The following is a 67,960-nucleotide window of genomic DNA, read 5'->3' on the forward strand; positions in this document are numbered from 1 at the left end:
GTTTAGGTTTAGGTTTTGTCTTAGTGTTAGGGTTAGGGTTAGAGTGCATTTAAGGGTAGGTTTAGGGTTAGAGTTAGAATCGAGTGCATGTCGGGCTTAGGGTTTACGGTTACGGTCTGTGTTAGGGTGAGGTTTAGGTTTAGGGTTAGGGTAAGAGTGCCTTTAGGGGAAGTGTTAGGGTTAGTGTTACAGTAAAGGTTAGGGTTAGGTTTAGGGTTTGGTTTAGGGTTAGGGTTCGGGTTTAGGGTTAGGGTTAAGGTGAAATTTAGGATTAGGGTTACAGATAGGGTTTGGGTTAGGGTTAGGGTTTAGGGTTAGGATTACGGTTAGGGTCAGGGTTAGGGTTTCGGCTAGTGTTAGAGTGCCTTTAAGGTTAAGGTTAGGGTTACAGTTAGAATCGATGGCATTTAGGGTTAGGGTTAGGGTTAAAGTTAGGGGTAGAGTTAGTCTTAGGGTTAGGGTTAGAGTTAGGGTTAGGGTTACGGTGAGGGTTTGGGTTAGGGTTAGCGTTAGGGTTCAGGGTTAGGTTTAGGGTTAGGCTTAGGATTAGGGTTAGATTTAGGTTTCAGGTTAGGGTTAGGATTAGGGTTATGGTTAGAGTTGGGTTTAAGGTGAGGTTTAGGGTTAAAGTTAGAGTGCATTTAGGGTCAGGATTAGTGTTAGGGTTAGAAGGGAGTGCATTTAGGGTTAGGGTAAGGGTTATCGTTAGGGTTAAGGTTATGGTTAGGTTTAGGGTTAGGTTTAGGGTCACAGTTAGGATTAGGGTTAGGGTTAGTGTTTAGGGTGAGGGTTATGCTTTGGGTTACGGTTAATATTTGGGTTAGTCTTAGAGTGCATTTAGGGTTCGGTTTAGGGTTAGGGTTAGAATCGAGTGCATTTAGGGTTAGGGTTAAGTTTAGCGTCAACATTAAGATAAGGGTTAGTGTTAGCTTTAGGGTTAGGGTTAGAATCGAGTGCATGTACTGTTAAGTTTAGGGTTAGAATTGAGGGTTATATTTAGGGTTAGGGTTAGGGTTAGGTTTAGTGTTAGGGTTAGGGTTACGGTTAGGGTTTCAGTTAGGGTTAGGGTTAGGGTTATGGTTTGGGCTAGTGTTAGCGTGCCTTTAGGGTTAGGGTTAGGGTTACGGTTAGAATCGAGTGCATTTAGGGTTAGGGTTAGGGGTAAAGTTAGGAGTAAGGTTAGGGTTAGAGTTAGTGTTAAGGTTACTGTGAGGGTTTGGGTTGGGGTTAGGGTTAGAGTTCAGGGTTAGTTTTAGGGTTAGGGTTAGGGTTAGGGTTAGGGTTAGAAATCGAGTGCATGTACTGTTAAGTTTAGGGTTAGAATTGAGGGTTATATTTAGGGTTAGGGTTAGGTTTAGGTTTAGTGTTAGGGTTAGGGTTACGGTTAGGGTGTCAGTTAGGGTTAGGGTTAGGGTTATGGTTTGGGCTAGTGTTAGCGTGCCTTTAGGGTTAGGGTTAGGTTTACCGTTAGAATCGATTGCATGGAGGGTTAGGGTTAGGGTTAAAGTTAGGAGTAAGGTTAGGGTTAGAGTTAGTGTTAGGGTAACTGTGAGGGTTTGGGTTAGGGTTAGGGTTAGAGTTCAGGGTTATATTTAGGGTTAGGGTTAGGTTTAGGGTTAGAATCGATTTGGGGTTAGGATTAGGTGTAGGGTTATGTTTAGGGTTACGGGTAGGGTTCGATTTAGGTTTAGGGTTATGGTAAGGGTTACAGTTAGCATTATAATCGAGGGTTAGATTTAGGGTTACAATCGAGCGCATTTAGTATTAGGTTTAGGATTATCCTTAGGGTTTAGGTTACGGTTAGGGGTAGGGTTAGGTTTAGGGTTACAGTTAGGGATAGGGTTAGTGTTAAGGTTAGGGTTTGGATTAGCGTTAGATTTAGGGTTAGTGTGCATTTAAGGGTAGGTTTAGGATTAGGGTTAGAATCGAGTGCATTCAGGGTAAGGGTAAGTGTTTAGGGTTAGGGTTTCGGTTAGTGTTAGGGTTTAGGGTTAGGGTTAGGGTTAGCGTTAGGGTTAGGGTTTAGTTTAGGGTTAAGTTTAGGGTTGGGGTAAGGTTAGGGTTAGGTTCAGAGTGCATTTAGGGTTAGGGTTAGGGTTAGGGTTTGGTATAAGTTTAGGGTTAGGGTTAGGGTTATGGTCAGGGTTTGGTTTATTGTTAGGGTTAGGGTTTAGGGTTAGGGTTAGGGTTAGGTTTAGAGTGCATTTAAGGTAGGTTTAGGGTAGAGTTAGATCGATTGCATGGCGGGGTTAGGGTTTAGGGTTAAGGTTTGGGTTAGGTTGACGTTAGGTTTAGGGTTAGGGTAAGAGTGCATTTAGGGGTAGTGTTAGGGTTAGTGTTACAGTAAAGGGTTAGGGTTAGGTTTACGGTTTGGTTTCGGGTTAGGGTTCGGATTTCGGGTTAGGGTTAAGGTTAAATTTAGGATTAGGGTTCCAGATAGGGTTTGGGTTAGGGTTAGGGTTTAGGGTTAGTATTACGGTTAGGATCAGGTTTAGGGTTTCGACTAGTGTTAGAGTTCCTTTAAGGTTAAGGTTACGGTTACAGTTAGAATCGATTGCATTTAGGGTTAGGGTTAGGGTTAAAGTTAGGGGTAGAGTTAGGGTTAGGGTTAGGGTTAGAGTTAGGGTTAGGGTTACGGTGAGGGTTTGGGTTTGGGTTAGCGTTAGGGTTCAGGGTTAGGTTTAGGGTTAGGGTTAGGATTAGGGTTAGATTTAGGTTTCAGGTTAGGGTTAGGATTAGGGTTATGGTTAGAGTTGGGTTTAAGGTGAGGTTTAGGGTTAAAGTTAGAGTGCATTTAGGGTCAGGATTAGTGTTAGGGTTAGAAGAGAGTGCATTTCGGGTTAGGGTAAGGGTTATCGTTAGGGTTAAGGTTATGGTTAGGTTTAGGGTTAGGGTTAGGGTCACAGTTAGGATTAGGGTTAGCGTTAGGTGTTTAGGGTGAGGGTTATGCTTTGGGTTAGGGTTAGGATTTGGGTGAGTCTTAGAGTGCATTTAGGGTTCGGTTTAGGGTTAGGGGTTAGAATCGAGTGCATTTAGGGTTAGGGTTAGGGTTATGGTTTGTATAAGTTTTAGGGTTAGGGTTAGGGTTACGGTTAGGGTTTCAGTTAGGGTTAGGGTTTAGGGTTATGGTTTGGGCTAGTGTTAGCGTGCCTTTAGGGTTAGGGTTAGGGTTACGGTTAGATCGAGTGCATTAGGGTTAGGGGTTAGGGTTAAAGTTAGGATTAAGGTTAGGGTCATAGTTAGTGTTAGGGTTACTGTGAGGGTTTGGGTCAGGGTTCGGGGTTAGGGTTCAGGGTTAGTTTTAGGGTTAGGGTGAGGTTTAGAATCGAGTGCATGTACTGTTAAGTTTAGGGTTAGAATTGAGGGTTATATTTAGGGTTAGGGTTAGGGCTAGGTTTAGTGTTAGGGTTAGGGTTAGGTTTAGGGTTAAGTTTAGGGTTAGGGTAAGGTTAGGGTTAGGTTCATAGTGCATTTGGGGTTAGGGTCAGGGTTAGGGTTGGTATAGGGTTAGGGTTAGGGTTAGGTTACGGTCAGGGTTTGCTTTAGTGTTAGGGTTAGGGGTTTAGGTTTAGGTTTTGTCTTAGTGTTAGGGTTAGGGTTAGAGTGCATTTAAGGGGTTGGTTTAGGGTTAGAGTTAGAATCGAGTGCATGTCGGGCTTAGGGTTTACGGTTACGGTCTGTGTTAGGGTGAGGTTTAGGTTTAGGGTTAGGGTAAGAGTGCCTTTAGGGGAAGTGTTAGGGGTTAGTGTTACAGTAAAGGTTAGGGTTAGGTTTAGGGTTTGGTTTAGGGTTAGGGTTCGGGTTTAGGGTTAGGGTTAAGGTGAAATTTAGGATTAGGGGTTACAGATAGGGTTTGGGTTAGGGTTAGGGTTTAGGGTTAGGATTACGGTTAGGGTCAGGGTTAGGGTTTCGGCTAGTGTTAGAGTGCCTTTAAGGTTAAGGTTAGGGTTACAGTTAGAATCAATGGCATTTAGGGTTAGGGTTAGGGTTAAAGTTAGGGGTAGAGTTAGTCTTAGGGTTAGGGTTAGAGTTAGGGTTAGGGTTACGGTGAGGGTTTGGGTTAGGGTTAGCGTTAGGGTTCAGGGTTAGGTTTAGGGTTAGGCTTAGGATTAGGGTTAGATTTAGGTTTCAGGTTAGGGTTAGGATTAGGGTTATGGTTAGAGTTGGGTTTAAAGGTGAGGTTTAGGGTTAAAGTTAGAGTGCATTTAGGGTCAGGATTAGTGTTAGTGTTAGAAGGGAGTGCATTTAGGGTTAGGGTAAGGGTTATCGTTAGGGTTAAGGTTATGGTTAGGTTTAGGGTTAGGTTTAGGGTCACAGTTAGGATTAGGGTTAGGGTTAGTGTTTAGGGTGAGGGTTATGCTTTGGGTTACGGTTAATATTTGGGTTAGTCTTAGAGTGCATTTAGGGTTCGGTTTAGGGTTAGGGTTAGAATCGAGTGCATTTAGGGTTAGGGTTAAGTTTAGCGTCAACATTAAGATAAGGGTTAGTGTTAGCTTTAGGGTTAGGGTTAGAATCGAGTGCATGTACTGTTAAGTTTAGGGTTAGAATTGAGGGTTATATTTAGGGTTAGGGTTAGGGTTAGGTTTAGTGTTATGGTTAGGGTTACGGTTAGGGTTTCAGTTAGGGTTAGGGTTAGGGTTATGGTTTGGGCTAGTGTTAGCGTGCCTTTAGGGTTAGGGTTAGGGTTACGGTTAGAATCGAGTGCATTTAGGGGTTAGGGTTAGGGGTAAAGTTAGGAGTAAGGTTAGGGTTAGAGTTAGTGTTAAGGTTACTGTGAGGGTTTGGGTTGGGGTTAGGGTTAGAGTTCAGGGTTAGTTTTAGGGTTAGGGTTAGGGTTAGGGTTAGGGTTAGAATCGAGTGCATGTACTGTTAAGTTTAGGGTTAGAATTGAGGGTTATATTTAGGGTTAGGGGTTAGGTTTAGGTTTAGTGTTAGGGTTAGGGTTACGGTTAGGGTGTCAGTTAGGGGTAGGGTTAGGGTTATGGTTTGGGCTAGTGTTAGCGCACCTTTAGGGTTAGGGTTATGGTTACGGTTAGAATCGAGTGCATTTAGGGTTAGGGTTAGGGTTAAAGTTAGGAGTAAGGTTAGGGTCAGAGTTAGTGTTAGGGTTACTGTGAGGGTTTGGGTCAGGGTTAGGGTTAGGGTTCAGGGTTAGTTTTAGGGTTAGGGTTAGGGTTAGGGTTAGAATCTAGTGCATATACTGTTAAGTTTAGGGTTAGAAATGAGGGTTATATTTAGGGTTAGGTTTAGTGTTAGGGTTAGTGTTACGGTTAGGGTTTCAGTTAGGGTTAGGGTTAGGGTTATGGTTTCGGCTAGTGTTAGCGTGCCTTTAGGGGTAGGGTTACGGTTACGGTTAGAATCGAGTGGATTTAGGGTTAGCGTTAGGGTTAAAGTTAAGAGTAGGGTTAGGGTTAGAGTTAGTGTTAGGGTTACTGTGATGGTTTGGGTTGGGGTTAGGGTTTGAGTTCAGGGTTAGTTTTAGGGTTAGGGTTAGGGTTAGGGTTAGAATCGATTTGGGGTTAGGATTTAGGGTTAGGGTTAGGGTTAAAGTTAAGGTTAGGGTTAGGGTTAGGATTAGGGCTAAATTTAGGTTTCAGGTTAGGGTTAGGATTAGGGTTATGGTTAGAGTTAGGTTTAAGGTTAGGTTTAGGGTTAGAGTTAGAGTGCATTTAGGGTCAGGATTAGTGTTAGTGTTAGAAGGGAGTGCATTTAGGGTTAGGGTAAGGGTTATCGTGAGGGTTAAGGTTATGGTTAGGTTTAGGGTTAGGGTTAGGGTCACAGTTATGATTAGGGTTAGGGTTAGGGTTTAGGGTTAGGGTTATGCTTTGTGTTAGCGTTAGGATTTGGGTTATTCTTAGAGTGTATTTAGGGTTCGGTTTAGGGTTAGGGTTAGAATCGAGTGCATTTAGGGTTAGGGTTAAGTTTAGTGTCAACATTAAGATAAGGTTTAGTGTTAGCTTTAGGGTTAGGGTTAGAATCGAGTGCATGTACTGTTAAGTTGAGGGTAATATTTAGGGTTAGGGTTAGGGTTAGGTTTAGTGTTAGGGTTAGGGTTACGGTTAGGGTTTCCTTTAGGGTTAGGGTCAGGGTTATGGTTTGGACTAGTGTTAGCGTGCCTTTAGGGTTGGGTTAGGGTTACGGTTAGAATCGAGTGCATGTAGGGTTAGGGTTAGGGTTAAAGTTAGGAGTAAGGTTAGGGTTAGAGTTAGTGTTAGGGTTACTGTGAGGGTTTGGGTTAGGGTTATGGTTAGGGTTCAGGGTTAGTTTTAGGGTTAGGATTAGGATTAGGGTTAGGGTTAGAATCGAATGCATGTACTGTTAAGTTTAGTGTTAGAATTGAGGGTTATATTTAGGGTTAGGGTTAGGGTTAGGTTTAGTGTTAGGGTTAGGGTTACGGTGAGGGTTTCGGTTAGGGTCAGGGTTAGGGTTATGGTTTGGGCTAGTGTTAGCGTGCCTTTAGGGTTAGGGTTAGGGTTACCGTTAGAATCGAATGCATTTAGGGTTAGGGTTAGGGTTAAAGTTAGGAGTAAGGTTAGGGTTGGAGTTAGTGTTAGGGTTACTGTGAGGGTTTGGGTTAGGGTTAGGGTTAGAGTTCAGGGTTAGTTTTAGGGTTAGGGTTAGGGTTAGGGTTAGAATCGATTTGGGGTTAGTATTAGGTGTAAGGTTATGTTTAGGGTTACGGGTAGGGTTAGATTTAGATTTAGGGTTATGGTAAGGGTTACAGTTAGCATTATAATCGAGGGTTAGGGTTAGGGTTACAATCGAGCGCATTTAGTATTAGGTTTAGGATTAGCATTAGGGTTTAGGTTACGGTTAGGGGTAGGGTTAGTATTAGGGTTACAGTTAGGGATAGGGTTAGGGTTAAGGTTAGGGTTTGGATTAGCATTAGAGTTAGGGTTAGAGTGCATTTAAGGGTAGGTTTAGGGTTAGGGTTAGAATCGAGTGCATTCAAGGTAAGGGTAAGTGTTTAGGGTGAGGGTTTCGGTTAGTGTTAGCGTTAGGGTTTAGGGTTAGGGTTAGGGTTAGCGTTAGGGTTAGGGTTAGGTTTAGGGTTAAGTTTAGGGTTGGGGTAAGGTTAGGGTTAGGTTCAGAGTGCATTTAGGGTTAGGGTTAGGGTTAGGGTTTGGTATAAGTTTAGGGTTAGGGTTAGGGTTACGGTTAGGGTTTCAGTTAGGGTTAGGGTTAGGGTTATGGTTTGGGCTAGTGTTAGCGTGCCTTTAGGGTTAGGGTTAGGGTTACGGTTAGAATCGAGTGCATTTAGGGTTAGGGTTAGGGTTAAAGTTAGGAGTAAGGTTAGGGTCAGAGTTAGAGTTAGGGATACTGTGAGGGTTTGGGTCAGGGTTAGGGTTAGGGTTCAGGGTTAGTTTTAGGGTTAGGGTTAGGGTTAGGGTTAGGGTTATAATCGAGTGCATGTACTGTTAAGTTTAGGGTTAGAATTGAGGGTTATATTTAGGGTTAGGGTTACGGTTAGGGTTAGAATCGATTTCGGGTTAGGATTTAGGGTTAGGGTTAGGGTTAGAGTTAGGGTTAGGGTTAGGGTTAAAGTTAGGGTTAGGGTTAGGGTTAGGATTAGGGCTAAATTTAGGTTTCAGGTTAGGGTTAGGATTAGGGTTATGGTTAGAGTTAGGTTTAAGGTTAGGTTTAGGGTTAGAGTTAGAGTGCATTTAGGGTCAGGATTAGTGTTAGGGTTTGAAAGGAGTGCATTTAGGGTTAGGGTAAGGGTTATCGTTAGGGTTAAGGTTATGGTTAGGTTTAGGGTTAGGGTTAGGGTCACAGTTACGATTAGGGTTAGGGTTAGGGTTTAGGGTTAGGGTTATGCTTTGGGTTAGTGTTAGGATTTGCGTTAGTCTTAGAGTGTATTTAGGGTTCGGTTTAGGGTTAGGGTTAGAATCGAGTGCATTTAGGGTTAGGGTTAAGTTTAGCGTCAACATTAAGATAAGGGTTAGTGTTAGCTTTAGGGTTAGGGTTAGAATCGAGTGCATGTACTGTTAAGTTTAGGGTTAGAATTGAGGGTTATATTTAGGGTTAGGGTTAGGGCTAGGTTTAGTGTTAGGGTTAGGGTTAGGTTTAGGGTTAAGTTTAGGGTTAGGGTAAGGTTAGGGTTAGGTTCATAGTGCATTTGGGGTTAGGGTCAGGGTTAGGGTTTGGTATAGGGTTAGGGTTAGGGTTAGGGTTACGGTCAGGGTTTGCTTTAGTGTTAGGGTTAGGGTTTATGGTTAGGTTTTGTGTTAGGGTTAGGGTTAGGGTTAGAGTGCATTTAAGGGTAGGTTTAGGGTTAGAGTTAGAATCGAGTGCATGTCGGGCTTAGGGTTTACGGTTACGGTCTGTGTTAGGGTGAGGTTTAGGTTCAGGGTTAGGGTAAGGGTGCATTTAGGGGTAGTGTTATGGTCAGTGTTACAGTAAGGGTTAGGGATAGGTTTAGGGTTTGGTTTAGGGTTAGGGTTCGGGTTTCGGGTTAGGGTTAAGGTTAAATTTAGGATTAGGGTTACAGATAGGGTTTGGGTTAGGGTTACGGTTTAGGGTTAGGATTACGGTTAGGGTCAGGGTTAGGATTTCAGCTAGTGTTAGAGTGCCTTTAAGGTTAAGGTTAGGGTTACAGTTAGAATCGATTGCATTTAGGGTTAGGGTTAGGGTTAAAGTTAGGGGTAGAGTTAGGGTTAGGGTTAGGGTTAGAGTTAGGGTTAGGGTTACGGTGAGGGTTTGGGTTAGGGTTAGCGTTAGGGTTCAGGGTTAGGTTTAGGGTTAGGCTTAGGATTAGGGTTAGATTTAGGTTTCAGGTTAAGGTTAGGATTAGGGTTATGGTTAGAGTTGGGTTTAAGGTTAGGTTTTGGGTTAGAGTTAGAGTGCATTTAGGGTCAGGATTAGTGTTAGGGTTAGAAGGGAGTGCATTTAGGGTTAGGGTAAGGGTTATCGTTAGGGTTAAGGTTATGGTTAGGTTTAGGGTTAGGGTTAGGGTCACAGTTAGGATTAGGGTTAGGGTTAGTGTTTAGGGTGAGGGTTATGCTTTGGGTTAGGGTTAGGATTTGGGTTAGTCTTAGAGTGCATTTAGGGTTCGGTTTAGGGTTAGGGTTAGAATCGAGTGCATTTAGGGTTAGGGTTAAGTTTAGCGTCAACATTAAGATAAGGGTTAGTGTTAGCTTTAGGGTTAGGGTTAGAATCGAGTGCATGTACTGTTAAGTTTAGGGTTAGAATTCAGGGTTATATTTAGGGTTAGGGTTAGGGTTAGGTTTAGTGTTAGGGTTAGGGTTACGGTTAGGGTTTCCTTTAGGGTTAGGGTCAGGGTTATGGTTTGGACTAGTGTTAGCGTGCCTTTAGGGTTAGGTTAGGGTTACGGTTAGAATCGAGTACATGTAGGGTTAGGGTTAGGGTTAAAGTTAGGAGTAAGGTTAGGGTTAGAGTTAGTGTTAGGGTTACTGTGAGGGTTTGGGTTAGGGTTATGGTTAGGGTTCAGGGTTAGTTTTAGGGTTAGGGTTAGGATTAGGGTTAGGGTTAGAATCGAATGCATGTACTGTTAAGTTTAGGGTTAGAATTGAGGGTTATATTTAGGGTTAGGGTTAGGGTTAGGTTTAGTGTTAGGGTTAGGGTTACGGTGAGGGTTTCGGTTAGGGTCAGGGTTAGGGTTATGGTTTGGGCTAGTGTTAGCGTGCCTTTAGGGTTAGGGTTAGGGTTACCGTTAGAATCGAATGCATTTAGGGTTAGGGTTAGGGTTAAAGTTAGGAGTAAGGTTAGGGTTGGAGTTAGTGTTAGGGTTACTGTGAGGGTTTGGGTTAGGGTTAGGGTTAGAGTTCAGGGTTAGTTTTAGGGTTAGGGTTAGGGTTAGGGTTAGAATCGATTTGGGGTTAGGATTAGGTTTAGGGTTATGTTTAGGGTTACGGGTAGGTTTAGATTTAGATTTAGGGTTATGGTAAGGGTTAGAGTTAGCATTATAATCGAGGGTTAGGGTTAAGGTTACAATCGAGCGCATTTAGTATTAGGTTTAGGATTAGCATTAGGGTTTAGGTTACGGTTAGGGGTAGGGTTAGTATTAGGGTTACAGTTAGGGATAGGGTTAGGGTTAAGGTTAGGGTTTGGATTAGCATTAGAGTTAGGGTTAGAGTGCATTTAAGGGTAGGTTTAGGGTTAGGGTTAGAATCGAGTGCATTCAAGGTAAGGGTAAGTGTTTAGGGTGAGTGTTTCGGTTAGTGTTAGCGTTAGGGTTTAGGGTTAGGGTTAGGGTTAGCGTTAGGGTTAGGGTTAGGTTTAGGGTTAAGTTTAGGGTTGGGGTAAGGTTAGGGTTAGGTTCAGAGTGCATTTAGGGTTAGGGTTAGGGTTAGGGTTTGGTATAAGTTTAGGGTTAGGGTTAGGGTTACGGTTAGGGTTTCAGTTAGGGTTAGGGTTATGGTTATGGTTTGGGCTAGTGTTAGCATGCCTTTAGGGTTAGGGTTAGGGTTACGGTTAGAATCGAGTGCATTTAGGGTTAGGGTTAGGGTTAAAGTTAGGAGTAAGGTTAGGGTCAGGGTTAGGGTTAGGGTTCAGGGTTAGGTTTAGGGTTAGGGTTAGGGTTAGGGTTAGGGTTATAATCGAGTGCATGTACTGTTAAGTTTAGGGTTAGAATTGAGGGTTATATTTAGGGTTAGGGTTAGGGCTAGGTTTAGTGTCAGGGTTAGGGTTAGGTTTAGGGTTAAGTTTAGGGTTAGGGTAAGGTTAGGGTTAGGTTCATAGAGCATTTGGGGTTAGGGTCAGGGTTAGGGTTTGGTATAGGGTTACGGTTAGGGTTAGGGTTACGGTCAGGGTTTGCTTTAGTGTTAGGGTTAGGGTTTAGGGTTAGGTTTTGTGTTAGGGTTAGGGTTAGAGTGCATTTAAGGGTAGGTTTAGGGTTAGAGTTAGAATCGAGTGCATGTCGGGCTTAGGGTTTACGGTTACGGTCTGTGTTAGGGTGAGGTTTAGGTTTAGGGTTAGGGTAAGAGTGCCTTTAGGGGAAGTGTTAGGGTTAGTGTTACAGTAAGGGTTAGGGTTAGGTTTAGGGTTTGGTTTAGGGTTAGGGTTCGGGTTTAGGGTTAGGGTTAAGGTGAAATTTAGGATTAGGGTTACAGATAGGGTTTGGGTTAGGGTTAGGGTTTAGGGTTAGGATTACGGTTAGGGTCAGGGTTAGGGTTTCGGCTAGTGTTAGAGTGCCTTTAAGGTTAAGGTTAGGGTTACAGTTAGAATCGATTGCATTTAGGGTTAGGGTTAGGGTTAAAGTTAGGGGTAGAGTTAGGGTTACGGTTAGGGTTAGAGTTAGGGTTAGGGTTACGGTGAGGGTTTGGGTTAGGGTTAGCGTTAGGGTTCAGGGTTAGGTTTAGGGTTAGGGTTAGGATTAGGGTTAGATTTAGGTTTCAGGTTAGGGTTAGGATTAGGGTTATGGTTAGAGTTGGGTTTAAGGTGAGGTTTAGGGTTAAAGTTAGAGTGCATTTAGGGTCAGGATTAGTGTTAGGGTTAGAAGGGAGTGCATTTAGGGTTAGGGTAAGGGTTATCGTTAGGGTTAAGGTTATGGTTATGTTTAGGGTTAGGGTTAGGGTCACAGTTAGGATTAGGGTTAGGGTTAGTGTTTAGGGTGAGGGTTATGCTTTGGGTTACGGTTAGTATTTGGGTTAGTCTTAGAGTGCATTTAGGGTTCGGTTTAGGGTTAGGGTCAGAATCGAGTGCATTTAGGGTTAGGGTTAAGTTTAGCGTCAACATTAAGATAAGGGTTAGTGTTAGCTTTAGGGTTAGGGTTAGAATCGAGTGCATGTACTGTTAAGTTGAGGGTTAGAATTGAGGGTTATATTTAGGGTTAGGGTTAGGGTTAGGTTTAGTGTTAGGGTTAGGGTTATGGTTAGGGTGTCAGTTAGGGTTAGGGTTAGGGTTATGGTTTGGGCTAGTGTTAGCGCACCTTTAGGGTTAGGGTTAGGGTTACGGTTAGAATCGAGTGCATTTAGGGTTAGGGTTAGGGTTAAAGTTAGGAGTAAGGTTAGGGTCAGAGTTAGTGTTAGGGTTACTGTGAGGGTTTGGGTCAGGGTTAGGGTTAGGGTTCAGGGTTAGTTTTAGGGTTAGGGTTAGGGTTAGGGTTAGAATCGATTTGGGGTTAGGATTTAGGGTTAGGGTTAGGGTTAGGGTTAAAGTTAGGGTTAGGGTTAGGGTTAGGGTTAGGATTAGGGCTAAATTTAGGTTTCAGGTTAGGGTTAGTATTAGGGTTATGCTTAGAGTTAGGTTTAAGGTTAGGTTTAGGGTTAGAGTTAGAGTGCATTTAAGGTCAGGATTAGTGTTAGGGTTAGAAGGGAGTGCATTTAGGGTTAGGGTAAGGGTTATCGTTAGGGTTAAGGTAATGGTTAGGTTTAAGATTAGGGTTACGGTTACAGTTATGATTAGGGTTAGGGTTAGGGTATAGGGTTAGGGTTATGCTTTGGGTTAGGGTTAGGATTTGGGTTATTCTTAGAGTGTATTTAGGGTTCGGTTTAGGGTTAGGGTTAGAATCGAGTGCATGTAGGGTTAGGGTTAAGTTTACCGTCAACATTAAGATAAGGGTAAGTGTTAGCTTTAGGGTTAGGGTTAGAATCGAGTGCATGTACTGTTAAGTTTAGGGTTAGAATTGACGGTTATATTTAGGGTTAGGGTTAGGGTTAGGTTTAGTGTTAGGGTTAGGGTTACGGTTAGGGTTTCGGTTAGGGTTAGGGTTAGAGTTATGGTTTGGGCTATTGTTAGCGTGCCTTTAGGGTTGGGTTAGGGTTATGGTTAGAATCGAGTGCATGTAGGGTTAGGGTTAGGGTTAAAGTTAGGAGTAAGGTTAGGGTTAGAGTTAGTGTTAGGGTTACTGTGAGGGTTTGGGTTAGGGTTAGGGTTAGGGTTCAGGGTTAGTTTTAGGGTTAGAGTAAGGATTAGGGTTAGGGTTAGAATCGAATGCATGTACTGTTAAGTTTAGGGTTAGAATTGAGGGTTATATTTAGTGTTAGGGTTAGGTTTATGGTTAGAATCGATTTGGGGTTAGGATTAGGTGTAGGGTTATGTTTAGGGTTACGGGTAGGGTTAGATTTAGGTTTAGGGTTATGGTAAGGGTTACAGTTAGCATTATAATCGAGGGTTAGATTTAGGGTTACAATCGAGCGCATTTAGTGTTAGGTTTAGGATTATCATTAGGGTTTAGGTTACGGTTAGGGGTAGGGTTAGGATTAGGGTTACAGTTAGGGATAGGGTTAGTGTTAAGGTTAGGGTTTGGATTAGCGTTAGAGTTAGGGTTAGAGTGCATTTAAGGGTAGGTTTAGGGTTAGGGTTAGAATCGAGTGCATTCAGGGTATGGGTAAGTGTTTAGGGTTAGGGTTTCGGTTAGTGTTAGGGTTTAGGGTTAGGGTTAGGGTTAGCGTTAGGGTTAGGGTTAGGTTTAGGGTTAAGTTTAGGGTCGGGGTAAGGTTAGGATTAGGTTCATAGTGCATTTAGGGTTAGGGTTAGGGTTAGGGTTTGGTATAAGTTTAGGGTTAGGGTTAGGGTTATGGTCAGGGTTTGGTTTATTGTTAGGGTTAGGGTTTAGGGTTAGGGTTAGGGTTAGGTTTAGAGTGCATTTAAGGGTAGGTTTAGGGTGAGAGTTAGAATCGAGTGCATGTCGGGCTTAGGGTTTACGGTTACGGTTTGGGTTAGGTTGACGTTTAGGTTTAGGGTTAGGGTAAGAGTGCATTTAGGGGTAGTGTTAGGGTTAGTGTTACAGTAAGGGGTAGGGTTAGGTTTAGGGTTTGGTTTCGGGTTAGGGTTAAGGTGAAATTTAGGATTAGGGTTACAGATAGGGTTTGGGTTAGGGTTAGGGTTTAGGGTTAGTATTACGGTTAGGGTCAGGTTTAGGGTTTCGGCTAGTGTTAGAGTTCCTTTAAGGTTAAGGTTAGGGTTACAGTTAGAATCGATTGCATTTAGGGTTAGGGTTAGGGTTAAAGTTAGGGGTAGAGTTAGGGTTAGGGTTAGGGTTAGAGTTAGGGTTAGGGTTACGGTGAGGGTTTGGGTTAGGGTTAGCGTTAGGGTTCAGGGTTAGGTTTAGGGTTAGGGTTAGGATTAGGGTTAGATTTAGGTTTCAGGTTAGGGTTAGGATTAGGGTTATGGTTAGAGTTGGATTTAAGGTGAGGTTTAAGGTTAAAGTTAGAGTGCATTTAGGGTCAGGATTAGTGTTAGGGTTAGAAGGGAGTGCATTTAGGGTTAGGGTAAGGGTTATCGTTAGGGTTAAGGTTATGGTTAGGTTTAGGGTTAGGGTTAGGGTCACAGTTAGGATTAGGGTGAGGGATAGTGTTTAGGGTGAGGGTTATGCTTTGGGTTAGGGTTAGGATTTGGGTTAGTCTTAGAGTGCATTTAGGGTTCGGTTTAGGGTTAGGGTTAGAATTGAGTGCATTTAGGGTTAGGGTTAAGTTTAGCATCAACATTAAGATAAGGGTTAGTGTTAGCTTTAGGGTTAGGGTTAGAATCGAGTGCATGTACTGTTAAGTTTAGGGTTAGAATTGAGGGTTATATTTAGGGTTAGAGTTAGGGTTAGGTTTAGTGTTAGGGTTAGGGTTACGGTTAGGGTGTCATTTAGGGTTAGGGTTAGGGTTATGGTTTGGGCTAGTGTTAGCGCACCTTTAGGGTTAGGGTTACGGTTACGATAAGAATGGAGTGCATTTAGGGTTAGGGTTAGGGTTAAAGTTAGGAGTAAGGTTAGGGTCAGAGTTAGTGTTAGGGTTACTGTGAGGGTTTGGGTCAGGGTTAGGGTTAGGGTTCAGGGTTAGTTTTAGGGTTAGGGTTAGGGTTAGGGTTAGAATCTAGTGCATATACTGTTAAGTTTTGGGTTAGAATTGAGGGTTTTATTTAGGGTTAGGTTTAGTGTTAGGGTTAGGGTTACGGTTAGGTTTTCAGTTAGAGTTAGGGTTAGGGTTATGGTTTGGGCTAGTGTTAGCGTGCCTTTAGGGTTAGGGTTACGGTTACGGTTAGAATCGAGTGCATTTAGGGTTAGCGTTAGGGTTAAAGTTAAGAGTAGGGTTAGGGTTAGAGTTAGTGTTAGGGTTACTGTGATGGTTTGGGTTGGGGTTAGGGTTTGAGTTCAGGGTTAGTTTTAGGGTTAGGGTTAGGGTTAGGGTTAGAATCGATTTGGGGTTAGGATTTAGGGTTAGGGTTAGGGTTAAAGTTAGGGTTAGGGTTAGAGTTAGGATTAGGGCTAAATTTAGGTTTCAGGTTAGGGTTAGGATTAGGGTTATGGTTAGAGTTAGGTTTAAGGTTAGGTTTAGGGTTAGAGTTAGAGTGCATTTAGGGTCAGGATTAGTGTTAGTGTTAGAAGGGAGTGCATTTAGGGTTAGGGTAAGGGTTATCGTGAGGGTTAAGGTTATGGTTAGGTTTAGGGTTAGGGTTAGGGTCACAGTTATGATTAGGGTTAGGGTTAGGGTTTAGGGTTAGGGTTATGCTTTGTGTTAGCGTTAGGATTTGGGTTATTCTTAGAGTGTCTTTAGGGATCGGTTTAGGGTTAGGGTTAGAATCGAGTGCATTTAGGGTTAGGGTTAAGTTTACCGTCAACATTAAGATAAGGGTAAGTGTTAGCTTTAGGGTTAGGGTTAGAATCGAGTGCATGTACTGTTAAGTTGAGGGTTAGATATGAGGGTTATATTTAGGGTTAGGTTTAGGGTTAGGTTTAGTGTTAGGGTGAGGGTTAGAGTTACCGTTAGGGTTTCCTTTAGGGTTAAGGTCAGGGTTATGGTTTGGACTAGTGTTAGCGTGCCTTTAGGGTTGGGTTAGGGTTATGGTTAGAATCGAGTGCATGTAGGGTTAGGGTTAGGGTTAAAGTTAGGAGTAAGGTTAGGGTTAGAGTTAGTGTTAGGGTTACTGTGAGGGTTTGGGTTAGGGTTATGGTTAGGGTTCAGGGTTAGTTTTAGGGTTAGGGTTAGGATTAGGGTTAGGGTTAGAATCGAATGCATGTACTGTTAAGTTTAGGGTTAGAATTGAGGGTTATATTTAGGGTTAGGGTTAGGGTTAGGTTTAGTGTTAGGGTGAGGGTTATGGTGAGGGTTTCGGTTAGGGTCAGGGTTAGGGTTATGGTTTGGGCTAGTGTTAGCGTGCCTTTAGGGTTAGGGTTAGGGTTACCGTTAGAATCGAATGCATTTAGGGTTAGGGTTAGGGTTAAAGTTAGGAGTAAGGTTAGGGTTGGAGTTAGTGTTAGGGTTACTGTGAGGGTTTGGGTTAGGGTTAGGGTTAGGGTTAGGATTAGGGTTAGGGTTAGAATCGAATGCATGTACTGTTAAGTTTAAGGTTAGAATTGAGGGTTATATTTAGGGTTAGGGTTAGGTTTAGGTTGAGTGTTAGGGTTAGGGTTACGGTGAGGGTTTCGGTTAGGGTCAGGGTTAGGGTTATGGTTTGGGCTAGTGTTAGCGTGCCTTTAGGGTTAGGGTTAGGGTTACCGTTAGAATCGAATGCATTTAGGGTTAGGGTTAGGGTTAAAGTTAGGAGTAAGGTTAGGGTTGGAGTTAGTGTTAGGGTTACTGTGAGGGTTTGGGTTAGGGTTAGGGTTAGAGTTCAGGGTTAGTTTTAGGGTTAGGGTTAGGGTTAGGGTTAGAATCGATTTGGGGTTAGGATTAGGTGTAGGGTTATGTTTAGGGTTACGGGTAGGATTAGATTTAGATTTAGGGTTATGGTAAGGGTTACAGTTAGCATTATAATCGAGGGTTACGGTTAGGGTTACAATCGGGCACATTTAGTATTAGGTTTAGGATTATCATTAGGGTTTAGGTTACGGTTAGGGGTAGGGTTAGTATTAGGGTTACAGTTAGGTATAGGGTTAGGGTTAAGGTTAGGGTTTGGATTAGCGTTAGAGTTAGGGTTAGAGTGCATTTAAGGGTAGGTTTAGCGTTAGAGTTAGAATCGAGTGCATGTCGGGCTTAGGGTTTACTGTTACGGTCTGTGTTAGGGTGAGGTTTAGGTTTAGGGTTAGGGTAAGAGTGCCTTTAGGGGAAGTGTTAGGGTTAGTGTTACAGTAAGGGTTAGGGTTAGGTTTAGGGTTTGGTTTAGGGTTAGGGTTCGGGTTTAGGGTTAGGGTTAAGGTGAAATTTAGGATTAGGGTTACAGATAGGGTTTGGGTTAGGGTTAGGGTTTAGGGTTAGGATTACGGTTAGGGTCAGGGTTAGGGTTTCGGCTAGTGTTAGAGTGCCTTTAAGGTTAAGGTTAGGGTTACAGTTAGAATCGATTGCATTTAGGGTTAGGGTTAGGGTTAAAGTTAGGGGTAGAGTTAGGGTTAGGGTTAGGGTTAGAGTTAGGGTTAGGGTTACGGTGAGGGTTTGGGTTAGGGTTAGCGTTAGGGTTCAGGGTTAGGTTTAGGGTTAGGCTTAGGATTAGGGTTAGATTTAGGTTTCAGGTTAGGGTTAGGATTAGGGTTATGGTTAGAGTTGGGTTTAAGGTGAGGTTTAGGGTTAAAGTTAGAGTGCATTTAGGGTCAGGATTAGTGTTAGGGTTAGAAGGGAGTGCATTTAGGGTTAGGGTAAGGGTTATCGTTAGGGTTAAGGTTATGGTTAGGTTAGGGTTAGGGTTAGGGTCACAGTTAGGATTAGGGTTAGGGTTAGTGTTTAGGGTGAGGGTTATGCTTTGGGTTACGGTTAGTATTTGGGTTTGTCTTAGAGTGCATTTAGGGTTCGGTTTAGGGTTAGGGTTAGAATCGAGTGCATTTAGGGTTAGGGTTAAGTTTAGCGTCAACATTAAGATAAGGGTTAGTGTTAGCTTTAGGGTTAGGGTTAGAATCGAGTGCATGTACTGTTAAGTTGAGGGTTAGAATTGAGGGTTATATTTAGGGTTAGGGTTAGGGTTAGGTTTAGTGTTAGGGTTAGGGTTACGGTTAGGGTTTCAGTTAGGGTTAGGGTTAGGGTTATGGTTTGGGCTAGTGTTAGCGTGCCTTTAGGGTTAGGGTTAGGGTTAAAGTTAGGAGAAAGGTTAGAGTTAGAGTTAGTGTTAAGGTTACTGTGAGGGTTTGGGTTGGGGTTAGGGTTAGAGTTCAGGGTTAGTTTTAGGGTTAGGGTTAGGGTTAGGGTTAGGGTTATAATCGAGTGCATGTACTGTTAAGTTTTGGGTTAGAATTGAGGGTTATATTTAGGGTTAGGTTTAGTGATAGGGTTAGGGTTACGGTTAGGGTTTCAGTTAGGGTTAGGGTTAGGGTTATGGTTTGGGCTAGTGTTAGCGTGCCTTTAGGGTTAGGGTTAGGGTTACGGTTAGAATCGAGTGCAATTAGGGTTAGGCTTAGGGTTAAAGTTAAGAGTAGGGTTAGGGTCAGAGTTAGTGTTAGGGTTACTGTGAGGGTTTGGGTCAGGGTTAGGGTTAGGGTTCAGGGTTAGTTTTAGGGTTAGGGTTAGGGTTAGGGTTAGAATCGAGTGCATGTACTGTTAAATTTAGGGTTAGAATTGAGGGTTATATTTAGGGTTAGGTTTAGTGTTAGGGTTAGGGTTACGGTTAGGGTTTCAGTTAGGGTTAGGGTTAGGATTATGGTTTGGGCTAGTGTTAGCGTGCCTTTAGGGTTAGGGTTATGGTTACGGTTAGAATCGAGTGCATTTAGGGTTAGCGTTAGGGTTAAAGTTAAGAGTAGGGTTAGGGTTAGAGTTAGTGTTAAGGTTACTGTGATGGTTTGGGTTGGGGTTAGGGTTTGAGTTCAGGGTTAGTTTTAGGGTTAGGGTTAGGGTTAGGGTTAGAATCGATTTGAGGTTAGGATTTAGGGTTAGAGTTAGGGTTAGGGTTAGGGTTAAAGTTAGGGTTAGGGTTAGGGTTAGGATTAGGGCTAAATTTAGGTTTCAGGTTAGGGTTAGGATTAGGGTTATGGTTAGAGTTAGGTTTAAGGTTAGGTTTAGGGTTAGAGTTAGAGTGCATTTAGGGTCAGGATTAGTGTTAGTGTTAGAAGGGAGTGCATTTAGGGTTAGGGTAAGGGTTATCGTGAGGGTTAAGGTTATGGTTAGGTTTAGGGTTAGGGTTAGGGTCACAGTTATGATTAGGGTTAGGGTTAGGGTTTAGGGTTAGGGTTACGCTTTGTGTTAGCGTTAGGATTTGGGTTATTCTTAGAGTGTATTTAGGGTTCGGTTTAGGGTTAGGGTTAGAATCGAGTGCATTTAGGGTTAGGGTTAAGTTTACCGTCAACATTAAGATAAGGGTAAGTGTTAGCTTTAGGGTTAGGGTTAGAATCAAGTGCATGTACTGTTAAGTTGAGGGTTATATTTAGGGTTAGGGTTAGGGTTAGGTTTAGTGTTAGGGTTAGGGTTACGGTTAGGGTTTCGGTTTGGGTCAGGGTTAGGGTTATGGTTTGGACTAGTGTTAGCGTGCCTTTAGGGTTGGGTTAGGGTTATGGTTAGAATCGAGTGCATGTAGGGTTAGGGTTAGGGTTAAAGTTAGGAGTAAAGTTAGGGTTAGAGTTAGTGTTAGGGTTACTGTGAGGGTTTGGGTTAGGGTTAGGGTTAGGGTTCAGGGTTAGTTTTAGGGTTAGGGTTAGGGTTAGGGTTAGGGTTAGAATCGAATGCATGTACTGTTAAGTTTAGGGTTAGAATTGAGGGTTATATTTAGGGTTAGGGTTAGGGTTAGATTTAGTGTTAGGGTTAGGGTTACGGTGAGGGTTTCGGTTAGGGTCAGGGTTAGGGTTATGGTTTGGGCTAGTGTTAGCGTGCCTTTAGGGTTAGGGTTAGGTTTACCGTTAGAATCGATTGCATTTAGGGTTAGGGTTAGGGTTAAAGTTAGGAGTAAGGTTAGGGTTGGAGTTAGTGTTAGGGTTACTGTGAGGGTTTGGGTTAGGGTTAGGGTTAGAGTTCAGGGTTAGTTTTAGGGTTAGGGTTAGGGTTAGGGTTAGAATCGATTTGGGGTTAGGATTAGGTGTAGGGTTATGTTTAGGGTTACGGGTAGGGTTAGATTTAGATTTAGGGTTATGGTAAGGGTTACAGTTAGCATTACAATCGAGGGTTAGGGTTAGGGTTACAATCGAGCGCATTTAGTATTAGGTTTAGGATTATCATTAGGGTTTAGGTTACGGTTAGGGGTAGGGTTAGTATTAGGGTTACAGTTAGGGATAGGGTTAGGGTTAAGGTTAGGGTTTGGATTAGCGTTAGAGTTAGGGTTAGAGTGCATTTAAGGGTAGGTTTAGGGTTAGGGTTAGAATCGAGTGCATTCAAGGTAAGGGTAAGTGTTTAGGGTGAGGGTTTCGGTTAGTGTTAGCGTTAGGGTTTAGGGTTAGGGTTAGGGTTAGCGTTAGGGTTAGGGTTAGGTTTAGGGTTAAGTTTAGGGTTGGAGTAAGGTTAGGGTTAGGTTCAGAGTGCATTTAGGGTTAGGGTTAGGGTTAGGGTTTGGTATAAGTTTAGGGTTAGGGTTAGGGTTACGGTTAGGGTTTCAGATAGGGTTAGGGTTAGGGTTATGGTTTGGGCTAGTGTTAGCGTGCCTTTAGGGTTAGGGTTAGGGTTACGGTTAGAATCGAGTGCATTTAGGGTTAGGGTTAGGGTTAAAGTTAGGAGTAAGGTTAGGGTCAGAGTTAGTGTTAGGGTTACTGTGAGGGTTTGGGTCAGGGTTAGGGTTAGGGTTCAGGGTTAGTTTTAGGGTTAGGGTTAGGGTTAGGGTTAGGCTTATAATCGAGTGCATGTACTGTTAAGTTTAGGGTTAGAATTGAGGGTTATATTTAGAGTTAGCGTTAGGGCTAGGTTTAGTGTTAAGGTTAGGGTTAGGTTTAGGGTTAAGTTTAGGGTTAGGGTAAGGTTAGGGTTAGGTTCATAGTGCATTTGGGGTTAGGGTCAGGGTTAGGGTTTGATATAGGGTTACGGTTAGGGTTAGGGTTACGGTCAGGGTTTGCTTTAGTGTTAGGGTTAGGGTTTAGGGTTAGGTTTTGTGTTAGTGTTAGCGTTAGGGTTAGAGTGCATTTAAGGGTAGGTTTAGGGTTGGAGTTAGAATCGAGTGCATGTCGGGCTTAGGGTTTACGGTTACGGTCTGTGTTAGGGTGAGGTTTAGGTTTAGGGTTAGGGTAAGAGTGCCTTTAGGGGAAGTGTTAGGGTTAGTGTTACAGTAAGGGTTAGGGTTAGGTTTAGGGTTTGGTTTAGGGTTAGGGTTCGGGTTTAGGATTCGGGTTAAGGTGAAATTTAGGATTAGGGTTACAGATAGGGTTTGGGTTAGGGTTAGGGTTTAGGGTTAGGATTACGGTTAGGGTCAGGGTTAGGGTTTCGGCTAGTGTTAGAGTGCCTTTAAGGTTAAGGTTAGGGTTACAGTTAGAATCGATTGCATTTAGGGTTAGGGTTAGGGTTAAAGTTAGGGGTAGAGTTAGGGTTAGGGTTAGGGTTAGAGTTAGGGTTAGGGTTACGGTGAGGGTTTGGGTTAGGGTTAGCGTTAGGGTTCAGGGTTAGGTTTAGGGTTAGGGTTAGGATTAGGGTTAGATTTAGGTTTCAGGTTAGGGTTAGGATTAGGGTTATGTTTAGAGTTGGGTTTAAGGTGAGGTTTAGGGTTAAAGTTAGAGTGCATTTAGGGTCAGGATTAGTGTTAGGGTTAGAAGGGAGTGCATTTAGGGTTAGGGTAAGGGTTATCGTTAGGGTTAAGGTTATGGTTAGGTTTAGGGTTAGGGTTAAGGTCACAGTTAGGATTAGGGTTAGGGTTAGTGTTTAGGGTGAGGGTTATGCTTTGGGTTACGGTTAGTATTTGGGTTATTCTTAGAGTGTATTTAGGGTTCGGTTTAGGGTTAGGGTTAGAATCGAGTGCATTTAGGGTTAGGGTTAAGTTTAGCGTCAACATTAAGATAAGGGTTAGTGTTAGCTTTAGGGTTAGGGTTAGAATCGAGTGCATGTACTGTTAAGTTGAGGGTTAGAATTGAGAGTTATATTTAGGGTTAGGGTTAGGGTTAGGTTTAGTGTTAGGGTTAGGGTTACGGTTAGGGTTTCAGTTAGGGTTAGGGTTAGGGTTATGGTTTGGGCTAGTGTTAGCGTGCCTTTAGGGTTAGGGTTAGGGTTACGGTTAGAATCGAGTGCATTTACGGTTAGGGTTAGGGGTAAAGTTAGGAGTAAGATTGGGGTTAGAGTTAGTGTTAAGGTTACTGTGAGGGTTTGGGTTGGGGTTAGGGTTAGAGTTCAGGGTTAGTTTTAGGGTTAGGGTTAGGGTTAGGGTTAGGGTTAGAATCGAGTGCATGTACTGTTAAGAGTAGGGTTAGAATTGAGGGTTATATTTAGGGTTAGGGTTAGGGTTAGGTTTAGTGTTAGGGTTAGGGTTACGGTTAGGGTGTCAGTTAGGGTTAGGGTTAGGGATATGGTTTGGGCTAGTGTTAGCGCACCTTTAGGGTTAGGGTTACGGTTACGGTTAGAATCGAGTGCCTTTGGGGTTAGGGTTAGGGTTAAAGTTAGGAGTAAGGTTAGGGTCAGAGTTAGTGTTAGGGTTACTGTGAGGGTTTCGTTCAGGGTTAGGGTTAGGGTTCAGGGTTAGTTTTAGGGTTAGGGTTAGGGTTAGAATCTAGTGCATATACTGTTAAGTTTAGGGTTAGAATTGAGGGTTTTATTTAGGGTTAGGTTTAGTGTTAGGGTTAGGGTTACGGTTAGGGTTTCAGTTAGAGTTAGGGTTAGGGTTATGGTTTGGGCTAGTGTTAGCGTGCCTTTAGGGTTAGGGTTACGGTTACGGTTAGAATCGAGTGCATTTAGGGTTAGCGTTAGGGTTAAAGTTAAGAGTAGGGTTAGGGTTAGAGTTAGTGTTAGGGTTACTGTGATCGTTTGGGTTGGGGTTAGGGTTTGAGTTCAGGGTTAGTTTTAGGGTTAGGGTTAGGGTTAGGGTTAGAATCGATTTGGGGTTAGGATTTAGGGTTAGGGTTAGGGTTAGGGTTAAAGTTAGGGTTAGGGTTAGGGTTAGGATTAGGGCTAAATTTAGGTTTCAGGTTAGGGTTAGGATTAGGGTTATGGTTAGAGTTAGGTTTAAGGTTAGGTTTAGGGTTAGAGTTAGAGTGCATTTAGGGTCAGGATTAGTGTTAGTGTTAGAAGGGAGTGCATTTAGGGTTAGGGTAAGGGTTATCGTGAGGGTTAAGGTTATGGTTAAGTTTAGGGTTAGGGTTAGGGTCACAGTTATGATTAGGGTTAGAGTTAGGGTTTAGGGTTAGGGTTATGCTTTGTGTTAGCGTTAGGATTTGGGTTATTCTTAGAGTGTCTTTAGGGTTCGGTTTAGGGTTAGGGTTAGAATCGAGTGCATTTAGGGTTAGGGTTAAGTTTACCGTCAACATTAAGATAAGGGTAAGTGTTAGCTTTAGGGTTAGGGTTAGAATCGAGTGCATGTACTGTTAAGTTGAGGGTTAGATATGAGGGTTATATTTAGGGTTAGGTTTAGGGTGAGGTTTAGTGTTAGGGTGAGGGTTAGGGTTACCGTTAGTGTTTCCTTTAGGGTTAGGGTCAGGGTTATGGTTTGGACTAGTGTTAGCGTGCCTTTAGGGTTGGGTTAGGGTTATGGTTAGAATCGAGTGCATGTAGGGTTAGGGTTAGGGTTAAAGTTAGGAGTAAAGTTAGGGTTAGAGTTAGTGTTAGGGTTACTGTGAGGGTTTGGGTTAGGGTTATGGTTAGGGTTCAGGGTTAGTTTTAGGGTTAGGGTTAGGATTAGGGTTAGGGTTAGAATCGAATGCATGTAATGTTAAGTTTAGGGTTAGAATTGAGGGTTATATTTAGGGTTAGGGTTAGGGTTAGGTTTAGTGTTAGGGTTAGGGTTACGGTGAGGGTTTCGGTTAGGGTCAGGGTTAGGGTTATGGTTTGGGCTAGTGTTAGCGTGCCTTTAGGGTTAGGGTTAGGGTTACCGTTAGAATCGAATGCATTTAGGGTTAGGGTTAGGGTTAAAGTTAGGAGTAAGGTTAGGGTTGGAGTTAGTGTTAGGGTTACTGTGAGGGTTTGGGTTAGGGTTAGGGTTAGAGTTCAGGGTTAGTTTTAGGGTTAGGGTTAGGGTTAGGGTTAGAATCGATTTGGGGTTAGGATTAGGTGTAGGGTTATGTTTAGGGTTACGGGTAGGGTTAGATTTAGATTTACGGTTATGGTAAGGGTTACAGTTAGCATTATAATCGAGGGTTAGGGTTAGGGTTACAATCGGGCACATTTAGTATTAGGTTTAGGATTATCATTAGGGTTTAGGTTACGGTTAGGGGTAGGGTTAGTATTAGGGTTACAGTTAGGTATAGGGTTAGGGTTAAGGTTAGGGTTTGGATTAGCGTTAGAGTTAGGGTTAGAGTGCATTTAAGGGTAGGTTTAGGGTTAGGGTTAGAATCGAGTGCATTCAAGGTAAGGGTAAGTGTTTAGGGTGAGGGTTTCGGTTAGTGTTAGCGTTAGGGTTTAGGGTTAGGGTTAGGGTTAGCGTTAGGGTTAGGGTTAGGTTTAGGGTTAAGTTTAGGGTTGGGGTAAGGTTAGGGTTAGGTTCAGAGTGCATTTAGGGTTAGGGTTAGGGTTAGGGTTTGGTATAAGTTTAGGTTTAGGGTTAGGGTTACGGTTAGGGTTTCAGTTAGGGTTAGGGTTAGGGTTATGGTTTGGGCTAGTGTTAGCGTGCCTTTAGGGTTAGGGTTAGGGTTAGGGTTAGAATTGAGTGCATGTACTGTTAAGTTTAGGGTTAGAATTGAGGGTTATATTTAGGGTTAGGGTTAAGGCTAGGTTTAGTGTTAGGGTTAGGTTTAGGTTTAGGGTTAAGTTTAGGGTTAGGGTAATGTTAGGGTTAGGTTCATAGTGCATTTGGGGTTAGGGTCAGGGTTAGGGTTTGGTATAGGGTTAGGGTTAGGGTTAGGGTTACGGTCAGGGTTTGCTTTAGTGTTAGGGTTAAGGTTTAGGTTTAGGTTTTGTGTTAGTGTTAGGGTTAGGGTTAGAGTGCATTTAAGGGTAGGTTTAGGGTTAGGGTTAGAATCGAGTGCATTCAGGGTATGGGTAAGTGTTTACGGTTAGGGTTTCGGTTAGTGTTAGGGTTTAGGGTTAGGGTTAGGGTTAGCGTTAGGGTTAGGGTTAGGTTTAGGGTTAAATTTAGGGTCAGGGTAAGGTTAGGGTTAGGTTCATAGTGCATTTAGTGTTAGGGTTAGGGTTAGGGTTTGGTATAAGTTTAGGGTTAGGGTTAGGGTTATGGTCAGGGTTTGGTTTATTGTTAGGGTTAGGGTTTAGGGTTAGGGTTAGGGTTAGGTTTAGAGTGCATTTAAGGGTAGGTTTAGGGTGAGAGTTAGAATCGATTGCATGTCGGGGTTAGGGTTTAGGGTTACGGTTTGGGTTAGGTTGACGTTTAGGTTTAGGGTTAGGGTAAGAGTGCATTTAGGGGTAGTGTTAGGGTTAGTGTTACAGTAAGGGGTAGGGTTAGGTTTAGGGTTTGGTTTCGGGTTAGGGTTAAGGTTAAATTTAGGATTAGGGTTACAGATAGGGTTTGGGTTAGGGTTAGGGTTTAGGGTTAGTATTACGGTTAGGGTCAGGTTTAGGGTTTCGGCTAGTGTTAGAGTTCCTTTAAGGTTAAGGTTAGGGTTACAGTTAGAATCGATTGCATTTAGGGTTAGGGTTAGGGTTAAAGTTAGGGGTAGAGTTAGGGTTAGGGTTAGGGTTAGAGTTAGGGTTAGGGTTACGGTGAGGGTTTGGGTTAGGGTTAGCGTTAGGGTTCAGGGTTAGGTTTAGGGTTAGGGTTAGGATTAGGGTTAGATTTAGGTTTCAGGTTAGGGTTAGGATTAGGGTTATGGTTAGAGTTGGATTTAAGGTGAGGTTTAGGGTTAAAGTTAGAGTGCATTTAGGGTCAGGCTTAGTGTTAGGGTTAGAAGGGAGTGCATTTAGGGTTAGGGTAAGGGTTATCGTTAGGGTTAAGGTTATGGTTAGGTTTAGGGTTAGGGTTAGGGTCACAGTTAGGATTAGGGTTAGCGTTAGTGTTTAGGGTGAGGGTTATGCTTTGGGTTAGGGTTAGGATTTGGGTTAGTCTTAGAGTGCATTTAGGGTTCGGTTTAGGGTTAGGGTTAGAATTGAGTGCATTTAGGGTTAGGGTTAAGTTTAGCATCAACATTAAGATAAGGGTTAGTGTTAGCTTTAGGGTTAGGGTTAGAATCGAGTGCATGTACTGTTAAGTTTAGGGTTAGAATTGAGGGTTATATTTAGGGTTAGAGTTAGGGTTAGGTTTAGTGTTAGGGTTACGGTTACGGTTAGGGTGTCAGTTAGGGTTAGGGTTAGGGTTATGGTTTGGGCTAGTGTTAGCGCACCTTTAGGGTTAGGGTTACGGTTACGGTTAGAATCGAGTGCATTTAGGGTTAGGGTTAGGGTTAAAGTTAGGAGTAAGGTTAGGGTCAGAGTTAGTGTTAGGGTTACTGTGAGGGTTTGGGTCAGGGTTAGGGTTAGGGTTCAGGGTTAGTTTTAGGGTTAGGGTTAGGGTTAGAATCTAGTGCATATACTGTTAAGTTTAGGGTTAGAATTGAGGGTTTTATTTAGGGTTAGGTTTAGTGTTAGGGTTAGGGTTACGGTTAGGGTTTCAGTTAGAGTTAGGGTTAAGGTTATGGTTTGGGCTAGTGTTAGCGTGCCTTTAGGGTTAGCGTTACGGTTACGGTTAGAATCGAGTGCATTTAGGGTTAGGGTTAGGGTTAAAGTTAAGAGTAGGGTTAGGGTTAGAGTTAGTGTTAGGGTTACTGTGATGGTTTGGGTTGGGGTTAGGGTTTGAGTTCAGGGTTAGTTTTAGGGTTAGGGTTAGGGTTAGGGTTAGAATCGATTTGGGGTTAGGATTTAGGGTTAGGGTTAGGGTTAGGGTTAGGGTTAAAGTTAGGGTTAGGGTTAGGGTCAGGATTAGGGCTAAATTTAGGTTTCAGGTTAGGGTTAGGATTAGGGTTATGGTTAGAGTTAGGTTTAAGGTTAGGTTTAGGGTTAGAGTTAGAGTGCATTTAGGGTCAGGATTAGTGTTAGTGTTAGAAGGGAGTGCATTTAGGGTTAGGGTAAGGGTTATCGTGAGGGTTAAGGTTATGGTTAGGTTTAGGGTTAGGGTTAGGGTCACAGTTATGATTAGGGTTAGGGTTAGGGTTTAGGGTTAGGGTTATGCTTTGTGTTAGCGTTAGGATTTGGGTTATTCTTAGAGTGTCTTTAGGGTTCGGTTTAGGGTTAGGGTTAGAATCGAGTGCATTTAGGGTTAGGGTTAAGTTTTCCGTCAACATTAAGATAAGGGTAAGTGTTAGCTTTAGGGTTAGGGTTAGAATCGAGTGCATGTACTGTTAAGTTGAGGGTTAAATATGAGGGTTATATTTAGGGTTAGGTTTAGGGTTAGGTTTAGTGTTAGGGTGAGGGTTAGGGTTACCGTTAGGGTTTCCTTTAGGGTTAGGGTCAGGGTTATGGTTTGGACTAGTGTTAGCGTGCCTTTAGGGTTGGGTTAGGGTTATGGTTAGAATCGAGTGCATGTAGGGTTAGGGTTAGGGTTAAAGTTAGGAGTAAGGTTAGGGTTAGAGTTAGGGTTACTGTGAGGGTTTGGGTTAGGGTTATGGTTAGGGTTCAGGGTTAGTTTTAGGGTTAGGGTTAGGATTAGGGTTAGGGTTAGAATCGAATGCATGTACTGTTAAGTTTAGGGTTAGAATTGAGGGTTATATTTAGGGTTAGGGTTAGGGTTAGGTTTAGTGTTAGGGTTAGGGTTACGGTGAGGGTTTCGGTTAGGGTCAGGGTTAGGGTTATGGTTTGGGCTAGTGTTAGCGTGCCTTTAGGGTTAGGGTTAGGGTTACCGTTAGAATCGAATGCATTTAGGGTTAGGGTTAGGGTTAAAGTTAGGAGTAAGGTTAGGGTTGGAGTTAGTGTTAGGGTTACTGTGAGGGTTTGGGTTAGGGTAAGGGTTAGAGTTCAGGGTTAGTTTTAGGGTTAGGGTTAGGGTTAGGGTCAGAATCGATTTGGGGTTAGGATTAGGTGTAGGGTTATGTTTAGGGTTACGGGTAGGGTTAGATTTAGATTTAGGGTTATGGTAAGGGTTACAGTTAGCATTATAATCGAGGGTTAGGGTTAGGGTTACAATCGGGCACATATAGTATTAGGTTTAGGATTATCATTAGGGTTTAGGTTACGGTTAGGGGTAGGGTTAGTATTAGGGTTACAGTTAGGTATAGGGTTAGGGTTAAGGTTAGGGTTTGGATTAGCGTTAGAGTTAGGGTTAGAGTGCATTTAAGGGTAGGTTTAGCGTTAGAGTTATAATCGAGTGCATGTCGGGCTTAGGGTTTACTGTTACGGTCTGTGTTAGGGTGAGGTTTAGGTTTAGGTTTAGGGTAAGAGTGCCTTTAGGGGAAGTGTTAGGGTTAGTGTTACAGTAAGGGTTAGGGTTAGGTTTAGGGTTTGGTTTAGGGTTAGGCTTCGGGTTTAGGGTTAGGGTTAAGGTGAAATTTAGGATTAGGGTTACAGATAGGGTTTGGGTTAGGGTTAGGGTTTAGGGTTAGGATTACGGTTAGGGTCAGGGTTAGGGTTTCGGCTAGTGTTAGAGTGCCTTTAAGGTTAAGGTTAGGGTTACAGTTAGAATCGATTGCATTTAGGGTTAGGGTTAGGGTTAAAGTTAGGGGTAGAGTTAGGGTTAGGGTTAGGGTTAGAGTTAGGGTTAGGGTTACGGTGAGGGTTTGGGTTAGGGTTAGCGTTAGGGTTCAGGGTTAGGTTTAGGGTTAGGGTTAGGATTAGGGTTAGATTTAGGTTTCAGGTTAGGGTTAGGATTAGGGTTATGGTTAGAGTTGGGTTTAAGGTGAGGTTTAGGGTTAAAGTTAGAGTGCATTTAGGGTCAGGATTATTGTTAGGGTTAGAAGGGAGTGCATTTAGGGTTAGGGTAAGGGTTATCGTTAGGGTTAAGGTTATGGTTAGGTTTAGGGTTAGGGTTAGGGTCACAGTTAGGATTAGGGTTAGGGTTAGTGTTTAGGGTGAGGGTTATGCTTTGGGTTACGGTTAGTATTTGGGTTAGTCTTAGAGTGCATTTAGGGTTCGGTTTAGGGTTAGGGTTAGAATCGAGTGCATTTAGGGTTAGGGTTAAGTTTAGCATCAACATTAAGATAAGGGTTAGTGTTAGCTTTAGGGTTAGGGTTAGAATCGAGTGCATGTACTGTTAAGTTGAGGGTTAGAATTGAGGGTTATATTTAGGGTTAGGGTTAGGGTTAGGTTTAGTGTTAGGGTTAGGGTTACGGTTAGGGTTTCAGTTAGGGTTAGGGTTAGGGTTATGGTTTGGGCTAGTGTTAGCGTGCCTTTAGGGTTAGGGTTAGGGTTACGGTTAGAATCGAGTGCATTTAGGGTTAGGGTTAGGGGTAAAGTTAGGAGAAAGGTTAGGGTTAGAGTTAGTGTTAAGGTTACTGTGAGGGTTTGGGTTGGGGTTAGGGTTAGAGTTCAGGGTTAGTTTTAGGGTTAGGGTTAGGGTTAGGGTTAGGGTTATAATCGAGTGCATGTACTGTTAAGTTTTGGGTTAGAATTGAGGGTTATATTTAGGGTTAGGTTTAGTGATAGGGTTAGGGTTACGGTTAGGGTTTCAGTTAGGGTTAGGGTTAGGGTTATGGTTTGGGCTAGTGTTAGCGTGCCTTTAGGGTTAGGGTTAGGGTTACGGTTAGAATCGAGTGCAATTAGGGTTAGGCTTAGGGTTAAAGTTAAGAGTAGGGTTAGGGTCAGAGTTAGTGTTAGGGTTACTGTGAGGGTTTGGGTCAGGGTTAGGGTTAGGGTTCAGGGTTAGTTTTAGGGTTAGGGTTAGGGTTACGGTTAGAATCGAGTGCATGTACTGTTAAATTTAGGGTTAGAATTGAGGGTTATATTTAGGGTTAGGTTTAGTGTTAGGGTTAGGGTTACGGTTAGGGTTTCAGTTAGGGTTAGGGTTAGGATTATGGTTTGGGCTAGTGTTAGCGTGCCTTTAGGGTTAGGGTTATGGTTACGGTTAGAATGGAGTGCATTTAGGGTTAGCGTTAGGGTTAAAGTTAAGAGTAGGGTTAGGGTTAGAGTTAGTGTTAAGGTTACTGTGATGGTTTGGGTTGGGGTTAGGGTTTGAGTTCAGGGTTAGTTTTAGGGTTAGGGTTAGGGTTAGGGTTAGAATCGATTTGGGGTTAGGATTAGTTGTAGGGTTATGTTTAGGGTTACGGGTAGGGTTAGATTTAGATTTAGGGTTATGGTAAGGGTTACAGTTAGCATTATAATCGAGGGTTAGGGTTAGGGTTACAATCGAGCGCATTTAGTATTAGGTTTAGGATTATCATTAGGGTTTAGGTTACGGTTAGGGGTAGGGTTAGTATTAGGGTTACAGTTAGGGATAGGGTTAGGGTTAAGGTTAGGGTTTGGATTAGCGTTAGAGTTAGGGTTAGAGTGCATTTAAGGGTAGGTTTAGGGTTAGGGTTAGAATCGAGTGCATTCAAGGTAAGGGTAAGTGTTTAGGGTGAGGGTTTCGGTTAGTGTTAGCGTTAGGGTTTAGGGTTAGGGTTAGGGTTAGCGTTAGGGTTAGGGTTAGGTTTAGGGTTAAGTTTAGGGTTGGGGTAAGGTTAGGGTTAGGTTCATAGTGCATTTAGGGTTAGGGTTAGGGTTAGGGTTTGGTATAAGTTTAGGGTTAGGGTTAGGGTTACGGTTAGGGTTTCAGTTAGGGTTAGGGTTAGGGTTATGGTTTGGGCTAGTGTTAGCGTGCCTTTAGGGTTAGGGTTAGGGTTACGGTTAGAATCGAGTGCATTTAGGGTTAGGGTTAGGGTTAAAGTTAGGAGTAAGGTTAGGGTCAGAGTTAGTGTTAGGGTTACTGTGAGGGTTTGGGTCAGGGTTAGGGTTAGGGTTCAGGGTTAGTTTTAGGGTTAGGGTTAGGGTTAGGCTTATAATCGAGTGCATGTACTGTTAAGTTTAGGGTTAGAATTGAGGGTTATATTTAGGGTTAGGGTTAGGGCTAGGTTTAGTGTTAAGGTTAGGGTTAGGTTTAGGGTTAAGTTTAGGGTTAGGGTAAGGTTAGGGTTAGGTTCATAGTGCATTTGGGGTTAGGGTCAGGGTTAGGGTTTGGTATAGGGTTACGGTTAGGGTTAGGGTTACGGTCAGGGTTTGCTTTAGTGTTAGGGTTAGGGTTTAGGGTTAGGTTTTGTGTTAGTGTTAGGGTTAGGGTTAGAGTGCATTTAAGGGTAGGTTTAGGGTTAGAGTTAGAATCGAGTGCATGTCGGGCTTAGGGTTTACGGTTACGGTCTGTGTTAGGGTGAGGTTTAGGTTTAGGGTTAGGGTAAGAGTGCCTTTAGGGGAAGTGTTAGGGTTAGTGTTACAGTAAGGGTTAGGGTTAGGTTTAGGGTTTGGTTTAGAGTTAGGGTTCGGGTTTAGGGTTAGGGTTAAGGTGAAATTTAGGATTAGGTTTACAGATAGGGTTTGGGTTAGGGTTAGGGTTTAGGGTTAGGATTATGGTTAGGGTCAGGGTTAGGGTTTCGGCTAGTGTTAGAGTGCCTTTAAGGTTAAGGTTAGGGTTACAGTTAGAATCGATTGCATTTAGGGTTAGGGTTAGGGTTAAAGTTAGGGGTAGAGTTAGGGTTAGGGTTAGGGTTAGAGTTAGGGTTAGGGTTACGGTGAGGGTTTGGGTTAGGGTTAGCGTTAGGGTTCAGGGTTAGGTTTAGGGTTAGGCTTAGGATTAGGGTTAGATTTAGGTTTCAGGTTAGGGTTAGGATTAGGGTTATGGTTAGAGTTGGGTTTAAGGTGAGGTTTAAGGTTAAAGTTAGAGTGCATTTAGGGTTAGGATTAGTGTTAGGGTTAGAAGGGAGTGCATTTAGGGTTAGGGTAAGGGTTATCGTTAGGGTTAAGGTTATGGTTAGGTTTAGGGTTAGGGTTAGGGTCACAGTTAGGATTAGGGTTAGGGTTAGTGTTTAGGGTGAGGGTTATGCTTTGGGTTACGGTTAGTATTTGGGTTAGTCTTAGAGTGCATTTAGGGTTCGGTTTAGGGTTAGGGTTAGAATCGAGTGCATTTAGGGTTAGGGTTAAGTTTAGCGTCAACATTAAGATAAGGGTTAGTGTTAGCTTTAGGGTTAGGGTTAGAATCGAGTGCATGTACTGTTAAGTTTAGGGTTAGAATTGAGGGTTATATTTAGGGTTAGGGTTAGGGTTAGGTTTAGTGTTAGGGTTAGGGTTACGGTTAGGGTTTCAGTTAGGGTTAGGGTTAGGGTTATGGTTTGGGCTAGTGTTAGCGTGCCTTTAGGGTTAGGGTTAGGGTTACGGTTAGAATCGAGTGCATTTAGGGTTAGGGTTAGGGGTAAAGTTAGGAGAAAGGTTAGGGTTAGAGTTAGTGTTAAGGTTACTGTGAGGGTTTGGGTTGGGGTTAGGGTTAGAGTTCAGGGTTAGTTTTAGGGTTAGGGTTAGGGTTAGGGTTAGAGTTATAATCGAGTGCATGTACTGTTAAGTTTTGGGTTAGAATTGAGGGTTATATTTAGGGTTAGGTTTAGTGTTAGGGTTAGGGTTACGGTTAGGGTTTCAGTTAGGGTTAGGGTTAGGGTTATGGTTTGGGCTAGTGTTAGCGTGCCTTTAGGGTTAGGGTTAGGGTTACGGTTAGAATCGAGTGCAATTAGGGTTAGGGTTAGGGTTAAAGTTAGGAGTAAGGTTAGGGTCAGAGTTAGTGTTAGGGTTACTGTGAGGGTTTGGGTCAGGGTTAGGGTTAGGGTTCAGGGTTAGTTTTAGGGTTAGGGTTAGGGTTAGGGTTAGAATCGAGTGCATGTACTGTTAAATTTAGGGTTAGAATTGAGGGTTATATTTAGGGTTAGGGTTAGGGTTCGGTTTAGTGTTGGGGTTAGGGTACGGTTAGGGTTTCGGTTAGGGTTAGGGTTAGGGTTAGGGTTTGGGCTAGTGTTAGCGTGCCTTTAGGGTTGGGTTAGGGTTACGGTTAGAATCGAGTGCATGTAGGGTTAGGGTTAGGGTTAAAGTTAGGAGTAAGGTTAGGGTTAGAGTTAGTGTTAGGGTTACTGTGAGGGTTTGGGTTAGGGTTAGGGTTAGAGTTCAGGGTTAGTTTTAGGGTTAGGGTTAGGATTAAGGTTAGGGTTAGAATCGAATGCATGTACTGTTAAGTTTAGGGTTAGAATTGAGGGTTATATTTAGGCTTAGGGTTAGGGTTAGGTTTAGTGTTAGGGTTAGGGTTACGGTGAGCGTTTCGATTAGGGTCAGGGTTAGGGTTATGGTTTGGGCTAGTGTTAGCGTGCCTTTAGGTTTAGGGTTAGGGTTACCGTTAGAATCGAATGCATTTAGAGTTAGGGTTAGGGTTAAAGTTAGGAGTAAGGTTAATGTTGGAGTTAGTTTTAGGGTAACTGTGAGGGTTTGGGTTAGGGTTAGGGTTAGAGTTCAGGGTTAGTTTTAGGGTTAGGGTTAGGGTTAGGGTTAGAATCGATTTGGGGTTAGGATTAGGTGTAGGGTTATGTTTAGGGTTACGGGTAGGGTTCGATTTAGGTTTAGGGTTATGGTAAGGGTTACAGTTAGCATTATAATCGAGGGTTAGATTTAGGGTTACAATCGAGCGCATTTAGTATTAGGTTTAGGATTATCATTAGGGTTTAGGTTACGGTTAGGGGTAGGGTTAGGATTAGGGTTACAGTTAGGTATAGGGTTAGTGTTAAGGTTAGGGTTTGGATTAGCGTTAGAGTTAGGGTTAGAGTGCATTTAAGGGTAGGTTTAGGGTTAGGGTTAGAATCGAGTGCATTCAGGGTATGGGTAAGTGTTTAGGGTTAGGGTTTCGGTTAGTGTTAGGGTTTAGGGTTAGGGTTAGGGTTAGCGTTAGGGTTAGGGTTAGGTTTAGGGTTAAGTTTAGGGTTGGGGTAAGGTTAGGGTTAGGTTCATAGTGCATTTAGGGTTAGGGTTAGGGTTAGGGTTTGGTATAAGTTTAGGGTTAGGGTTAGGGTTATGGTCAGGGTTTGGTTTATTGTTAGGGTTAGGGTTTAGGGTTAGGGTTAGGGTTAGGTTTAGAGTGCATTTAAGGGTAGGTTTAGGGTGAGAGTTAGAATCGATTGCATGTCGGGGTTAGGGTTTAGGGTTACGGTTTGGGTTAGGTTGACGTTTAGGTTTAGGGTTAGGGTAAGAGTGCATTTAGGGGTAGTGTTAGGGTTAGTGTTACAGTAAGGGGTAGGGTTAGGTTTAGGGTTTGGTTTCGGGTTAGGGTTAAGGTTAAATTTAGGATTAGGGTTACAGATAGGGTTTGGGTTAGGGTTAGGGTTTAGGGTTAGTATTACGGTTAGGGTCAGGTTTAGGGTTTCGGCTAGTGTTAGAGTTCCTTTAAGGTTAAGGTTAGGGTTACAGTTAGAATCGATTGCATTTAGGGTTAGGGTTAGGGTTAAAGTTAGGGGTAGAGTTAGGGTTAGGGTTAGGGTTAGAGTTAGGGTTAGGGTTACGGTGAGGGTTTGGGTTAGGGTTAGCGTTAGGGTTCAGGGTTAGGTTTAGGGTTAGGGTTAGGATTAGGGTTAGATTTAGGTTTCAGGTTAGGGTTAGGATTAGGGTTATGGTTAGAGTTGGATTTAAGGTGAGGTTTAGGGTTAAAGTTAGAGTGCATTTAGGGTCAGGATTAGTGTTAGGGTTAGAAGGGAGTGCATTTAGGGTTAGGGTAAGGGTTATCGTTAGGGTTAAGGTTATGGTTAGGTTTAGGGTTAGGGTTAGGGTCACAGTTAGGATTAGGGTGAGGGATAGTGTTTAGGGTGAGGGTTATGCTTTGGGTTAGGGTTAGGATTTGGGTTAGTCTTAGAGTGCATTTAGGGTTCGGTTTAGGGTTAGGGTTAGAATTGAGTGCATTTAGGGTTAGGGTTAAGTTTAGCATCAACATTAAGATAAGGGTTAGTGTTAGCTTTAGGGTGAGGGTTAGAATCGAGTGCATTTAAGAATAGTGTTAGGGTTAGAGTTAGGTATAGGGATAGCTTTCGTAGAATCGAGGTTCAGTGTTAGGGTGAGGGTTAGGGTTAGGATTAGGGTTAGAATCAGGAGCATTTTTAGCGTTAGGGTTGGGGTTAGGGTCAGGGTTTGAGTGCATTTAGCGGTAGGGGAGGAGTTGGATTAGGATTAGGGTTAGCGTTTGTGTTGGTAGAATCGAGGTTTTGGGTTAGGTTTAGGGTCAGGAGAGCATTTTGGGTCATAATTCAGAGCATTTGGGCTTAGGGTTAGTGTTGAAATTGATGATTTAGTTATAGCGTTAGAATCAGGCACATTTAGGGATAGAGTTATGATTAGAATTCAGTGCATTTAGGTTTAGGGTTAGGGTTAGGGTTCGGTTTAGGGTCAGGGTTACAATGGAGAGCATTAAGCATAGTGCTAGGGTTAGAGTTAGGTTTAGGGTTAGCTTTCGTAGAATCGAGGGTTAGTCTTAGGGTTAGGCTTAGGGTGAGGGTTAGGGTTAGAATCAAGCACAGCTTTAGTGTTAGCGTTAGGGTGAGGATTAGGATTAAAGTGCTTTTAGGGCTAGCGGAAGGGATAAGGTTAGGATTAGGGTTAAGGTTTGTGTTGGTAGAATCGAGGTTTAGGTTTAGGCTTAGGGTCAGGATTGCATTTTGCATCAGAATCGAGTGTATTTAGGCTTTGGGTTAGTGTTCAAATTGACGATTTAGTGTTAGGGTTTGAATCGAGCACATTTAGGTTTAGAGTTATGCTTAGAATTCAGTGCATTTAGGGTCAGCGTGAGGGTTAGGGTTAGGTTTAGGGTCAGGGTTAGAATCGAGAGCATTTAAGGATAGTGCTAGGGTTAGAGTTAGGTTTAGCGTTCGCTTTCGTAGAATCGAGAGTTAGGCTTAAGGTGAGGCTAAGGGTTAGGGTTAGGGTTAGAATCAGGCACATTTTTAATGGTCTGCTTCTCATCACGGTATGGCTAAGAGTGCATTTAGGGGTAGGCGTAAGAGTAGGGTTAGGATTAGGGTTAAGGTTTGTGTTGGTAGAATCGAGGTTTAGGGTTAGGCTTAGGGTCAGAAATGGCTTTTGGGTTAGAGTCGAGTGCATTTAGGGTTAGGGATAGTGTTGAAATTGACGATTATTGTTTGTGTTAGAATCGAGCACCTTTAGGGTTAGAGTTTTGGTTAAAATTCGTTAGGGTTAGGGTTAGTGTAAGGGGTAGGGGTAGGGTTAGAGTGCATTTAGGGGTAGCGATCGGGTTATGGTTAGGGTTAGGGTTAGGGTGTGTGTTGGTAGAATCGAAGTTTAGGGTTAGGCGTAGGGTGAGGATTGCCTTTTGGGTTACAACTGAGTGCATTTAGAGTTAGCGTTAGTGTTGAGATTGATGATTTAGTGTTAGACTTCGAATCGAGCACATTAGGGTTAGAGTTATGGTTATAATCCACTATATATAAGCTGAGGGTTAGGGTTAGGGTTATTAGGGACAGGATTAGAATCGAGAGCACTTAAGGATAGTGTTAGGATGAGAGTTAGGTTTAGGGTTAGGTTTCGTAGAATTGAGGGTTAGGGTTAGGGTTAGGGTTAGGGTTAGGGATAGAATCAAGCGCATTTTTAGTGTTAGGGGTTGGGTCAGGGTTAGGGTTAGAGTGCATACAGAGGTAGGGATAGGAGGAGGGTTGGGATTAGGGTTAGGGTTTGTGTTGGTAGAATCGAGGTTTAGGGTTAGGCTTAGGGTCAGGATTGCTTTTTGGGTTAGAGTCGAATGCATTTAGCCTTAGGCTTAGTGTTGAGATTGACGATTTAGTCTTAAGGTTATAATCGAGCACATTAGGGTTAGAGTTATGGTTAGAATCCAGTGCATTTAGGGTTAGGATTAGGGATAGGGTTAGGTTTATGTTTAGGGTGAGGGTTAGAATCGAGTGCATTCAAGGATAGTGTTAGTGTTAGAGTTAGGTATAGGGTTAGCTTTCGTAGAATCGAGGTTCAGTGTTAGGGTGAGGGTTAGGGTTAGGATGAGGGTTAGAATCAGGAGCATTTTTAGCGTTAGGGTTGGGGTTAGGGTCAGGGTTTGAGTGCATTTAGGGGTAGGGGAGGAGTTGGGTTAGGATTACGGTTAGGGTTTGTGTTGGTAGAATCTAGGTTTTGGGTTAGCCTTAGGGTCAGGAGAGGATTTTGTGCCATAATTCAGAGCATTTGGCCTTAGGGTTAGTGTTGAAATTGATGATTTAGTTATAGCGTTAGAATCAGGCACATTTAGGGATAGAGTTGTGATTAGAATTCAGTGCATTTATTGTTAGGGATACGGTTAGGGTTAGGTTTAGGGTCAGGGTTAGAATGGAGAGCATTAAGGATAGTGCTAGGGTTAGAGTTAGGTTTAGGGTTAGCTTTCGTAGAATCGAGGGTTAGGCTTAGGGTTAGGCTTAGGGTGAGGGTTAGGGTTAGAATCAAGCACAGCTTTAGTGTTAGCGTTAGGGTGAGGATTAGGGTTAAAGTGCTTTTAGGGCTAGTGGAACGGATAGGGTTAGGATTAGGGTTAAGGTTTGTGTTGGTAGAATCGAGGTTTAGGTTTAGCCTTAGGGTCAGGATTGCATTTTGGATCATAAACGAGTGTATTTAGGCTTTGGGTTAGTGTTCAAATTGACGATTTAGTGTTAGGGTTTGAATCGAGCACATTTAGGGTTAGAGTTATGCTTAGAATTCAGTGCATTTAGGGTTAGCGTTAGGGTTGGGGTAGGTTGAGGGTCAGGGTTAACATCGAGAGCATTTAAGGATAGTGCTAGGGTTAGAGGTAGGTTTAGCGTTCGCTTTCGTAGAATCGAGGGTTAGGCTTAAGGTTAGGCTTAGGGTTAGGGTTAGGGTTAGAATCAGGAACATTTTTAGTGGTCTGCTTTTCATCAGGGTATGGCTTAAAGTGCATTTAGGGGTAGGCGTAGGAGTAGGGTTAGGATTAGGGTTAAGGTTTGTGTTGGTAGAATCGAGGTTTAGGGTTCGGCTTAGGGTCAGGAATGGCTTTTGGGTTAGAGTCGAGTGCATTTAGGGTTAGGGATAGTGTTGAAATTGACGATTTAGTGTTTGGGTTAGATTCGAGCACATTTAGGGTTAGAGTTTTGGATAGAATTCCTTAGGGTTAGGGTTAGTGTAAGGGGTTGGGGTAGGGTTAGAGAGCATTTAGGGGTAGGGGTAGGGGTAGGGGTAGGTGTAGGGTTAGGGTTTGTGTTGGTAGAATCGAAGTTAGTTTAGGGTTAGGCGTAGGGTGAGGATTGCCTTTTGGGTTACAACTGAGTGCATTTAGAGTTAGGGTTAGTGTTGAGAGTGACGATTTAGTGTTAGACTTAGAATCGAGCACATTAGGGTTAGAGTTATGGTTAGAATCCACTATATATAAGCTGAGGGTTAGGGTTAGGGTTATTAGGGTCAGGATTAGAATCGAGAGCATTTAAGGATAGTGTTAGGATGAGAGTTAGGTTTAGGGTTAGGTTTCGTAGACTTGAGTGTTAGGGTTAGGGTTAAGGTTATGGTTAGGGTTAGGGTTAGGGATAGAATCAAGCGCATTTTTAGTGTTAGGGTTTGGGTCAGGGTTGGGGTTAGAGTGCATACAGAGGTAGGGATAGGAGGAGGGTTGGGATTAGGGGTAGGGTTTGTGTTGGTAGAATCGAGGTTTAGGGTTAGGCTTAGGGTCAGGATTGCTTTTTGGGTTAAAGTCGAATGCATTTAGGGTTAGGCTTAGTGTTGAGATTGACGATTTAGTGTTTGGGTTATAATCGAGCACATTAGGGTTAGAGTTATGGTTAGAATCCAGTGCATTTAGAGTTAGGATTAGGGATAGGGTTAGGTTTATGTTTAGGGTGAGGGTTAGAATTGAGTGCATTTAAGGATAGTGTTAGTGTTAGAGTTAGGTATAGGGATAGCTTTCGTAGAATCGAGGGTCAGTGTTAGGGTGAGGGTTAGGGTTAGGATTAGGGTTAGAATCAGGAGCATTTTTAGCGTTAGGGTTGGGGTTAGGGTCAGGGTTTGAGTGCATTTAGCGGTAAGGGAGGAGTTGCTTTAGGATTAGGGTTAGGGTTTGTGTTGGTACAATCGAGGTTTTGGGTTAGGCTTAGGGTCAGGAGAGCATTTTGGCTCATAATTCAGAGCATTTGGGCTTAGGGTTAGTGTTGAAATTGATGATTTAGTTATAGCGTTAGAATCAGGCACATTTAGGGATAGAGTTATGATTAGAATTCAGTGCATTTAGGGTTAGGGTTAGGGTTAGGGTTAGGTTTAGGGTCAGCGTTACAATGGAGAACATTAAGGATAGTGCTAGGGTTAGAGTTAGGTTTAGGGTTCGCTTTCGTAGAATCGAGGGTTAGTCTTAGGGTTAGGCTTAGGGTGAGGGTTAGGGTTAGAATCAAGCACAGCTTTAGTGTTAGCGTTAGGGTGAGGATTAGGGTTAAAGTGCTTTTAGGGCTAGTGGAAGGGACAGGGTTAGGATTAGGGTTAAGGTTTGTGTTGGTAGAATCGAGGTTTAGGTTTAGGCTTAGGGTCAGGATTGCATTTTGGATGAGAATCGAGTGTATTTAGGCTTTGGGTTAGTGTTCAAATTGACGATTTAGTGTTAGGATTTGAATCGAGCACATTTAGGGGTAGAGTTATGCTTAGAATTCAGTGCATTTAGGGTCAGCGTTAGGTTTAGGGTTAGGTTTAGGGTCAGGGTTAGAATCGAGAGTATTTAAGGATAGTGCTAGGGTTAGAGTTAGGTTTAGCATTCGCTTTCGTAGAATCGAGGTTTAGGCTTAAGGTTAAGCTCAGGGTTAGGGTTAGGGTTAGAATCAGGCACATTTTTAATGGTCTGCTTTTCATCACGGTATGGCTTAGAGGGCATTTAGGGGTAGGGGTCGGGTTAGGGTTAGGGTTAGGGTTAGGATGTGTGTTGGTAGAATCGAAGTTTAGGGTTAGGCGTAGGGTAAGGATTGCCTTTTGGGTTACAAGTGAGTGCATTTAGAGTTAGGGTTAGTGTTGAGATTGATGATTTAGTGTTAGACTTCGAATCGAGCACATTAGGGTTAGAGTTATGGTTATAATCCACTATATATAAGCTTAGGGTTAGGGTTAGGGTTATTAGGGTCAGGATTAGAATCGAGAGCATTTAAGGATAGTGTTAGGATGAGAGTTAGGTTTAGGGTTAGGTTTCGTAGAATGGAGGGTTAGGGTTAGGGTTAGGGTTAGGGTTAGGGATAGAATCAAGCGCATTTTTAGTGTTAGGGGTTGGGTCAGGGTTAGGGTTAGAGTGCATACAGAGGTAGGGATAGGAGGAGGGTTGGGATTAGGGTTAGGGTTTGTGTTGGTAGAATCGAGGTTTAGGGTCAGGCTTAGGGTCAGGATTGCTTTTTGGGTTAAAGTCGAATGCATTTAGGGTTAGGCTTAGTGTTGAGATTGACGATTTAGTCTTAGGGTTATAATCGAGCACATTAGGGTTAGAGTTATGGTTAGAATCCAGTGCATTTAGGGTTAGGATTAGGGATAGGGTTAGGTTTATGTTTAGGGTGAGGGTTAGAATCGAGTGCATTCAAGGATAGTGTTAGTGTTAGAGTTAGGTATAGGGTTAGCTTTCGTATAATCGAGGTTCAGTGTTAGGGTGAGGGTTAGGGTTAGGATTAGGGTTAGAATCAGGAGCATTTTTAGCGTTAGGGTTGGGGTTAGGGTCAGGGTTTGAGTGCATTTAGGGGTAGGGGAGGAGTTGGGTTAGGATTACGGTTAGGGTTTGTGTTGGTAGAATCTAGGTTTTGGCATAGCCTTAGGGTCAGGAGAGGATTTTGTGCCATAATTCAGAGCATTTGGCCTTAGGGTTAGTGTTGAAATTGATGATTTAGTTATAGCGTTAGAATCAGGCACATTTAGGGATAGAGTTATGATTAGAATTCAGTGCATTTATTGTTAGGGATACGGTTAGGGTTAGGTTTAGGGTCAGGGTTAGAATGGAGAGCATTAAGGATAGTGCTAGGGTTAGAGTTAGGTTTAGGGTTAGCTTTCGTAGAATCGAGTGTTAGGCTTAGGGTTAGGCTTAGGGTGAGGGTTAGGGTTAGAATCAAGCACAGCTTTAGTGTTAGCGTTAGGGTGAGGATTAGGGTTAAAGTGCTTTTAGGGCTAGTGGAACGGATAGGGTTAGGATTAGGGTTAAGGTTTGTGTTGGTAGAATCGAGGTTTAGGTTTAGGCTTAGGGTCAGGATTGCATTTTGGATCATAAACGAGTGTATTTAGGCTTTGGGTTAGTGTGCAAATTGACGATTTAGTGTTAGGGTTTGAATCGAGCACATTTAGGGTTAGAGTTATGCTTAGAATTCAGTGCATTTAGGGTTAGCGTTAGGGTTGGGGTAGGTTGAGGGTCAGGGTTAACATCGAGAGCATTTAAGGATAGTGCTAGGGTTAGAGTTAGGTTTAGCGTTCGCTTTCGTAGAATCGAGGGTTAGGCTTAAGGTTAGGCTTAGGGTTAGGGTTAGGGTTAGAATCAGGCACATTTTTAGTGGTCTGCTTTTCATCAGGGTATGGCTTAAAGTGCATTTAGGGGTAGGCGTAGGAGTAGGGTTAGGATTAGGGTTAAGGTTTGTGTTGGTAGAATCGAGGTTTAGGGTTAGGCTTAGGGTCAGGAATGGCTTTTGGGTTAGAGTCGAGTGAATTTAGGGTTAGGGATAGTGTTGAAATTGACGATTTAGTGTTTGGGTTAGATTCGAGCACATTTAGGGTTAGAGTTTTGGATAGAATTCCTAGGGTTAGGGTTAGTGTAAGGGGTTGGGGTAGGGTTAGAGGGCATTTAGGGGTAGGGGTAGGGGTAGGGGTAGGGGTAGGGTTAGGGTTTGTGTTGGTAGAATCGAAGTTAGTTTAGGGTTAGGCGTAGGGTGAGGATTGCCTTTTGGGTTACAACTGAGTGCATTTAGAGTTAGGGTTAGTGTTGAGAGTGACGATTTAGTGTTAGACTTAGAATCGAGCACATTAGGGTTAGAGTTATGGTTAGAATCCACTATATATAAGCTGAGGGTTAGGGTTAGGGTTATTAGGGTCAGGATTAGAATCGAGAGCATTTAAGGATAGTGTTAGGATGAGAGTTAGGTTTAGGGTTAGGTTTCGTAGACTTGAGGGTTAGGGTTAGGGTTAAGGTTAGGGTTAGGGTTAGGGTTAGGGATAGAATCAAGCGCATTTTTAGTGTTAGGGTTTGGGTCAGGGTTGGGGTTAGAGTGCATACAGAGGTAGGGATAGGAGGAGGGTTGGGATTAGGAGTAGGGTTTGTGTTGGTAGAATCGAGGTTTAGGGTTAGGCTTGGGGTCAGGATTGCTTTTTGGGTTAGATTCTAGTACATTTAGGGGTAGGCTTAGTGTTGAGATTGACGATTTAGTGTTAGGGTTATAATCGAGCACATTAGGGTTAGAGTTATGGTTAGAATACAGTGCATTTAGGGTTAGGATTAGGGATAGGGTTAGGTTTATGTTTAGGGTGAGGGTTAGAATCGAGTGCATTTAAGGATAGTGTTAGGGTTAGAGTTAGGTATAGGGTTAGCTTTCGTAGAATCGAGGGTCAGTGTTAGGGTGAGGGTTAGGGTTAGGATTAGGGTTAGAATCAGGAGCACTTTTAGCGTTAGGGTTGGGGTTAGGGTCAGGGTTTGAGTGCATTTAGGGGTAGGGGAGGAGTTGCTTTAGGATTAGGGTTAGGGTTTGTGTTGGTAGAATCGAGGTTTTGGGTTAGGCTTAGGGTCAGGAGAGCATTTTGGCTCATAATTCAGAGCATTTGGGCTTAGGGTTAGTGTTGAAATTGATGATTTAGTTATAGCGTTAGAATCAGGCACATTTAGGGATAGAGTTGTCATTAGAATTCAGTGCATTTAGGGTTAGGGTTAGGGTTAGGGTTCGGTTTAGGGTCAGGGTTACAATGGAGAGCATTAAGCATAGTGCTAGGGTTAGAGTTAGGTTTAGGGTTAGCTTTCGTAGAATCGAGGGTTAGTCTTAGGGTTAGGCTTAGGGTGAGGGTTAGGGTTAGAATCAAGCACAGCTTTAGTGTTAGCGTTAGGGTGAGGATTAGGGTTAAAGTGCTTTTAGGGCTAGCGGAAAGGATAGGGTTAGGATTAGGGTTAAGGTTTGTGTTGGTAGAATCGAGGTTTAGGTTTAGGCTTAACGTCAGGATTGCATTTTGGATGAGAATCGAGTGTATTTAGGCTTTGGGTTAGTGTTCAAATTGACGATTTACTGTTAGGGTTTGAATCGAGCACATTTAGGGTTAGAGTTATGCTTAGAATTCAGTGCATTTAGGGTCAGCGTGAGGGTTAGGGTTAGGTTTAGGGTCAGGGTTAGAATCGAGAGCATTTAAGGATAGTGCTAGGGTTAGAGTTAGGTTTAGCGTTAGCTTTCGTAGAATCGAGGGTTAGGCTTAAGGTTAGGCTCAGGGTTAGGGTTAGGGTTAGAATCAGGCACATTTTTAATGGTCTGCTTCTCATCACGGTATGGCTAAGAGTGCATTTAGGGGTAGGCGTAAGAGTAGGGTTAGGATTAGGGTTAAGGTTTGTGTTGGTAGAATCGAGGTTTAGGGTTAGGCTTAGGGTTAGGAATGGCTTTTGGGTTAGAGTCGAGTGCATTTAGGGTTAGGGATAGTGTTGAAATTGACGATTATTGTTTGTGTTAGAATCGAGCACCTTTAGGGTTAGAGTTTTGGTTAAAATTCGTTAGGGTTAGGGTTAGTGTAAGGGGTAGGGGTAGGGTTAGAGTGCATTTAGGGGTAGGGGTCGGGTTAGGGTTAGGGTTAGGGTTAGGATGTGTGTTGGTAGAATCGAAGTTTAGGGTTAGGCGTAGGGTGAGGATTGCCTTTTGGGTTACAACTGAGTGCATTTAGAGTTAGCGTTAGTGTTGAGATTGATGATTTAGTGTTAGACTTCGAATCGAGCACATTAGGGTTAGAGTTATGGTTATAATCCACTATATATAAGCTGAGGGTTAGGGTTAGGGTTATTAGGGTCAGGATTAGAATCGAGAGCACTTAAGGATTGTGTTAGGATGAGAGTTAGGGTTAGGGTTAGGTTTCGTAGAATTGAGGGTTAGGGTTAGGGTTAGGGTTAGGGTTTGGGTTAGGGATAGAATCAAGCGCATTTTTAGTGTTAGGGGTTGGGTCAGGGTTAGGGTTAGAGTGCATACAGAGGTAAGGATAGGAGGAGGGTTGGGATTAGGGTTAGGGTTTGTGTTGGTAGAATCGAGGTTTAGGGTTAGGCTTAGGGTCAGGATTGCTTTTTGGGTTAGAGTCGAATGCATTTAGCCTTAGGCTTAGTGTTGAGATTGACGATTTAGTCTTAAGGTTATAATCGAGCACATTAGGGTTAGAGTTATGGTTAGAATCCAGTGCATTTAGGGTTAGGATTAGGGATAGGGTGAGGTTTATGTTTAGGGTGAGGGTTAGAATCGAGTGCATTCAAGGATAGTGTTAGTGTTAGAGTTAGGTATAGGGTTAGCTTTCGTATAATCGAGGTTCAGTGTTAGGGTGAGGGTTAGGGTTAGGATTAGGGTTAGAATCAGGAGCATTTTTAGCGTTAGGGTTGGGGTTAGGGTCAGGGTTTGAGTGCATTTAGGGGTAGGGGAGGAGTTGGGTTAGGATTACGGTTAGGGTTTGTTTTGGTAGAATCTAGGTTTTGGCTTAGCCTTAGGGTCAGGAGAGGATTTTGTGCCATAATTCAGAGCATTTGGCCTTAGGGTTAGTGTTGAAATTGATGATTTAGTTATAGCGTTAGAATCAGGCACATTTAGGGATAGAGTTATGATTAGAATTCAGTGCATTTATTGTTAGGGATACGGATACGGTTAGGGTTAGGTTTAGGGTCAGGGTTAGAATGGAGAGCATTAAGGATAGTGCTAGGGTTAGAGTTAGGTTTAGGGTTAGCTTTCGTAGAATCGAGGGTTAGGCTTAGGGTTAGGCTTAGGGTGAGGGTTAGGGTTAGAATCAAGCACAGCTTTAGTGTTAGCGTTAGGGTGAGGATTAGGGTTAAAGTGCTTTTAGGGCTAGTGGAACGGATAGGGTTAGGATTAGGGTTAAGGTTTGTGTTGGTAGAATAGAGGTTTAGGTTTAGCCTTAGGGTCAGGATTGCATTTTGGATCAGAATCGAGTGTATTTAGGCTTTGGGTTAGTGTTCAAATTGACGATTTAGTGTTAGGGTTTGAATCGAGCACATTTAGGGTTAGAGTTATGCTTAGAATTCAGAGCATTTAGGGTTAGCGTTAGGGTTGGGGTAGGTTGAGGGTCAGGGTTAACATCGAGAGCATTTAAGGATAGTGCTAGGGTTAGAGGTAGGTTTAGCGTTCGCTTTCGTAGAATCGAGGGTTAGGCTTAAGGTTAGGCTTAGGGTTAGGGTTAGGGTTAGAATCAGGCACATTTTTAGTGGTCTGCTTTTCATCAGGGTATGGCTTAAAGTGCATTTAGGGGTAGGGGTAGGAGTAGGGTTAGGATTAGGGTTAAGGTTTGTGTTGGTAGAATCGAGGTTTAGGGTTAGGCTTAGGGTCAGGAATGGCTTTTGGGTTAGAGTCGAGTGCATTTAGGGTTAGGGATAGTGTTGAAATTGACGATTTAGTGTTTGGGTTAGATTCGAGCACATTTAGGGTTAGAGTTTTGGATAGAATTCCTTAGGGTTAGGGTTAGTGTAAGGGGTTGGGGTAGGGTTAGAGAGCATTTAGGGGTAGGGGTAGGGGTAGGGGTAGGGGTAGGGGTAGGGTTAAGGTTTGTGTTGGTAGAATCGAAGTTAGTTTAGGGTTAGGCGTAGGGTGAGGATTGCCTTTTGGGTTACAACTGAGTGCATTTAGAGTTAGGGTTAGTGTTGAGAGTGACGATTTAGTGTTAGACTTAGAATCGAGCACATTAGGGTTAGAGTTATGGTTAGAATCCACTATATATAAGCTGAGGGTTAGGGTTAGGGTTATTAGGGTCAGGATTAGAATCGAGAGCATTTAAGGATAGTGTTAGGATGAGAGTTAGGTTTAGGGTTAGGTTTCGTAGACTTGAGGGTTAGGGTTAGGGTTAAGGTTAGGGTTAGGGTTAGGGTTAGGGATAGAATCAAGCGCATTTTTAGTGTTAGGGTTTGGGTCAGGGTTGGGGTTAGAGTGCATACAGAGGTAGGGATAGGAGGAGGGTTGGGATTAGGGGTAGGGTTTGTGTTGGTAGAATCGAGGTTTAGGGTTAGGCTTGGGGTCAGGATTGCTTTTTGGGTTAAAGTCGAATGCATTTAGGGTTAGGCTTAGTGTTGAGATTGACGATTTAGTGTTAGGGTTATAATCGAGCACATTAGGGTTAGAGTTATGGTTAGAATCCAGTGCATTTAGGGTTAGGATTAGGGATAGGGTTGGGGTTAGGGTCAGGGTTTGAGTGCATTTAGCGGTAGGGGAGGAGTTGCTTTAGGATTAGGGTTAGGGTTTGTGTTGGTAGAATCGAGGTTTTGGGTTAGGCTTAGGGTCAGGAGAGCATTTTGGCTCATAATTCAGAGCATTTGGGCTTAGGGTTAGTGTTGAAATTGATGATTTAGTTATAGCGTTAGAATCAGGCACATTTAGGGATAGAGTTGTCATTAGAATTCAGTGCATTTAGGGTTAGGGTTAGGGTTAGGGTTCGGTTTAGGGTCAGGGTTACAATGGAGAGCATTAAGCATAGTGCTAGGGTTAGAGTTAGGTTTAGGGTTAGCTTTCGTAGAATCGAGGGTTAGTCTTAGGGTTAGGCTTAGGGTGAGGGTTAGGGTTAGAATCAAGCACAGCTTTAGTGTTAGCGTTAGGGTGAGGATTAGGGTTAAAGTGCTTTTAGGGCTAGTGGAAGGGATAGGGTTAGGATTAGGGTTAAGGTTTGTGTTGGTAGAATCGAGGTTTAGGTTTAGGCTTAGGGTCAGGATTGCATTTTGGATGAGAATCGAGTGTATTTAGGCTTTGGGTTAGTGTTCAAATTGACGATTTAGTGTTAGGGTTTGAATCGAGCACATTTAGGGTTAGAGTTATGCTTAGAATTCAGTGCATTTAGGGTCAGCGTGAGGGTTAGGGCTAGGTTTAGGGTCAGGGTTAGAATCGAGAGCATTTAAGGATAGTGCTAGGGTTAGAGTTAGGTTTAGCGTTCGCTTTCGTAGAATCGAGGGTTAGGCTTAAGGTTAGGCTCAGGGTTAGGGTTAGGGTTAGAATCAGGCACATTTTTAATGGTCTGCTTTTCATCACGGTATGGCTTAGAGGGCATTTAGGGGTAGGGGTCGGGTTAGGGTTAGGGTTAGGGTTAGGGTGTGTGTTGGTAGAATCGAAGTTTAGGGTTAGGCGTAGGGTAAGGATTGCCTTTTGGGTTACAACTGAGTGCATTTAGAGTTAGGGTTAGTGTTGAGATTGATGATTTAGTGTTAGACTTCGAATCGAGCACATTAGGGTTAAAGTTATGGTTATAATCCACTATATATAAGCTTAGGGTTAGGGTTAGGGTTATTAGGGTCAGGATTAGAATCGAGAGCATTTAAGGATAGTGTTAGGGTTAGAGTTAGGTTTAAGGTTAGGTTTCGTAGAATTGAGGGTCAGGGTTATGGTTAGGGTTAGGGTTAGGGTTAGAATGAAGCGCATTTTTAGTGTTAGGGGTTGGGTCAGGGTTAGGGTTAGAGTGCATACAGAGGTAGGCATAGGAGTAGGGTTAAAGTTAGAGTGCATTTAGGGTCAGGATTAGTGTTAGGGTTAGAAGGGAGTGCATTTAGGGTTAGGGTAAGAGTTATCGTTAGGGTTAAGGTTATGGTTAGGTTTAGGGTTAGGGTTAGGGTCACAGTTAGGATTAGGGTTAGGGTTAGTGTTTAGGGTGAGGGTTATGCTTTGGGTTACGGTTAGTATTTGGGTTAGTCTTAGAGTGCATTTAGGGTTCGGTTTAGGGTTAGGGTTAGAATCGAGTGCATTTAGGGTTAGGGTTAAGTTTAGCGTCAACATTAAGATAAGGGTTAGTGTTAGCTTTAGGGTTAGGGTTAGAATCGAGTGCATGTACTGTTAAGTTGAGGGTTAGAATTGAGAGTTATATTTAGGGTTAGGGTTAGGGTTAGGTTTAGTGTTAGGGTTAGGGTTACGGTTAGGGTTTCAGTTAGGGTTAGGGTTAGGGTTATGGTTTGGGCTAGTGTTAGCGTGCCTTTAGGGTTAGGGTTAGGGTTACGGTTAGAATCGAGTGCATTTACGGTTAGGGTTAGGGGTAAAGTTAGGAGTAAGGTTAGGGTTAGAGTTAGTGTTAAGGTTACTGTGAGGGTTTGGGTTGGGGTTAGGGTTAGAGTTCAGGGTTAGTTTTAGGGTTAGGGTTAGGGTTAGGGTTAGGGTTAGAATCGAGTGCATGTACTGTTAAGAGTAGGGTTAGAATTGAGGGTTATATTTAGGGTTAGGGTTAGGGTTAGGTTTAGTGTTAGGGTTAGGGTTACGGTTAGGGTGTCAGTTAGGGTTAGGGTTAGGGTTATGGTTTGGGCTAGTGTTAGCGCACCTTTAGGGTTAGGGTTACGGTTACGGTTAGAATCGAGTGCATTTAGGGTTAGGCTTAGGGTTAAAGTTAGGAGTAAGGTTAGGGTCAGAGTTAGTGTTAGGGTTACTGTGAGGGTTTGGTTCAGGGTTAGGGTTAGGGTTCAGGGTTAGGTTTAGGGTTAGGGTTAGGGTTAGGGTTAGAATCTAGTGCATATACTGTTAAGTTTAGGGTTAGAATTGAGGGTTTTATTTAGGGTTAGGTTTAGTGTTAGGGTTAGGGTTACGGTTAGGGTTTCAGTTAGAGTTAGGGTTAGGGTTATGGTTTGGGCTAGTGTTAGCGTGCCTTTAGGGTTAGGGTTACGGTTACGGTTAGAATCGAGTGCATTTAGGGTTAGCGTTAGGGTTAAAGTTAAGAGTAGGGTTAGGGTTAGAGTTAGTGTTAGGGTTACTGTGATGGTTTGGGTTGGGGTTAGGGTTTGAGTTCAGGGTTAGTTTTAGGGTTAGGGTTAGGGTTAGGGTTAGAATCGATTTGGGGTTAGGATTTAGGGTTAGGGTTAGGGTTAGGGTTAGGGTTAAAGTTAGGGTTAGGGTTAGGGTTAGGATTAGGGCTAAATTTAGGTTTCAGGTTAGGGTTAGGATTAGGGTTATGGTTAGAGTTAGGTTTAAGGTTAGGTTTAGGGTTAGAGTTAGAGTGCATTTAGGGTCAGGATTAGTGTTAGTGTTAGAAGGGAGTGCATTTAGGGTTAGGGTAAGGGTTATCGTGAGGGTTAAGGTTATGGTTAGGTTTAGGGTTAGGGTTAGGGTCACAGTTATGATTAGGGTTAGGGTTAGGGTTTAGGGTTAGGGTTATGCTTTGTGTTAGCGTTAGGATTTGGGTTATTCTTAGAGTGTATTTAGGGTTCGGTTTAGGGTTAGGGTTAGAATCGAGTGCATTTAGGGTTAGGGTTAAGTTTACCGTCAACATTAAGATAAGGGTAAGTGTTAGCTTTAGGGTTAGGGTTAGAATCGAGTGCATGTACTGTTAAGTTGAGGGTTAGATATGAGGGTTATATTTAGGGTTAGGTTTAGGGTGAGGTTTAGTGTTAGGGTGAGGGTTAGGGTTACCGTTAGGGTTTCCTTTAGGGTTAGGGTCAGGGTTATGGTTTGGACTAGTGTTAGCGTGCCTTTAGGGTTGGGTTAGGGTTATGGTTAGAATCGAGTGCATGTAGGGTTAGGGTTAGGGTTAAAGTTAGGAGTAAAGTTAGGGTTAGAGTTAGTGTTAGGGTTACTGTGAGGGTTTGGGTTAGGGTTATGGTTAGGGTTCAGGGTTAGTTTTAGGGTTAGGGTTAGGATTAGGGTTAGGGTTAGAATCGAATGCATGTACTGTTAAGTTTAGGGTTAGAATTGAGGGTTATATTTAGGGTTAGGGTTAGGGTTAGGTTTAGTGTTAGGGTTAGGGTTACGGTGAGGGTTTCGGTTAGGGTCAGGGTTAGGGTTATGGTTTGGGCTAGTGTTAGCGTGCCTTTAGGGTTAGGGTTAGGGTTACCGTTAGAATCGAATGCATTTAGGGTTAGGGTTAGGGTTAAAGTTAGTAGTAAGGTTAGGGTTGGAGTTAGTGTTAGGGTTACTGTGAGGGTTTGGGTTAGGGTTAGGGTTAGAGTTCAGGGTTAGTTTTAGGGTTAGGGTTAGGGTTAGGGTTAGAATCGATTTGGGGTTAGGATTAGGTGTAGGGTTATGTTTAGGGTTACGGGTAGGGTTAGATTTAGATTTAGGGTTATGGTAAGGGTTACAGTTAGCATTATAATCGAGGGTTAGGGTTAGGGTTACAATCGGGCACATTTAGTATTAGGTTTAGGATTATCATTAGGGTTTAGGTTACGGTTAGGGGTAGGGTTAGTATTAGGGTTACAGTTAGGTATAGGGTTAGGGTTAAGGTTAGGGTTTGGATTAGCGTTAGAGTTAGGGTTAGAGTGCATTTAAGGGTAGGTTTAGGGTTAGGGTTAGAATCGAGTGCATTCAAGGTAAGGGTAAGTGTTTAGGGTGAGGGTTTCGGTTAGTGTTAGCGTTAGGGTTTAGGGTTAGGGTTAGGGTTAGCGTTAGGGTTAGGGTTAGGTTTAGGGTTAAGTTTAGGGTTGGGGTAAGGTTAGGGTTAGGTTCAGAGTGCATTTAGGGTTAGGGTTAGGGTTAGAGTTTGGTATAAGTTTAGGGTTAGGGTTAGGGTTACGGTTAGGGTTTCAGTTAGGGTTAGGGTTAGGGTTATGGTTTGGGCTAGTGTTAGCGTGCCTTTAGGGTTAGGGTTAGGGTTACGGTTAGAATCGAGTGCATGTACTGTTAAGTTTAGGGTTAGAATTGAGGGTTATATTTAGGGTTAGGGTTAAGGCTAGGTTTAGTGTTAGGGTTAGGTTTAGGTTTAGGGTTAAGTTTAGGGTTAGGGTAATGTTAGGGTTAGGTTCATAGTGCATTTGGGGTTAGGGTCAGGGTTAGGGTTTGGTATAGGGTTAGGGTTAGGGTTAGGGTTACGGGCAGGGTTTGCTTTAGTGTTAGGGTTAAGGTTTAGGTTTAGGTTTTGTGTTAGTGTTAGGGTTAGGGTTAGAGTGCATTTAAGGGTAGGTTTAGGGTTAGAGTTAGAATCGAGTGCATGTCGGGCTTAGGGTTTACGGTTACGGTCTGTGTTAGGGTGAGGTTTAGGTTTAGGGTTAGGGTAAGAGTGCCTTTAGGGGAAGTGTTAGGGTTAGTGTTACAGTAAGGGTTAGGGTTAGGTTTAGGGTTTGGTTTAGGGTTAGGGTTCGGGTTTAGGGTTAGGGTTAAGGTGAAATTTAGGATTAGGGTTACAGATAGGGTTTGGGTTAGGGTTAGGGTTTAGGGTTAGGATTACGGTTAGGGTCAGGGTTAGGGTTTCGGCTAGTGTTAGAGTGCCTTTAAGGTTAAGGTTAGGGTTACAGTTAGAATCGATTGCATTTAGGGTTAGGGTTAGGGTTAATGTTAGGGGTAGAGTTAGGGTTAGGGTTAGGGTTAGAGTTAGGGTTAGGGTTACGGTGAGGGTTTGGGTTAGGGTTAGCGTTAGGGTTCAGGGTTAGGTTTAGGGTTAGGGTTAGGATTAGGGTTAGATTTAGGTTTCAGGTTAGGGTTAGGATTAGGGTTATGGTTAGAGTTGGGTTTAAGGTGAGGTTTAGGGTTAAAGTTAGAGTGCATTTAGGGTCAGGATTAGTGTTAGGGTTAGAAGGGAGTGCATTTAGGGTTAGGGTAAGGGTTATCGTTAGGGTTAAGGTTATGGTTAGGTTTAGGGTTAGGGTTAGGGTCACAGTTAGGATTAGGGTTAGGGTTAGTGTTTAGGGTGAGGGTTATGCTTTGGGTTACGGTTAGTATTTGGGTTAGTCTTAGAGTGCATTTAGGGTTCGGTTTAGGGTTAGGGTTAGAATCGAGTGCATTTAGGGTTAGGGTTAAGTTTAGCGTCAACATTAAGATAAGGGTTAGTGTTAGCTTTAGGGTTAGGGTTAGAATCGAGTGCATGTACTGTTAAGTTGAGGGTTAGAATTGAGGGTTATATTTAGGGTTAGGGTTAGGGTTAGGTTTAGTGTTAGGGTTAGGGTTACGGTTAGGGTTTCAGTTAGGGTTAGGGTTAGGGCTATGGTTTGGGCTAGTGTTAGCGTGCCTTTAGGGTTAGGGTTAGGGTTACGGTTAGAATCGAGTGCATTTAGGGTTAGGGTTAGGGGTAAAGTTAGGAGAAAGGTTAGGGTTAGAGTTAGTGTTAAGGTTACTGTGAGGGTTTGGGTTGGGGTTAGGGTTAGAGTTCAGGGTTAGTTTTAGGGTTAGGGTTAGGGTTAGGGTTAGGGTTATAATCGAGTGCATGTACTGTTAAGTTTTGGGTTAGAATTGAGGGTTATATTTAGGGTTAGGTTTAGTGTTAGGGTTAGGGTTACGGTTAGGGTTTCAGTTAGGGTTAGGGTTAGGGTTATGGTTTGGGCTAGTGTTAGCGTGCCTTTAGGGTTAGGGTTAGGGTTACGGTTAGAATCGAGTGCAATTAGGGTTAGGGTTAGGGTTAAAGTTAGGAGTAAGGTTAGGGTCAGAGTTAGTGTTAGGGTTACTGTGAGGGTTTGGGTCAGGGTTAGGGTTAGGGTTCAGGGTTAGTTTTAGGGTTAGGGTTAGGGTTAGGGTTAGAATCGAGTGCATGTACTGTTAAATTTAGGGTTAGAATTGAGGGTTATATTTAGGGTTAGGGTTAGGGTTCGGTTTAGTGTTGGGGTTAGGGTTACGGTTAGGGTTTCGGTTAGGGTTAGGGTTAGGGTTAGGGTTTGGGCTAGTGTTAGCGTGCCTTTAGGGTTGGGTTAGGGTTACGGTTAGAATCGAGTGCATGTAGGGTTAGGGTTAGGGTTAAAGTTAGGAGTAAGGTTAGGGTTAGAGTTAGTGTTAGGGTTACTGTGAGGGTTTGGGTTAGGGTTAGGGTTAGAGTTCAGGGTTAGTTTTAGGGTTAGGGTTAGGATTAAGGTTAGGGTTAGAATCGAATGCATGTACTGTTAAGTTTAGGGTTAGAATTGAGGGTTATATTTAGGCTTAGGGTTAGGGTTAGGTTTAGTGTTAGGGTTAGGGTTACGGTGAGCGTTTCGATTAGGGTCAGGGTTAGGGTTATGGTTTGGGCTAGTGTTAGCGTGCCTTTAGGTTTAGGGTTAGGGTTACCGTTAGAATCGAATGCATTTAGAGTTAGGGTTAGGGTTAAAGTTAGGAGTAAGGTTAATGTTGGAGTTAGTTTTAGGGTAACTGTGAGGGTTTGGGTTAGGGTTAGGGTTAGAGTTCAGGGTTAGTTTTAGGGTTAGGGTTAGGGTTAGGGTTAGAATCGATTTGGGGTTAGGATTAGGTGTAGGGTTATGTTTAGGGTTACGGGTAGGGTTCGATTTAGGTTTAGGGTTATGGTAAGGGTTACAGTTAGCATTATAATCGAGGGTTAGATTTAGGGTTACAATCGAGCGCATTTAGTATTAGGTTTAGGATTATCATTAGGGTTTAGGTTACGGTTAGGGGTAGGGTTAGGATTAGGGTTACAGTTAGGTATAGGGTTAGTGTTAAGGTTAGGGTTTGGATTAGCGTTAGAGTTAGGGTTAGAGTGCATTTAAGGGTAGGTTTAGGGTTAGGGTTAGAATCGAGTGCATTCAGGGTATGGGTAAGTGTTTAGGGTTAGGGTTTCGGTTAGTGTTAGGGTTTAGGGTTAGGGTTAGGGTTAGCGTTAGGGTTAGGGTTAGGTTTAGGGTTAAGTTTAGGGTTGGGGTAAGGTTAGGGTTAGGTTCATAGTGCATTTAGGGTTAGGGTTAGGGTTAGGGTTTGGTATAAGTTTAGGGTTAGGGTTAGGGTTATGGTCAGGGTTTGGTTTATTGTTAGGGTTAGGGTTTAGGGTTAGGGTTAGGGTTAGGTTTAGAGTGCATTTAAGGGTAGGTTTAGGGTGAGAGTTAGAATCGATTGCATGTCGGGGTTAGGGTTTAGGGTTACGGTTTGGGTTAGGTTGACGTTTAGGTTTAGGGTTAGGGTAAGAGTGCATTTAGGGGTAGTGTTAGGGTTAGTGTTACAGTAAGGGGTAGGGTTAGGTTTAGGGTTTGGTTTCGGGTTAGGGTTAAGGTTAAATTTAGGGTTAGGGTTACAGATAGGGTTTGGGTTAGGGTTAGGGTTTAGGGTTAGTATTACGGTTAGGGTCAGGTTTAGGGTTTCGGCTAGTGTTAGAGTTCCTTTAAGGTTAAGGTTAGGGTTACAGTTAGAATCGATTGCATTTAGGGTTAGGGTTAGGGTTAAAGTTAGGGGTAGAGTTAGGGTTAGGGTTAGGGTTAGAGTTAGGGTTAGGGTTACGGTGAGGGTTTGGGTTAGGGTTAGCGTTAGGGTTCAGGGTTAGGTTTAGGGTTAGGGTTAGGATTAGGGTTAGATTTAGGTTTCAGGTTAGGGTTAGGATTAGGGTTATGGTTAGAGTTGGATTTAAGGTGAGGTTTAGGGTTAAAGTTAGAGTGCATTTAGGGTCAGGATTAGTGTTAGGGTTAGAAGGGAGTGCATTTAGGGTTAGGGTAAGGGTTATCGTTAGGGTTAAGGTTATGGTTAGGTTTAGGGTTAGGGTTAGGGTCACAGTTAGGATTAGGGTGAGGGATAGTGTTTAGGGTGAGGGTTATGCTTTGGGTTAGGGTTAGGATTTGGGTTAGTCTTAGAGTGCATTTAGGGTTCGGTTTAGGGTTAGGGTTAGAATTGAGTGCATTTAGGGTTAGGGTTAAGTTTAGCATCAACATTAAGATAAGGGTTAGTGTTAGCTTTAGGGTGAGGGTTAGAATCGAGTGCATTTAAGAATAGTGTTAGGGTTAGAGTTAGGTATAGGGATAGCTTTCGTAGAATCGAGGTTCAGTGTTAGGGTGAGGGTTAGGGTTAGGATTAGGGTTAGAATCAGGAGCATTTTTAGCGTTAGGGTTGGGGTTAGGGTCAGGGTTTGAGTGCATTTAGCGGTAGGGGAGGAGTTGGATTAGGATTAGGGTTAGCGTTTGTGTTGGTAGAATCGAGGTTTTGGGTTAGGTTTAGGGTCAGGAGAGCATTTTGGGTCATAATTCAGAGCATTTGGGCTTAGGGTTAGTGTTGAAATTGATGATTTAGTTATAGCGTTAGAATCAGGCACATTTAGGGATAGAGTTATGATTAGAATTCAGTGCATTTAGGTTTAGGGTTAGGGTTAGGGTTCGGTTTAGGGTCAGGGTTACAATGGAGAGCATTAAGCATAGTGCTAGGGTTAGAGTTAGGTTTAGGGTTAGCTTTCGTAGAATCGAGGGTTAGTCTTAGGGTTAGGCTTAGGGTGAGGGTTAGGGTTAGAATCAAGCACAGCTTTAGTGTTAGCGTTAGGGTGAGGATTAGGATTAAAGTGCTTTTAGGGCTAGCGGAAGGGATAAGGTTAGGATTAGGGTTAAGGTTTGTGTTGGTAGAATCGAGGTTTAGGTTTAGGCTTAGGGTCAGGATTGCATTTTGCATCAGAATCGAGTGTATTTAGGCTTTGGGTTAGTGTTCAAATTGACGATTTAGTGTTAGGGTTTGAATCGAGCACATTTAGGTTTAGAGTTATGCTTAGAATTCAGTGCATTTAGGGTCAGCGTGAGGGTTAGGGTTAGGTTTAGGGTCAGGGTTAGAATCGAGAGCATTTAAGGATAGTGCTAGGGTTAGAGTTAGGTTTAGCGTTCGCTTTCGTAGAATCGAGAGTTAGGCTTAAGGTTAGGCTAAGGGTTAGGGTTAGGGTTAGAATCAGGCACATTTTTAATGGTCTGCTTCTCATCACGGTATGGCTAAGAGTGCATTTAGGGGTAGGCGTAAGAGTAGGGTTAGGATTAGGGTTAAGGTTTGTGTTGGTAGAATCGAGGTTTAGGGTTAGGCTTAGGGTCAGAAATGGCTTTTGGGTTAGAGTCGAGTGCATTTAGGGTTAGGGATAGTGTTGAAATTGACGATTATTGTTTGTGTTAGAATCGAGCACCTTTAGGGTTAGAGTTTTGGTTAAAATTCGTTAGGGTTAGGGTTAGTGTAAGGGGTAGGGGTAGGGTTAGAGTGCATTTAGGGGTAGCGATCGGGTTATGGTTAGGGTTAGGGTTAGGGTGTGTGTTGGTAGAATCGAAGTTTAGGGTTAGGCGTAGGGTGAGGATTGCCTTTTGGGTTACAACTGAGTGCATTTAGAGTTAGCGTTAGTGTTGAGATTGATGATTTAGTGTTAGACTTCGAATCGAGCACATTAGGGTTAAAGTTATGGTTATAATCCACTATATATAAGCTTAGGGTTAGGGTTAGGGTTATTAGGGTCAGGATTAGAATCGAGAGCATTTAAGGATAGTGTTAGGGTTAGAGTTAGGTTTAAGGTTAGGTTTCGTAGAATTGAGGGTAAGGGTTATGGTTAGGGTTAGGGTTAGGGTTAGAATGAAGCGCATTTTTAGTGTTAGGGGTTGGGTCAGGGTTAGGGTTAGAGTGCATACAGAGGTAGGCATAGGAGTAGGGTTAAAGTTAGAGTGCATTTAGGGTCAGGATTAGTGTTAGGGTTAGAAGGGAGTGCATTTAGGGTTAGGGTAAGAGTTATCGTTAGGGTTAAGGTTATGGTTAGGTTTAGGGTTAGGGTTAGGGTCACAGTTAGGATTAGGGTTAGGGTTAGTGTTTAGGGTGAGGGTTATGCTTTGGGTTACGGTAGTATTTGGGTTAGTCTTAGAGTGCATTTAGGGTTCGGTTTAGGGTTAGGGTTAGAATCGAGTGCATTTAGGGTTAGGGTTAAGTTTAGCGTCAACATTAAGATAAGGGTTAGTGTTAGCTTTAGGGTTAGGGTTAGAATCGAGTGCATGTACTGTTAAGTTGAGGGTTAGAATTGAGAGTTATATTTAGGGTTAGGGTTAGGGTTAGGTTTAGTGTTAGGGTTAGGGTTACGGTTAGGGTTCAGTTAGGGTTAGGGTTAGGGTTATGGTTTGGGCTAGTGTTAGCGTGCCTTTAGGGTTAGGGTTAGGGTTACGGTTAGAATCGAGTGCATTTACGGTTAGGGTTAGGGGTAAAGTTAGGAGTAAGGTTAGGGTGTAGAGTTAGTGTTAAGGTTACTGTGAGGGTTTGGGTTGGGGTTAGGGTTAGAGTTCAGGGTTAGTTTTAGGGTTAGGGTTAGGGGTTAGGGTTAGGGTTAGAATCGAGTGCATGTACTGTTAAGAGTAGGGTTAGAATTGAGGGTTATATTTAGGGTTAGGGTTAGGGTTAGGTTTAGTGTTAGGGTTAGGGTTACGGTAGGGTGTCAGTTAGGGTTAGGGTTAGGGTATGGTTTGGGCTAGTGTTAGCGCACCTTTAGGGTTAGGGTTACGGTTACGGTTAGAATCGAGTGCATTTAGGGTTGGCTTAGGGTTAAAGTTAGGAGTAAGGTTAGGGTCAGAGTTAGTGTTAGGGTTACTGTGAGGGTTTGGTTCAGGGTTAGGGTTAGGGTTCAGGGTAGGTTTAGGGTTAGGGTTAGGGTTAGGGTTAGAATCTAGTGCATATACTGTTAAGTTTAGGGTTAGAATTGAGGGTTTTATTTAGGGTTAGGTTTAGTGTTAGGGTTAGGGTTACGGTTAGGGTTTCAGTTAGAGTTAGGGTTAGGGTTATGGTTTGGGCTAGTGTTAGCGTGCCTTTAGGGTTAGGGTTACGGTTACGGTTAGAATCGAGTGCATTTAGGGTTAGCGTTAGGGTTAAAGTAAGAGTAGGGTTAGGGTTAGAGTTAGTGTTAGGGTTACTGTGATGGTTTGGGTTGGGGTTAGGGTTTGAGTTCAGGGTTAGTTTTAGGGTTAGGGTTAGGGTTAGGGTTAGAATCGATTTGGGGTTAGGATTTAGGGTTAGGGTTAGGGTTAGGGTTAGGGTTAAAGTTAGGGTTAGGGTTAGGGTTAGGATTAGGGCTAAATTTAGGTTTCAGGTTAGGGTTAGGATTAGGGTTATGGTTAGAGTTAGGTTTAAGGTAGGTTTAGGGTTAGAGTTAGAGTGCATTTAGGGTCAGGATTAGTGTTAGTGTTAGAAGGGAGTGCATTTAGGGTTAGGGTAAGGGTTATCGTGAGGGTTAAGGTTATGGTTAGGTTTAGGGTTAGGGTTAGGGTCACAGTTATGATTAGGGTTAGGGTTAGGGTTTAGGGTTAGGGTTATGCTTTGTGTTAGCGTTAGGATTTGGGTTATTCTTAGAGTGTATTTAGGGTTCGGTTTAGGGTTAGGGTTAGAATCGAGTGCATTTAGGGTTAGGGTTAAGTTTACCGTCAACATTAAGATAAGGGTAAGTGTTAGCTTTAGGGTTAGGGTTAGAATCGAGTGCATGTACTGTTAAGTTGAGGGTTAGATATGAGGGTTATATTTAGGGTTAGGTTTAGGGTGAGGTTAGTGTTAGGGTGAGGGTTAGGGTTACCGTTAGGGTTTCCTTTATAGGGTTAGGGTCAGGGTTATGGTTTGGACTAGTGTTAGCGTGCCTTTAGGGTTGGGTTAGGGTTATGGTTAGAATCGAGTGCATGTAGGGTTAGGGTTAGGGTTAAAGTTAGGAGTAAAGTTAGGGTTAGAGTTAGTGTTAGGGTTACTGTGAGGGTTTGGGTTAGGGTTATGGTTAGGGTTCAGGGTTAGTTTTAGGGGTTAGGGTTAGGATTAGGGTTAGGGTTAGAATCGAATGCATGTACTGTTAAGTTTAGGGTTAGATTGAGGGTTATAGTTAGGGGTAGGGTTAGGGTTAGGTTAGTGGTAGGGTGAGGGTGACGGTGAGGGTTGCGGGTTAGGGTCTAGGGTTAGGGGGGTTATGGTTTGGGCTAGTGTTAGCGTGCCTTTAGGGTTAGGGTTAGGGTTACCGTTAGAATCGAATGCATTAGGGTTTAGGGTTAGGGTTAAAGTTAGTAGTAAGGTTAGGGTTGGAGTTAGTGTTAGGGTTACTGTGAGGGTTTGGGTTAGGGTAGGGTTAGAGTTCAGGGTTAGTTTTAGGGTTAGGGTTAGGGTTAGGGTTAGAATCGATTTGGGGTTAGGATTAGGTGTAGGGTTATGTTTAGGGTTACGGGTAGGGTTAGATTATGATTTAGGGTTATGGTAAGGGTTACAGTTAGCATTATAATCGAGGGTTAGGGTTAGGGTTACAATCGGGCACATTTAGTATTAGGTTTAGGATTATCATTAGGGTTTAGGTTACGGTTAGGGTAGGGATAGTATTAGGGTTACAGTTAGGTCTAGGGTTAGGGTTAAGGTTAGGGTTTGGATTAGCGTTAGAGTTAGGGTTAGAGTGCATTTAAGGGTAGGTTTAGGGTTAGGGTTAGAATCGAGTGCATTCAAGGTAAGGTAAGTGTTTAGGGTGAGGGTTTCGGTTAGTGTTAGCGTTAGGGTTTAGGGTTTAGGGTTAGGGTTAGCGTTAGGGTTAGGGTTAGGTTTAGGGTTCAGTTTAGGGTTGGGGTAAGGTTAGGGTTAGGTTCAGAGTGCATTTCGGGTTAGGGTTAGGGTTAGAGTTTGGTATAAGTTTAGGGTTAGGGTTAGGGTTACGGTTAGGGTTTCAGTTAGGGTTAGGGTTAGGGTTATGGTTTGGGCTAGTGTTAGCGTGCCTTTAGGGTTAGGGTTAGGGTTACGGTTAGAATCGAGTGCATTGTACTGTTAAGTTTAGGGTTAGAATTGAGGGTTATATTTAGGGTTAGGGTTAAGGCTAGGTTTAGTGTTAGGGTTAGGATTAGGTTTAGGGTTAAGTTAAGGGTTAGGGTAATGTTAGGTTAGGTTCATAGTGCATTTGGGGTTAGGGTCAGGGTTAGGGTTGGTATAGGGTTAGGGTTAGGGTTAGGGTTACGGGCAGGGTTTGCTTTAGTGTTAGGGTTAAGGTTTAGGTTTAGGTTTTGTGTTAGTGTTAGGGTTAGGGTTAGAGTGCATTTAAGGGTAGGTTTAGGGTTAGAGTTAGAATCGAGTGCATGTCGGGCTTAGGGTTTACGGTTACGGTCTGTGTTAGGGTGAGGTTAGGTTTAGGGTTAGGGTAAGAGGGCCTTTAGGGGAAGTGTTAGGGTTAGTGTTACAGTAAGGGTTAGGGTTAGGTTTAGGGTTTGGTTTAGGGTTAGGGTTCGGGTTTAGGGTTAGGGTTAAGGTGAAATTTAGGATTAGGGTTACAGATAGGGTTTGGGTTAGGGTTAGGGTTTAGGGTTAGGATTACGGTTAGGGTCAGGTGTAGGGTTTCGGCTAGTGTTAGAGTGCCTTTAAGGTTAAGGTTAGGGTACAGTTAGAATCGATGCATTTAGGGTTAGGGTTAGGGTTAATGTTAGGGGTAGAGTTAGGGTTAGGGTTAGGGTTAGAGTTAGGGTTAGGGTTACGGTGAGGGTTTGGGTTAGGGTTAGCGTTAGGGTTCAGGGTTAGGTTAGGGTTAGGGTTAGGATTAGGGTTAGATTTAGGTTTCAGGTAGGGTTAGGATTAGGGTTATGGTTAGAGTTGGGTTTAAGGTGAGGTTTAGGGTTAAAGTTAGAGTGCATTTAGGGTCAGATTAGTGTTAGGGTTAGAAGGGAGTGCATTTAGGGTTAGGGTAAGGGTTATCGTTAGGGTTAAGGTTATGGTTAGGTTTAGGGATTAGGGTTAGGGTCACAGTTAGATTAGGGTTAGGTTAGTGTTTAGGGTGAGGGTTATGCTTTGGGTTACGGTTAGTATTTGGGTTAGTCTTAGAGTGCATTTAGGGTTCGGTTTTAGGGTTAGGGTTAGAATCGAGTGCATTTAGGGTTAGGGTTAAGTTTAGCGTCAACATTAAGATAAGGGTTAGTGTTAGCTTTAGGGTTAGGGTTAGAATCGAGTGCAGTGTACTGTTAAGTTGAGGTTAGACTTGAGGGTTATATTTAGGGTTAGGGTTAGGGTTAGGTTTAGTGTTAGGGTTAGGGTTACGGTTAGGTTTCAGTTAGGGTTAGGGTTAGGGCTATGGTTGGGCTAGTGTTAGCGTGCCTTTAGGGTTAGGGTTAGGGTTACGGTTAGAATCGAGTGCATTTAGGGTTAGGGTTAGGGGTAAAGTTAGGAGAAAGGTTAGGGTTAGAGTTAGTGTTAAGGTTACTGTGAGGGTTTGGGTTGGGGTTAGGGTTAGAGTTCAGGGTTAGTTTTAGGGTTAGGGTTAGGGTTAGGGTTAGGGTTATAATCGAGTGCATGTACTGTTAAGTTTTGGGTTAGAATTGAGGGTTATATTTAGGGTAGGTTTAGTGTTAGGGTTAGGGTTACGGTTAGGGTTTCAGTTAGGGTTAGGGTTAGGGTTATGGTTTGGGCTAGTGTTAGCGTGCCTTTAGGGTTAGGGTTAGGGTTACGGTTAGAATCGAGTGCAATTAGGGTTAGGGTAGGGTTAAAGTTAGGAGTAAGGTTAGGGTCAGAGTTAGTGTTAGGGTACTGTGAGGGTTTGGGTCAGGGTTAGGGGTTAGGGTTCAGGGTTAGTTTTAGGGTTAGGGTTAGGGTTAGGGTTAGAATCGAGTGCATGTACTGTTAAATTTAGGGTTAGAATTGAGGGTTATATTAGGGTTAGGGTTAGGGTTCGGTTTAGTGTTGGGGTTAGGGTTACGGTTAGGGTTTCGGTTAGGGTTAGGGTTAGGGTTAGGGTTTGGGCTAGTGTAAGCGTGCCTTTAGGGTTGGGTTAGGTTTACGGTTAGAATCGAGAGCATGTAGGGTTAGGGTTAGGGTTAAAGTTAGGAGTAAGGTTAGGGTTAGAGTTAGTGTTAGGGTTACTGTGAGGGTTTGGGTTAGGGTTAGGGGTAGAGTTCAGGGTTAGTTTTAGGGTTAGGGTTAGATTAAGGTTAGGGTTAGAATCGAATGCATGTACTGTTAAGTTTAGGGTTAGAATGAGGGTTATATTTAGGCTTAGGGTAGGGTTAGGTTTAGTGTTAGGGTTAGGGTTACGGTGAGCGTTTCGATTAGGGGTCAGGGTTAGGGTTATGGTTTGGGCTAGTGTTAGCGTGCCTTTAGGTTTAGGGTTAGGGTTACCGTTAGAATCGAATGCATTTAGAGTTTGGGTTAGGGTTAAAGTTAGGAGTAAGGTTAATGTTGGAGTGAGTTTTAGGGTAACTGTGAGGGTTTGGGTTAGGGTTAGGGTTAGAGTCAGGGTAGTTTTAGGGTTAGGGTTAGGGTTAGGGTTAGAATCGATTTGGGGTTTAGGATTAGGTGTAGGTTATGTTTAGGGTTACGGGTAGGGTTCGATTAGGTGTAGGGTTATGGTAAGGGTTACAGTTAGCATTATAAGCGAGGGTAGATTTAGGGTTACAAGCGATTTAGGGTTACAATCGAGCGCATTTAGTATTAGGTTTAGGATTATCATTAGGGTTTAGGTTACGGTTAGGGGTAGGGTTAGGATTAGGGTTACAGTTAGGTATAGGGTTAGTGTTAAGGTTAGGGTTTGGATTAGCGTTAGAGTTAGGGTTAGAGTGCATTTAAGGGTAGGTTTAGGGTTAGGGTTAGAATCGAGTGCATTCAGGGTATGGGTAAGTGTTTAGGGTTAGGGTTTCGGTTAGTGTTAGGGTTTAGGGTTAGGGTTAGGGTTAGCGTTAGGGTTAGGGTTAGGTTTAGGGTTAAGTTTAGGGTTGGGGTAAGGTTAGGGTTAGGTTCATAGTGCATTTAGGGTTAGGGTTAGGGTTAGGGTTTGGTATAAGTTTAGGGTTAGGGTTAGGGTTATGGTCAGGGTTTGGTTTATTGTTAGGGTTAGGGTTTAGGGTTAGGGTTAGGGTTAGGTTTAGAGTGCATTTAAGGGTAGGTTTAGGGTGAGAGTTAGAATCGATTGCATGTCGGGGTTAGGGTTTAGGGTTACGGTTTGGGTTAGGTTGACGTTTAGGTTTAGGGTTAGGGTAAGAGTGCATTTAGGGGTAGTGTTAGGGTTAGTGTTACAGTAAGGGGTAGGGTTAGGTTTAGGGTTTGGTTTCGGGTTAGGGTTAAGGTTAAATTTAGGGTTAGGGTTACAGATAGGGTTTGGGTTAGGGTTAGGGTTTAGGGTTAGTATTACGGTTAGGGTCAGGTTTAGGGTTTCGGCTAGTGTTAGAGTTCCTTTAAGGTTAAGGTTAGGGTTACAGTTAGAATCGATTGCATTTAGGGTTAGGGTTAGGGTTAAAGTTAGGGGTAGAGTTAGGGTTAGGGTTAGGGTTAGAGTTAGGGTTAGGGTTACGGTGAGGGTTTGGGTTAGGGTTAGCGTTAGGGTTCAGGGTTAGGTTTAGGGTTAGGGTTAGGATTAGGGTTAGATTTAGGTTTCAGGTTAGGGTTAGGATTAGGGTTATGGTTAGAGTTGGATTTAAGGTGAGGTTTAGGGTTAAAGTTAGAGTGCATTTAGGGTCAGGATTAGTGTTAGGGTTAGAAGGGAGTGCATTTAGGGTTAGGGTAAGGGTTATCGTTAGGGTTAAGGTTATGGTTAGGTTTAGGGTTAGGGTTAGGGTCACAGTTAGGATTAGGGTGAGGGATAGTGTTTAGGGTGAGGGTTATGCTTTGGGTTAGGGTTAGGATTTGGGTTAGTCTTAGAGTGCATTTAGGGTTCGGTTTAGGGTTAGGGTTAGAATTGAGTGCATTTAGGGTTAGGGTTAAGTTTAGCATCAACATTAAGATAAGGGTTAGTGTTAGCTTTAGGGTGAGGGTTAGAATCGAGTGCATTTAAGAATAGTGTTAGGGTTAGAGTTAGGTATAGGGATAGCTTTCGTAGAATCGAGGTTCAGTGTTAGGGTGAGGGTTAGGGTTAGGATTAGGGTTAGAATCAGGAGCATTTTTAGCGTTAGGGTTGGGGTTAGGGTCAGGGTTTGAGTGCATTTAGCGGTAGGGGAGGAGTTGGATTAGGATTAGGGTTAGCGTTTGTGTTGGTAGAATCGAGGTTTTGGGTTAGGTTTAGGGTCAGGAGAGCATTTTGGGTCATAATTCAGAGCATTTGGGCTTAGGGTTAGTGTTGAAATTGATGATTTAGTTATAGCGTTAGAATCAGGCACATTTAGGGATAGAGTTATGATTAGAATTCAGTGCATTTAGGTTTAGGGTTAGGGTTAGGGTTCGGTTTAGGGTCAGGGTTACAATGGAGAGCATTAAGCATAGTGCTAGGGTTAGAGTTAGGTTTAGGGTTAGCTTTCGTAGAATCGAGGGTTAGTCTTAGGGTTAGGCTTAGGGTGAGGGTTAGGGTTAGAATCAAGCACAGCTTTAGTGTTAGCGTTAGGGTGAGGATTAGGATTAAAGTGCTTTTAGGGCTAGCGGAAGGGATAAGGTTAGGATTAGGGTTAAGGTTTGTGTTGGTAGAATCGAGGTTTAGGTTTAGGCTTAGGGTCAGGATTGCATTTTGCATCAGAATCGAGTGTATTTAGGCTTTGGGTTAGTGTTCAAATTGACGATTTAGTGTTAGGGTTTGAATCGAGCACATTTAGGTTTAGAGTTATGCTTAGAATTCAGTGCATTTAGGGTCAGCGTGAGGGTTAGGGTTAGGTTTAGGGTCAGGGTTAGAATCGAGAGCATTTAAGGATAGTGCTAGGGTTAGAGTTAGGTTTAGCGTTCGCTTTCGTAGAATCGAGAGTTAGGCTTAAGGTTAGGCTAAGGGTTAGGGTTAGGGTTAGAATCAGGCACATTTTTAATGGTCTGCTTCTCATCACGGTATGGCTAAGAGTGCATTTAGGGGTAGGCGTAAGAGTAGGGTTAGGATTAGGGTTAAGGTTTGTGTTGGTAGAATCGAGGTTTAGGGTTAGGCTTAGGGTCAGAAATGGCTTTTGGGTTAGAGTCGAGTGCATTTAGGGTTAGGGATAGTGTTGAAATTGACGATTATTGTTTGTGTTAGAATCGAGCACCTTTAGGGTTAGAGTTTTGGTTAAAATTCGTTAGGGTTAGGGTTAGTGTAAGGGGTAGGGGTAGGGTTAGAGTGCATTTAGGGGTAGCGATCGGGTTATGGTTAGGGTTAGGGTTAGGGTGTGTGTTGGTAGAATCGAAGTTTAGGGTTAGGCGTAGGGTGAGGATTGCCTTTTGGGTTACAACTGAGTGCATTTAGAGTTAGCGTTAGTGTTGAGATTGATGATTTAGTGTTAGACTTCGAATCGAGCACATTAGGGTTAGAGTTATGGTTATAATCCACTATATATAAGCTGAGGGTTAGGGTTAGGGTTATTAGGGACAGGATTAGAATCGAGAGCACTTAAGGATAGTGTTAGGATGAGAGTTAGGTTTAGGGTTAGGTTTCGTAGAATTGAGGGTTAGGGTTAGGGTTAGGGTTAGTGTTAGGGATAGAATCAAGCGCATTTTTAGTGTTAGGGGTTGGCTCAGGGTTAGGGTTAGAGTGCATACAGAGGTAGGGATAGGAGGAGGGTTGGGATTAGGGTTAGGGTTTGTGTTGGTAGAATCGAGGTTTAGGGTTAGGCTTAGGGTCAGGATTGCTTTTTGGGTTAGAGTCGAATGCATTTAGCCTTAGGCTTAGTGTTGAGATTGACGATTTAGTCTTAAGGTTATAATCGAGCACATTAGGGTTAGAGTTATGGTTAGAATCCAGTGCATTTAGGGTTAGGATTAGGGATAGGGTTAGGTTTATGTTTAGGGTGAGGGTTAGAATCGAGTGCATTCAAGGATAGTGTTAGTGTTAGAGTTAGGTATAGGGTTAGCTTTCGTAGAATCGAGGTTCAGTGTTAGGGTGAGGGTTAGGGTTAGGATGAGGGTTAGAATCAGGAGCATTTTTTGCGTTAGGGTTGGGGTTAGGGTCAGGGTTTGAGTGCATTTAGGGGTAGGGGAGGAGTTGGGTTAGGATTACGGTTAGGGTTTGTGTTGGTAGAATCTAGGTTTTGGGTTAGCCTTAGGGTCAGGAGAGGATTTTGTGCCATAATTCAGAGCATTTGGCCTTAGGGTTAGTGTTGAAATTGATGATTTAGTTATAGCGTTAGAATCAGGCACATTTAGGGATAGAGTTGTGATTAGAATTCAGTGCATTTATTGTTAGGGATACGGTTAGGGTTAGGTTTAGGGTCAGGGTTAGAATGGAGAGCATTAAGGATAGTGCTAGGGTTAGAGTTAGGTTTAGGGTTAGCTTTCGTAGAATCGAGGGTTAGGCTTAGGGTTAGGCTTAGGGTGAGGGTTAGGGTTAGAATCAAGCACAGCTTTAGTGTTAGCGTTAGGGTGAGGATTAGGGTTAAAGTGCTTTTAGGGCTAGTGGAACGGATAGGGTTAGGATTAGGGTTAAGGTTTGTGTTGGTAGAATCGAGGTTTAGGTTTAGCCTTAGGGTCAGGATTGCATTTTGGATCATAAACGAGTGTATTTAGGCTTTGGGTTAGTGTTCAAATTGACGATTTAGTGTTAGGGTTTGAATCGAGCACATTTAGGGTTAGAGTTATGCTTAGAATTCAGTGCATTTAGGGTTAGCGTTAGGGTTGGGGTAGGTTGAGGGTCAGGGTTAACATCGAGAGCATTTAAGGATAGTGCTAGGGTTAGAGGTAGGTTTAGCGTTCGCTTTCGTAGAATCGAGGGTTAGGCTTAAGGTTAGGCTTAGGGTTAGGGTTAGGGTTAGAATCAGGAACATTTTTAGTGGTCTGCTTTTCATCAGGGTATGGCTTAAAGTGCATTTAGGGGTAGGCGTAGGAGTAGGGTTAGGATTAGGGTTAAGGTTTGTGTTGGTAGAATCGAGGTTTAGGGTTCGGCTTAGGGTCAGGAATGGCTTTTGGGTTAGAGTCGAGTGCATTTAGGGTTAGGGATAGTGTTGAAATTGACGATTTAGTGTTTGGGTTAGATTCGAGCACATTTAGGGTTAGAGTTTTGGATAGAATTCCTTAGGGTTAGGGTTAGTGTAAGGGGTTGGGGTAGGGTTAGAGAGCATTTAGGGGTAGGGGTAGGGGTAGGGGTAGGTGTAGGGTTAGGGTTTGTGTTGGTAGAATCGAAGTTAGTTTAGGGTTAGGCGTAGGGTGAGGATTGCCTTTTGGGTTACAACTGAGTGCATTTAGAGTTAGGGTTAGTGTTGAGAGTGACGATTTAGTGTTAGACTTAGAATCGAGCACATTAGGGTTAGAGTTATGGTTAGAATCCACTATATATAAGCTGAGGGTTAGGGTTAGGGTTATTAGGGTCAGGATTAGAATCGAGAGCATTTAAGGATAGTGTTAGGATGAGAGTTAGGTTTAGGGTTAGGTTTCGTAGACTTGAGTGTTAGGGTTAGGGTTAAGGTTATGGTTAGGGTTAGGGTTAGGGATAGAATCAAGCGCATTTTTAGTGTTAGGGTTTGGGTCAGGGTTGGGGTTAGAGTGCATACAGAGGTAGGGATAGGAGGAGGGTTGGGATTAGGGGTAGGGTTTGTGTTGGTAGAATCGAGGTTTAGGGTTAGGCTTAGGGTCAGGATTGCTTTTTGGGTTAAAGTCGAATGCATTTAGGGTTAGGCTTAGTGTTGAGATTGACGATTTAGTGTTTGGGTTATAATCGAGCACATTAGGGTTAGAGTTATGGTTAGAATCCAGTGCATTTAGAGTTAGGATTAGGGATAGGGTTAGGTTTATGTTTAGGGTGAGGGTTAGAATTGAGTGCATTTAAGGATAGTGTTAGTGTTAGAGTTAGGTATAGGGATAGCTTTCGTAGAATCGAGGGTCAGTGTTAGGGTGAGGGTTAGGGTTAGGATTAGGGTTAGAATCAGGAGCATTTTTAGCGTTAGGGTTGGGGTTAGGGTCAGGGTTTGAGTGCATTTAGCGGTAAGGGAGGAGTTGCTTTAGGATTAGGGTTAGGGTTTGTGTTGGTACAATCGAGGTTTTGGGTTAGGCTTAGGGTCAGGAGAGCATTTTGGCTCATAATTCAGAGCATTTGGGCTTAGGGTTAGTGTTGAAATTGATGATTTAGTTATAGCGTTAGAATCAGGCACATTTAGGGATAGAGTTATGATTAGAATTCAGTGCATTTAGGGTTAGGGTTAGGGTTAGGGTTAGGTTTAGGGTCAGCGTTACAATGGAGAACATTAAGGATAGTGCTAGGGTTAGAGTTAGGTTTAGGGTTAGCTTTCGTAGAATCGAGGGTTAGTCTTAGGGTTAGGCTTAGGGTGAGGGTTAGGGTTAGAATCAAGCACAGCTTTAGTGTTAGCGTTAGGGTGAGGATTAGGGTTAAAGTGCTTTTAGGGCTAGTGGAAGGGACAGGGTTAGGATTAGGGTTAAGGTTTGTGTTGGTAGAATCGAGGTTTAGGTTTAGGCTTAGGGTCAGGATTGCATTTTGGATGAGAATCGAGTGTATTTAGGCTTTGGGTTAGTGTTCAAATTGACGATTTAGTGTTAGGATTTGAATCGAGCACATTTAGGGGTAGAGTTATGCTTAGAATTCAGTGCATTTAGGGTCAGCGTTAGGTTTAGGGTTAGGTTTAGGGTCAGGGTTAGAATCGAGAGTATTTAAGGATAGTGCTAGGGTTAGAGTTAGGTTTAGCATTCGCTTTCGTAGAATCGAGGTTTAGGCTTAAGGTTAAGCTCAGGGTTAGGGTTAGGGTTAGA

The sequence above is a fragment of the Notamacropus eugenii genome, chromosome 4, assembly GCF_028372415.1.
Source record: "Notamacropus eugenii isolate mMacEug1 chromosome 4, mMacEug1.pri_v2, whole genome shotgun sequence".
Classification (NCBI taxonomy): domain Eukaryota; kingdom Metazoa; phylum Chordata; class Mammalia; order Diprotodontia; family Macropodidae; genus Notamacropus; species Notamacropus eugenii.